Source organism: Hetaerina americana, unplaced genomic scaffold, assembly GCF_022747635.1.
Source record: "Hetaerina americana unplaced genomic scaffold, ioHetAmer1.1.p SCAF_59, whole genome shotgun sequence".
Taxonomy (NCBI): Eukaryota; Metazoa; Arthropoda; class Insecta; order Odonata; family Calopterygidae; genus Hetaerina; species Hetaerina americana.
The window spans coordinates 2,251,575-2,323,663 of NW_027287194.1; the positions used below are offsets into that span (position 1 = coordinate 2,251,575).

Genomic DNA, 72,089 nt, shown 5'->3' on the forward strand with positions numbered 1-72,089 from the left:
CCGAACAATCAGTAATCATAATAGCAAGAAACCGAAGTCACTTTAGAAATATTAAAAACTTTGAATTTACAAGTCGGAACAAAATTAAACACTATAGAGATGTTAGGTATACTTTCAGGTGCATGTGTATGTTAGTTGGTAGTTTGAGTGTTTGCATGTGTGTGGGGTGTAAGTGTTCATGCATGAATGTATGCCATGTTTTTTTTATATATGATTTTGTCGTTATTGCATGCGATTTTTTTTTTTAATTATTTTTCTTTTCTAAATTATGGGTGGTGTCCTAGCACCCCCCGCCACACGCCCTTGCGGCGGCTTGCGGGGTATTGAGTAGATGTAGATGTAGATGTAGATTTGTTTGCGGTTTGACAAGAAGTGTCTAATCCAATTAATTATTTTCTCATTGATCCCATAGTATTTAAGTTATGTAACAATTTATTGTGTGGGACTTTGTCGAAGGCATTTTTGAAATCCAGGAATACTGCATCGACTTGGGTGTTGTTTTCTCCCGATCTAAGTATATCGTGAATGAAGAGACCAAGTTGTGTTTCGTAAGATCTGCTTTTCCTAAATCCGTGCTGGTTGTGGATTAGTATTTTTCTACTATCAAGAAATCTCATAATATTAGTGACAATAATGTGTTCCAATATTTTACAAGAGATCGGTGTTAAGGAAATGGGTCGGTAATTGGTTGGTTTATACCTATCGCCGCCTTTATAGATGGGAGTTATATGGGCTAGCTTCCAGTCGCGAGGCACTGAGCCTTCTTCTATTGATTTTAGAAAAACAATGTGTAGAAATGGAGCAATGCCTTCAGCTAAGTCCTTTAATATTCTAGCAGGTATTTCTTCCGGACCAGGTGCCTTGTGTGCTTTGATACTACGGAGCGGATGTACTATTCCCTGCTTGGTCAGTGTAAGATCGCTCATGTGTTCCCCGGGTGGGTTTGGAGGATCATTTGGTGCGTTTTTGTTTTTATTGTAGACGCTCTGGAAAAAATGGTTTAAAATATTTGCCTTTCTCACGCTATCTGTAAAGATTTCTCAATTTTCAGTCTTTAATGAGTGAACAGTGGGACGTTTACCCTGTATTTCCCTAACATAGTACTTGAGTTTCAGAAGTTACTCTCTCAAATGAGTCAGTCGATTGCCGTTTCACAAAATTAAGTATAGTATTTTTATTTGGACGTTTATTGGGGGGCATCAAGATGTTTTTAACCGCCTCAATTGAAATTTTACATGAATTTGTTTGATAAATGATACGTCGTTAACGATAATTCTCAGTTGGAATAATTACCACAGGCTCTTAGCATTTTTAAAAGTTGTCTCCTTAGTGCGGTTGCTAGGACTCATTCTAATCCCTTATCGTTCATGGGGAAAAATTGTATCTACATCCACATCTACTTAATACCCCGCAAGCCGCCGGAAGGGCGTGTGGCGAGGGGTATTAGGACACCACCCGTAATTTAGAAAAGAAAAAGAAAAAAAACCGCATGCAATAACCACAAAATCATACAACCACAAAAAAAACATGGCATACATTAATGCATGAACACTTACACCCCACACACATACAAACACTTAATCTACATCTTACATACACATGCACCTGAAAGTATACCTAACAGCTATGTAGTGTTTCACTTTGCTCCGACTGGTAAATTCAATGTTTTCAATATTTATAAGTGACTTCGGTTCCTTACTATTATGATTTCTGATTGTTCGGGGAAAGAAGGAGTATTTGTACCTATCTGTCCTGGAATCTATCTCCCTTAGTTTATCTTTGTGGTCTTATATACCTAAGTACCGACCCCGGTAGCGGCGGGGTAACGTCCTCGTCTGCCATTCCCAGGGTCGCGGGTTCGATTCCCGCCTGGGTGAGTTTTCCTCCACCTAGGGCTTGGGTGTTTGTAAATGTGATCATTGTTATCGTTGTTAATAGTTCGATGTAAAGGCCAGAATGTGCTGTTTTCGGACTTATACTGAATAAATAGATAAATAAATAAATAAGTAGTGTGGGGCCATTATAATTCCTTCAGTGTCATAGTTAAACTCGTTTGTTCTGAACCTTTCTAAAAGTCTAAGCCTCGCTTGTTCTCTTCGCACTTCAAGTGGTCCCCAGCCTAAATCCCCTAAGAGATCTGTCTCACTTGTCTTCTTATCATAACAATTTTTAACGAATCTAGCGGATTTTCTCTGGACTTTATCAAATTCTTTTTGCCAAATTTTCTCCAAAAATTTATCAAATATGTCAGTTAAGATGTATCAAATATGTCAGTTAAGATGTATCAAATATGTCAGGTCTACATTTGAGTTCTGTAATATTATTTCTATGATTTCTTCTATCGTAGCACGATGGGGAGAGAGTACATGTTTAAGATCATCGCAAAAGAGACCTAGTTCCTCTAATGATGTATTATGTATCCTATGAGTATTTCTCTTTGTGTTGTCATGAATAGTTTTTTGCTGCATTCACTAAGCTAGTCCGTTTTATCTCCCTTTCCAGATCTTCATCAGCTGGCTTCGAAATGGGGCCCTTTTGGATCCCGGTGGTGTTGCTGGTGGCAACTCTCCCGGAGTTTGGTATACCAAGGTGCCTCGTTGATTATCCAGGTGAGTGACTCGCGACGACGATTGACAAATTTATCGTTTTGACATTGTAATCTCTCTCATTTTCTCCCGGTGGTCGAATCAACCAATGTATGTGTCTTTGTGCCATGATAATCCATCTCTCTACCTTTTTACATCTACATCTACTTCTACATCTACATCTACTCAATGTCCCGCAAGCCGCCGCAAGGGCGTGTGGCGGGGGGTATTAGGACACCACCCGTACTTTAGAAAAGAAAAAAAACCCCATGCAATAACCTCAAAATCATACATCCACAAGAAAAAAACATGGCATACAGTCATGCATGAACACTTATACCCCACACACATGCAAACACTCAAACCTACAACTAACATGCACATGCACCTTAAAGTATACCTAACAGCTTTGCAGTGTTTAATTTTGTTCCGACTTGTAAATTCAATGTTTTCAATATTTCTAAGGTGACTTCGGTTTTTTACTATTATGATTTCTGATTGTTCGGGGAGAGAATGATTATTTGTACCTATCTGTCCTGGAATCAATCTCCCTTAGTTTATCTTTGTGGTCTGATCTACCTGAGTAGTGTGGGGCCATTATAATTCCTTCAGTGTCATAGTTAAACTCGTTTGTTCTGAACCTTTCTAAAAGTCTAAGCCTCGCTTGTTCTCTCCGCACTTCAAGTGGTTCCCAGCCTAAATCCCCTAAGAGACCTGTCACACCTGTGTTCTTATCATAACAATTTTTAACGAATCTAGCGGATTTTCTATGGACTTTATCTAATTCTTTTTGCCAAATTTTCTCCCACGGATCCCAAATACTTGCGGCATATTCCAAATGAAGTATAACTAGAGCAAAATAACACCTCTCTTTAACTTTATCATTACATTTCCCCACCACCCGTTTAATGAAGCCAAGTTTCTTTAAAGCTCATCCGCATATTGTTCTGATATGTGCTCCCCATGAAAGGCGTGGTGCTAGAACAACCCACATAAAAACTCGCAAGCTGCCGTAGGGGCCGTTGGCGGGGGATGTTAAGACACCACCCGTAAAACGTAATAAAACATGCAAAACTAACAAAACCAGGGCAATGAACACCCAAATAGACGTATGTATTCATTCAAAACCCATTCTAACTTACATAAATGCAAATACATATTCTAGTAACTAGCATATAGTTCCACTCTATCTAAATCTATATCTACATAATACCCCGCAAGCCGCCGCAAGGGCGTGTGGCGGGGGGTGTTAGGTCACCAACCGTAAAAAGGAAAAATACCACATGCAAAAAAAACAACACGGAAAATTACACCCACAGCAGCGCACACACTCATGCAAAAATCCCTTCATCCAATACTCATGCAAACAAAGGACAATGTGTAAGGACAATTATACCATTATTATATACTTATTGTTGAATACCTTTACTTGCTTGGAGATATGGAAATACAATATACAATAATGTCGACGCTCTAAGTGAAAGGTAAAGTAAATGTGTTGAATAAATCGCAGAGCAAGTTTCCCGTTTGAAGATGACTGCATAAGTTTATGCCAGGCCTATGATATATTTCTAATACCCTCTCCGCTTATTAAATGTCTTCACCTGAAGGACGTAATAGCATTCCAATTGCATGCCTAAAATAATTCGGCGCCATAATTCGTGAATTTCCCCGATGTGTTTCGTTTCTTATGTAACGGTATGAGTTAAAAGTCGTCTCAGTGGCAACTCGTTCCTTTTTTTCCGATTGCGCATTTCCCCGAGGAACATCGGTCAAGTTCTCCATCATCTTCTTCTTCCTCGGTTTGAAAGGTTCCCATTTTGAATCGCGTGGCCCCGAGTATCATCCTCCCCTCCCGTCCTCTCTTTATAATCCCGTCTGGGATCAAATGTCTACGCAGCGTTTGCAGCAGCGTACGCAGCGCAAATGTCTATACTACCTTGATCAAAAATTTCCCGGAATTTATTCAGAAAATTAAAAATACAAGTTTATTCATCTAAATCTATATTGTCCCCTTCAAAGTAATCCCCATCGACTGCAACACACTTATGCCAGCGCTTTATCCAATCCTCGAAACATTTTTTATATTCGGTTTTCGGTATGTCCATCAGTGCTTCCTGCGATTTTTCCATTACTTCCTCTCGGCTGCTAAAACGCGTTCCCCGTAATGGTTTTTTAACTCGATTGAACAGAAAGAAGTCACAGGGAGCCAAATCAGGTGAATTCGGTGGCTGTTGGATGGTATTTGTTGCATTTTTCGTCAAAAAATTACGAATAATGATAGCACTGTGCGACGGTGCGTTATCATGGTGCAAAATCCACGAGTTTTCTGCCCACATTTCTGGTCTCTTTCGGCGAATTGCTTCACGCAAACGTCTCATAACGCCCAAATAATACTCTTTGTTTACTGTCTGGCCTTCTGGCAAAAATTCATGATGCACTACACCGTTGTAATCCATGAAAACCGTCAGCATTGCCTTCTTTTTTGACTGAAAACGACGTGGTTTTTTTGGTCTCGGCTCATTTGGTGAACGCCATTCACTTGCCTGATGTCTGGATTGCGTGTCGTACTCATAAACCCACGTCTCGTCTCCAGTAATGATCCTTTTGATGAATGTGGGATCGGATTCAGCCTCGCAAATCATGTCTTTTGCGACGTCAACACGGTCTCTTTTTTGCATGAAATTGAGGTCTCTTGGCACCAACTTTGCTGCTACACGACGGAAACCCAAATCATTAACCACAATGTCATGGGCGGATCCATAGGCAATGTTCAAGTCCTCCGCTATTTCTCTGATGGTTAATTTGCGGTTATTGACCAACATTTCTTTTACTTTATCAATTTTTTCACCGACTTTCGATGTCGATGGTCTGCCACTGCGTTCATCATCTTCGATTGACTCACGACCACTTCTGAACCGCTCGTGCTACTGGTAAACGACCGTTTTTTTTAGAGAATCGTTGCCGAAACACTTTTCCAACATTTCCAACGTCCGTGCGCCACTAAATCCGTTTTTTACGCAAAATTTAATACAAGTTCGTTGTTGCAAATTTAAATCCATTTCTGCAATTGTAAAAAATCGCCAACACACACAGAGATAGATGTACTCTTGGCTACGTAACTTTTGCAAATGTCAAGTTATGACACTAAGATTTAAAGGGAATATCAACAACAGATGTACCAATTTAACAAAAAAACAGAACTCAAATCGGAACGATGGGAGCGCCACACGGTGGTTATTCCGGGAACTTTTTGATCAAGGTAGTATCAAATGTCTACGCAGCGTTTAGACTTGTCCTCGCTTGTAATTCGATTGCCTTAACTGTTACTATTATGGCTTTCATGACTATTATGATTCCTGAGTGCCCGGGGAAAAAAGGTAATATTTATATATACTGTTTTGGAGTCTATTTCCCTTATCTTGGTGGCCTAACCAAATGGTGTGGGGGTCATTATAACTCCCTCTGTGTCATAGCTGAACTCATGTGTTCTGTACCTTGCTAGAAGTCTCGCTTGTTCTCTTCCGGCTTCTCGATCCCAAATACTAGCGGCGCTTTCCAAATGTGGCCTAACTTAAGAGAAATAACAACTTACCTCTACATGTGCAAAATGCCCTGCATGTCGCCGCAAGGGCGTTTGGAGGGGGCTGTTATGTCACCAGCCAAGCAGCACTGTCACAATATCTCTGCACAAATATCAGTTTGATCGTGGACTGGCAAAAGATAAGCGCACAAAAGAAGGTACAAGGCAGGCAAGAATATTCAGTAAAAAGACACGTTCAAATCATTCAGGAACATCATCATAAAGATAGATAGATATATAGATAGATAGAGGTCTTTATTTGGGCAAAATTGAGACCAAATGGTCCCTTCTTCCATTTAACCCATCGTCGTATACATATTATATTAGGCATTAAACTTATAGTTACATTCATATGTACACATAAATACATACAGACAGACATCAAGTCATTTAGCACAGATTTGCACATCGAAAAGAAAAAAGCACACACACATACACATACATACAAATACCCACACATACATACCTATATGCATTCACATACCTACACATATACATACATATCCACACACACATGCATATACACATAAACATATAAACATACATACATGCATACATAAATACATACATAATTACGCACATATACATCCATACATATACATATATAAATTAAGAATTCACCTACATATACTCATATTAAATGACAGTGAAGATAGAGTACAATAAAATGAGGAAAGTCTAAGCAAAGAATGAGGTTTGTGGGAAAAGCTAGGGAGAGCGTGGCATCGCTCAACTAGTAAAAACCCACGCAGGAAAAACACCCACGAAGAGAAGGGGGGTGTGAAAAACCTGCGAAAACCCTATTAATTAGAGGAAAGATACATGTACATTGTAACAATCATTTTTACAGAGTATACATATTATTAAGTTACTGAAATTGAATTGGAGAAATTAAATACACTGACAACACATGCGGAGTAATGAGAAGCGTAATATTTCTAAAAATAATTATTCAAACTCCTACCGCTTGAGATGACAAAACAAAAAAGCAGGGAAAAAAAGTAGACACAGTGATCTGTCTAACAGCAGATGGGTGTATTTAAAACCTACCTACCCATAAAGATGGGTGTATTTAAAATTGATGCTGGATATAGATTATATATATACAATGCCAATAATCTCCCAGCTTTCGTATCTATTTTGATCTCTATTAGTACGAGGAAGAAATTTCATTTTAAATATATCCCATAAACTATCTATGTCAATGATTTTACGCATGTGATCTGATCAGCCATAGTAAGTGCGGACCTGTAAAATGCCGGTAAAATCAAGATTAAAATTCAAATTAGTTAAAATCAATAAAAAAAGTTTAAACTCGTGCCGGATATCAATGAAATATTTACCCTACCAATACTAATTACCCCATTCGCACCTGCGATCATATCTATTTTGGTCTCTGATTGTACGAGGAAAGAAACGGAATTTTAAATCCATCTATACACTAACTCTTTGGTTTTAAGTATCTGATCTGATCTACCATATTAAGTGGGGACCTGCCTCAAATTTACGCTGTATATTTATCTTCTATTTCAAGCTACGGTGGACTAGCGGCTCCCATCCTGATTCTTCGTGTCTTAATAGTGTCCTGACATTGCTATCTTGTTCATAACAACTTTTCACAAACCTAGCCGCTCTACGTCGCATTCTAATTCTACCTCGTGATGATCCTATACACCTGCAGCATACTCTAAGTGGCGCCTAACTAAAGGAAAATTACAAAAATCTTGAACCCTCACACATTACATTCCCCGAGTATCCTTTCCTGCTTTTCTTCGCATCACCCTGATATTTGGTCAAAAGCGCTCAGGGGTAGCCCTCAATCTTCTGTTGTTCGTATTTCATTTATAAATCTCTGTCTCTTCTGCAAATATTCTGAGGTTGCTCAGGCAAGGGCAATTAATCTAAGTAAGATTTTGAATTATCCTCGCACTCAATTGCGTTTAAGTCTTCAAGTGTTTTCCACTAGGATAGTGCCGTTTCGACAGCGGAGTTAGTAATCGAAACGTCGATAGATGGATTCCTGATCCGGTGGAAACCATCGAAGACTTCACCACAAATAATTTAAAGTTCCATTCGATTGTTAAGGCAGATCATGCTACGAAAAATGGTAGAAGGGAAAATGACTTCTGAAGGTGCGATCAAAAAAATACCGGACTGATTTTACCCTGCGCAAACAGTTCAACGGATCGAAACAAGACACAATGTGCCATCTGGCAACACAAGTGACCACAAATACGAGAGGTGTTGCGTTTTTTTAAGCCGAGTCGTTACGCAGCAGCAGCTGTACGTGTCTTAACCTGTTCGTCGCCGCGTGCAACGGCAGCAATGAAGGAGCTAGAGGAACAGCGTGTGTGCGTGAAATTTTGGTTCACACTTGGCAATAGTGCTACGGAGACATTTGGAATGATTCAGCAAGCCTTTGTGTCGAACTATGTTTCGAAAATCGGGCAGAGCCGACAGATGATTTGCGGTCTTTCACTTCGACGGACCCCAACCATGTCGAATTGACGCGGGCACATCTCCGTTTAACTGTGAGAGAGATAGCCGAGGAAGTGAACATTAGTTTTGGTTCCTGACAGAAAATTTTGACCGACATTTCGAGCATGACGCGCGTCGCATCAAAATTCGTCACGCGGGTGCTGACTAATGAACAGAGACAAAAACGTGTGGGCATTTGTCAGGAACTCCTGGATCGAGCAAATGCCGACTCAGAGTTTCTTAAAACCATCGCAACCGGTGATGAAACCTGGGTTTACGGTTACGATGTTGATACAAAGGCCCGGTCTTCTCAGTGGAAAAGTCCTCATTCTCCGCGAACAAAGAAAGCTCGCATGCCCCGGTCCATTGTGAAGGTCATGCTGGCGTGTTTCTACGATTGGCAAGTGCTGATCCATTACGAATATGTCCTTCAAAGTCAAACCGTCAACAAAGATTTCTACGTTTGAGTTATGAAGAGACTGAGGGTCGCAGTGAGCCGAAAGAGGCCGGGCATGTGGAAAAACAATGCATGGCGTTTCCACCACAATAACGCGCCGGCTCACACGGCGCTGATCGTGACAGAGTTTTTCGCCTTTCGATTATATTGGGGACATTAAAACTAATTGTACGGCGGACCTGAAGAGGATCGCTAAGGCGGCTTACCAGGCAGGGTTCCAGAGCTGGAAGAAACGTTGGCAAAGGTGTGTCGTCAGCCAAAGCATGTACTTTGAGGGGGACAAGTTCCATCAAGCTGTATCCTTCGAAAGTAGCTAGTTATAAAATCAGTCCTGTATTTTTTTGATCACACCTTGTAAATAAGAAATCGTTTTTCTCCTTGCACAATTTAATACCACAACGGCAAGCGGCTTTGACTTTGGACAAAAGGAGCTTCCCAAATGCAATGAATCTCTAGTTGCTCCAATGGCAAACGCGATTTTAATTATATTTGCGCATAACTTCATGTTTTATGCAAAGAAGGCTGGTGATCTAACACTCCCTGCTACACGTTCTCGTGGCTATTTTCCAGGGTTATATGTAGATGTGAATTCGATCCTGATGCGATTCACGACCTCAGGGCACACTGCCTCCATTGGCTCCCAATCAAACACTTATCGTGGCGAGAAGGATTGCGTTGACATCGCGTGACCCTCTCCCGTTTCTTTCTCCATTTTCAAACATCAAGAGTGCCAACTTCCACTGATAACCTTCAACGTCGTCCTCCCGCAGCAGCCAATGCTCCCTCTGCCCATCGAAACATGAATAAAAATGGCCAGAGCGCGGAGCCTTGGGGGTTATCTACGGCATGTTAGGATAACTCTTTTAAGCTGTTAAAGTTTCAACAATTCAAGGAGTCATGTGGTCCTTGGGAAGATTATTTTCCATGCGTTTCACAAATCGTTGAAATAATTTAGGCGTGGTCAATAACCGTGGTTACAATGCCGGCACGAAGACGCGCACACTGTGCGGTACCGATAACCTTGATATATTTATTTATTTATTCATTGTACGGTTCTTCGACATACCATCATGGATAAAAACCGATGGCACCCCAGTGCACATTCAATCATGTCGACTCGATTTGTTATTAAATGTCTTACAATAAATAGACATTTACTTTTATCGTTTGGCATGGCAAACAGTACTTTTAGTACTTTATTCACTTGCTATCTCTTGCGTTTTCCTTGAATAGAAATTCACATATATCATTAGTAGTGAAATCACATAAAATTTATTACACAACTTCCCTTCTAGCCTTGTTGATATCATCCATGTTTTAATTATTTCAGTGGTTATCCCTAGAAAATGAAATACTAATACCCAGATAAATCACTCTGTGATATTCCACCCTCTTCTACACTCATAGTGGCGCACATGCGTTAAGAAGACTATGCGGATCAGCCTTGAAGTAGTTACGTTTCATTAGACGGGTGTTAGGAAAATGTAATAAAAAAAGTAAGAGAGAGGTCTTACTTTGCTTGAGTTGCCTTTTCCCATTCCCTCCCCCCCCCCTGACCCATCCCACCTGGTGCTTGCACCTCCTGCCACACACCATTTTGGTAGATGGCGGGGTTTTTATGCAGATGTGTCTGGTATCCATTGGAAGAAGCGAACTAATGATTTGGTTGTTCTATTTTCTCCTTTTGCAGAGGTCACCCCGAAAAGATACTTCAACTATGAGGGGGAGATCCGAAACATCACCCTGGAAGTTTCAAGCCGAGGTGCCCAGCATCTCACTTCGGAGATCTTTAAAATATTCCTTGAAGTGAGTCTCTCATTTTTCTTTGAAATGTACTCTTTCCATGCGGAAAAGAACATCAGTGTATACGAAACTTCTGTATGGCTGTATTCTCTCCTTATCGCCTACGTCAAGGGTGGATGTAATATACGAAATTATCAATGCCAAAAACAGGGTAAAAAATATAGTTTCTTAGTTTTCCGTACCAATCCTCATTCCTGCAACGCGGAAATAGTTGTATTTAAAACAGATGATTTCTTTTGTGGATAATACGATGTAAATACTGACTTTATTCAGTTACGTTATTTCTATGTTCATGAAATAAAGAACGATAATTACTAAAATCGGTGAACTAACGTTCTATATTCCAGGCGGAAACGATTGAAGTATCTTTGTGCAGGTTTTTATTATTTTCAAGCTCAAAACGTAACAAAATTTATTTTTATGTTGCACTAGTATACTTGAAATTATATTGATATTTATTTGGTGACATATCCTGTGACCTTGGTGATGCATTTCAGTCTTCATCGAGTCAGATTGCTTGGCAACTATCAAGAACATTAAACAGCGTGACTGGTAATTATTTCGGGTCACATTAAGATTTTAAGCAACATTACTTGGTTCAAAGTTTTATTTTAAAAATATATTGCCGTGAGGTGATCTTAATTCCGTATTGCGATAAGAGGCAAAGTTCCAACAATTTTAGGCTTAAATGACCTTGTTAAATTGTCAGCGACTAAGCATTTTATTTCCCTGCTCTCTCATGGAAAGCACATACAGTAATAGATTTGAATGCAGAGTTTTTATCATCGAGAAAGCTCGAAATAGGGGGTATTCCCTTAATAATGGCACCCAAACTTAAACCCGAACCCATTCTTTGCTTTTCAGGAAGTATTAGGTTATCCTTACGTATCGCTAGTCAAGCAGAAGGACCATTTCAATGCTGAAAATGTGTTCCATCGCCTATCCGGACTCATGGACGTGGACAAATTCCCGTGAGTACTACTATGTTTATTATCTACGTGCTCCCAATCATAACCACGTCTACATCAACATTGCATATTATGAACCACTGCTAGGGTTCTTGTCGGGAGATGATTCAGCACCAGGCATACAACCTCAATTCGGCAAATTATCATATGTTACGGCGTAAGGCACGGAGTTAAAAGCGTTACCGTGAAGAAGGGCTAAAACAGCCCCGATGATACTTCCATGGGGACACTAAAATTCTGGGGGAACACGAAATTAATGATCGACTAATACCATTCCATTGAAAATCTATGTCCTCGGAATGCATGTAAACAACGTTTTTTATGTGGTATTTTTTTCAGGGTTCCTAACACCACGGTCAACCTTGAAGTTTGGGTGCCACCGAATGCCGACGCGAGCTCCTGGACGGCTTCGGGCAGCGTCGAAGATGCCGGCCTCATTGGACCACCGGGAAGGTGGGTGTCTTTCTATTCGGCCGTTGAACTCTCTTCCGCATGCCTCCCAATATATCCTTGTCCAAAAATTACGCATTCATGGAGGTCGCTAAAAAAAGTGACAAAAAGTAATGCGAGAGTTGTATGATTGTGCATTTTTAAGCATTTTTCTACTAGTAAATGTCCATTACTTCTTATTTACGGCGTTGTGGCAACGCAAAAACGGAGTCGAAGAATTTTGTATGATAACTCAGAAAACCCTTCATTTTTATTCCATGAAATCTAGATTAAAGTAATAAATCCCTTTACCTACGATTAGTAAATGTAGGTCTTCCATAAAGCGTCGCTCTATTATTCTGGGCGTGCCTCAAATCTTTCCAGATAGAACCTGAAATTCTTCGATCAAAAAATATATTTTCCTTCTTATCGTCTTAAATGTGAATAATGAGAAAAATCGTATCCGCACGAAATCCATAGGCATTAACATGGTCTTCCAGCGAGACACCAGCTTTTTTGCTCTGACATGAATAATTGTATGAGATTAAGACGCGTCTGTTTAATATAAAAAAATTACTCCGCTTTATCGTAGTAGATAGGCGATTAATTATTTGTCATTTCTAATTTGCATATTAAATTCAATTTTAACTGTCGGAAGTTGGGTCGGAAGCATAGAAATATCATCGCTTTGCCGGTTGGTTGCTGAGGAATAATAATAAATTGGTCGTCGTTGGCACATGAGTTAAATTGGCGAGGTGTGAAATTTTTACATTTTTCATGACTAGAAATTTAACCAACTTAGTTTTCACATTTGTTCGTTCATTGGTCTCCAGTTATTTTCTTGTACAACTTTTGACAAGTTTTTTTTTATTCCTATCCACAATTTCACCATTAGGTTACCAAAGCGAATGGTTTCGTAGTTTTTTTAACCGCACGCAAAAATGCTTTGTCTCGCCTATTTTTGCGTCACCAAAAGAAGTCGCGAGCGGAAGTCACTACATGCATTTCACAAAGTATCTCATTCTTTTTTTATACCAGCAGGCCGAATGCATTCAAATGTGGGAACCCGTCAATGCGTCTTGCGAATGAATGTACGCCCTCATTTTTCAAAATCCATTTCTTCTTATACAACTGATCATATTTATGATACGTCAATACAGCAAATCTCGATTACCATTAATTTTTGCGGCAAGTAAGCGATCTGAAATTTACAGAAATAAAGTTGCTATCGGCCAAAGGATCGGCGAAAGGTTTACATACAATCAGGACGGCAGCGTGATACTCATTTCTCCCTATAGCTGCAACCACTTGAAGCATGAAATCCATCACTTAGATGGGAAAGATGTTTTCTCATTTTAGTGAAAACTGCTGTCACTTGAACTTTTGATTTCACCGGGTTATCTCCGTCGGGAGTCAAATCCCTGTTAACCTCGCTGGTCATCTCCGCTCGGGTTCGCAAGGTCATCTTTATCTTTTCTGCCAAGGCTTTTCTACTGAGTGGTATGTCTCCTTCGAATACGCACAAGCCAATTGTGGATGTGGGATTCTTTTGAACTTCAAACGACGTCGCTAGAATGCGATGGATCGGAAAACATCCGAGTCCAGTAAACGCGACTGCGAAAAGGTCAGCGGCAATCAGCCATCGCTCCTTCCCATCTAATCTGGTTCAACCAAATGAATGCCTTTGTTCGTTTTCTTTTCACAGGTTCGGCTGGTTCGTTCCAAAGGCACTCACGGGTTACCTAAACGGATCTCTTCACTGGAGTTTGTTCCAGAACCCCCACCTCGCATCGACGTTCAATATTCCTCAGATGCACTTCCTGGAACATGTGACGCCCTATCTCAAGAACCCCGAGACAAAGAGGTAAGACTCTCCTCCTCCTGGAAGGGAGAAAACTAATAACAAACCAAGTTCTCCATTCTTCCGGTTTAACATTGCGTTTTTGCCGTAGCGTGTGTCTAAGGGCGACGCCGTTGCTTTCATGACTGCGGTCTGAGAACCAAAATGGCCGTTGCGATGAAGATGGAAAAAATGACAGAGTGTAGGTTATTTTCGCCGTCAACTGCGGCCTGCCATCCAGATGTGGCTGCTCAGAATCGAATGGATGAATTCAAAGACTGCGTCTTCATGCAGACGATATTGCTCCGCCGTCATCGCCGTCCGAGTCCTGAAGACGGAAACGAAAGACGGCGATGGCCCGTGCTCTTGTGTGTTTTTTGATGAGATGAATAAGTAAGCGACATACTGATGCAAACCATCGGAGTCTATCTTCATTAACATCGTGGTTATCGTCGATTCGATCAAAAATATAAAAAAACACAACTTGTCGATGAAAACGATGCAAGTAATTAATGATGGGTTTGAAAATATCTTTGAGATTGTCTCACATATGTTGTTTGTCTTCCCCTTTGCAGGTTCTATTGCGAAAAAGACTTCTGCTCACTTGGACTGTTCGTCCCGGCGCAGTGCAAGAGGGTGCCCTGTGCAGTACTCCTTGCCGATGATCCAGGTAGGTGATGATTATTTGCGACCAGAAATTTATTATTTCTCCTGGTTGATATGAAACTAAAGTTGCGTTTAAAGATTGAACTCGTGAATAAACGAATTCGCAAACAAAACTGACCTAAATTCTCGAATACATTGAACAGTACACTTCATCACTCTACGCATCCCCAAAACAATACTGTATCCAGTGTGTGGAGTAGTAACTTAGTTAATGGTTAGTTACGAATTACTTTGTAAGTATTCCACACTTATAATCTTCACCTTTCGAAGAATATGATCGTTACTCATAATCTAATCATGGTATTCAGAAAGTAATCGTCGCAGTTAATCACTCGTTATTTCTTTTTTTATTTTTAATCACAAACGATGGGTTCGAAATCCATTTTGGCACTGTTATTTTCTACTTTTGAATATTAACCACTTTCGCTATCGAAATCTGAAGTTTATTAAAAAATCGACGTCATCCACAGCCTTCAAGTAACATTTACCTGTGAAATTCATGTAAATGACGCTTTTACCCTTGAATTGTAACTGTGGCTCAATTTGGGTGAATTCTTCTCGGGTCTTCCACCGGGTCAATGTCTCCATAGCTGCCGACGTTTCGATTCCCAACTCTGTCATCGTCATCAGTGCTTCTCATTGCCGTTTCGCCAAAAAATGTCCAATATATATATATATATATATATATATATATATATATATATATATATATATATATATATATATATATACCCGCCTCCCCGGCTAAGGTGTCATCTGATTGGTCCCCAGACCCACCATCATCAGGGCGCCTCGTGATTGGCCGAGCGTTCTGCCTGGTTTCCCTGATGCATTTCAGAGTAGGTTTGCAGGTGTTGCTCAGATGAAAACCTGAATCCCTATTGATATTTTTCTTTTGGAGGTGGATCTCGATGGCCTCCTTACCAGCCGATCCCAGTAGCCACGCGCGCGGCAAAGTAATTTCGCCTCGTCCCAGTTGATGGCGTGGTCTCGGCCGACGCTGTGTTCGGCGATGGCCGATTTTTCCAGTGGTGCCAGTCTCAGGTGTCTTTTATGTTCCTTCATGCGGGTTTCAATCGTGCAACCTGTTTCTCCAACATAGACCTCGCCACACTCACCCGGAATTTGGTAAACCCCGGGAGTCCTTCACGTTGACCAGCCCTTATTTTGGCTGGTGGTACTTGAATAGTGGCGATGTTCAATCTCCTGAGTATTCTGGATATTTTTCCAGAGACGGTGGAGACATATGGCAGGCAGGCTGTGGCGAGCGGTTTCTCGTCCGTCCCTCTCCTCGTAAGAAAAAATCCGGGAGATTCTCTCAGATGAAGCCTACCGGCGTCTGCCCCGCGACGGTCAACGTGAAGGACCCGATTGGCCTTAAGACTCCCGGGGTTTACCAAATTCCGGGTGAGGGTGGCGAGGTCTATGTTGGAGAAACAGGTTGCACGATTGAAACCCGCATGAAGGAACATAAAAGACACCTGAGACTGGCACCACTGGAAAAATCGGCCATCGCCGAACACAGCGTCGGCCGAGACCACGCCATCAACTGGGACGAGGCGAAATTACTTTGCCGCGCGCGTGGCTACTGGGATCGGCTGGTAAAGGAGGCCATCGAGATCCACCTCCAAAAGAAAAATATCAATAGGGATTCAGGTTTTCATCTGAGCAACACCTGCAAACCTACTCTGAAATGCATCAGGGAAACCAGGCAGAACGCTCGGCCAATCACGAGGCGCCCTGATGATGGTGGGTCTGGGGACCAATCAGATGGCACCTGAGCCGGGGAGGCGGGTATATATGAAAGATCTAGTGCTTTCCCGGGGTATGAGTTGGGTGAATTCTTCTCGGGTCTTCCAACGGGTCAATGTCTCCATAGCTGCCGACGTTTCGATTCCCGACTCGGTCATCGTCATCAGGGCTTCTGATTGAACATCAGAAGCCCTGATGACGATGACCGAGTCGGGAATCGAAACGTCGGCAGCTATGGGAGAGAATGCTGGAATGGAGACATTGACCGGATGGAAGACCCGAGAAGAATTCGCGGGTATACCTGTATATATTGGACATTTTTTGGCGAAACGGCAATCAGAAGCCCTGATGACGTTGACCGAGTCGGGAATCGAAACGTCGGCAGCTATGGCGACATTGACCCGGTGGAAGACCCGAGAAGAATTCGCCCAATTCATACGCCGGGAAAGCACCAGATCTGTGGCTCAATTTATCTGTAAGTGAAATTCCTATTGTTTCGGGCCACGTTCACACCCGTACTCTCTTAACCTCAGTTGACATGGTAACTTCATGCATTCAAACAGCAACGAGATGACTTCTCTCACACATTGAACTCGTCGCCTAAAGCCCGCTTTTAAAATTGTGTCAAAAGCAGCACTGTCGGTAAATAGGCTGTAACTGTAACTAGATACCTCTGAAATGAAATTAAATAATTTACTTCGTAATTCCACGCACTTTTACCTCTGGTTAAAAAATCACTGTGTGATAGTATCAACCTGATTGCAAATTTAGAATCTCTATGCTCACTAAGCTGTTTCAGCTCGGTCTGAAGCTTGTCGAATTGAGAACTCTAACCCAATTGGTATAATAAACATAGATTCAAATTATTATCGTCCTTTACCTATCAACTCCAAAGATCAATACGCCCGCTGCCATAGTGAATGTGATTTAGTTTCCATACAGTTTCTATTGGCAATTATATCCCTGTTGATGTGACAGCTAGGTCTATTTCCAAAAATGTCCGCTCCAGGCGATTACGCACACTTCCCGCAAGTTGCTGCGATTGTTTTTGTTTGCGCGTGTTGAGAAATAAAGAAATAAAATCCGCAACATCGCTTTTCACTTTATCGCTTCGTTTATCATTAAGATCTATGATAACTGCGAATGGTTTGAAAAATCAATCAGAGATCGCTTGGCAAACGTAGTGATTAACAGACGCCTATCTATCTCTTGTTTTATCTCTTTTCACGTAGCGATGTCACTTGCGAATCCTTCCATTCTCCATCCCTTCTACTAACTTCTCTCCGTTCTCAGATTACACATCCTTCGTGGTGAGCCAGATCAACGAACTGGGTCTGCTGGTGAGGGTCGCGTGGGTCGGCCCGCGACTCAAGGAGCTAGTCGAGACCCTAACCGACCTCTACACCGGGGGCAGCCGCGTGTTGCCGGGAGGAGCGACCCCGGCTCCCGTCAACGGCGGTGCCCCCGCCCAGTCCATCGTGGTGCTAACGTGGCGCCCCGGGGAGATCGTGCAAGACCTGCCCGAGGACAATGATGCCGAGCACGGGTAAGAGGATTGACCCCTTCACTCAGAGGGCGATAGCTTCAGGAACATCAAACTCCCATGATCTGAAATGACCGTCGTTATTAAATGCAGTTGATGTTTCAATTTATTACTGCACGCATCACATTATCATTGTCATCACTATTTCGATCCTAAGATTGGTTTACTGCAGCCCTCATCTCTTCCTTATTCAGCATTAATTAAGTCCCTGATGGCTTTTCTGTTTTATGTCCTTTGTATTTTTTCATATGTACTTGTGTCTTGCTCTTCTTCAAACTTGGGAACTTGCCTTCCATTTCCCACTCTATCATGTTTCTTACCAATCTGTTACAACTCAAGGTGTGCCAATCCATCGATAGTTCTTGCCTTTGCCCTGGTGTTCTCTCTGAATTGGTCCTTTCCTACCCTGCTCCTCTATGCATGATTCCTTGTTTCTCACTTCCTTCTATTCATTTAATCCTCAGCACCATATTTTCAAATATTTCTATTCTTTGCTGAGCCACTTTTCCAATGTTCCATGTCTCTGATCTGTGGAGAGTGCCAAGCTCTGTATGAGCATTTTGACAAACTTGTTCCTCTTTTGTGACCTCAGGCTGTTTGAACACTAGTAGTTGCATCTTCCTCATGATCACCTACTAAGCTTGAAGTATTCTACCTTGGTGTTGGCTGAACTTCTTACATACCAAGTTACTTACATAGCATGGTGGTGATAGTTGTTTTTATTTGGTAGTTTACAATTTTTGGTGGGTTTTGGATAGACTGAAACTTAAATCCTAAAATCTCTAGGCACACTGTTATTTATTCTGGAATTATTCAAAGCCAATTAAACCAAATTCATACTCATAAACTTGGACTTCTGTTCAATTTTGTTTTTTTAACCTGGACTTAAGTTATAGTGTCCTCTAATGAAAAGAATATGCAGTCATTCCTTTAAATAGTGACCTTATAAAACAACGCTTGAAGTATATGTGAGCCTTAAAATCCACCACTCCTAATTCCCCCTGGTCATTATAAATATTTTATCAATTAGGAATTTTTAAAATAGAATGCCATTCAATGCACACTTTTGAGGAAGAAATATTTAATGCAGTTTCCATAAAACACAAATTACCATAAACACAGTAATCAACCCGAAGGTGGGGTTAGGTGATGATAGAGTTCACACAATACTAAGTCCAGTGGCTCATGACAAGCACACATCATGGTATGAAGAGGGCCAGATCCTTGCCCTGTGCCTCCTGTGGTTTCCCAGGAAATTCTGGTACCAGAAAAATTATAAACCTGTAGCTTGGATGAAGCTGAGAGTGTCCAGAGACGTGCCCGGGAATGGGACCCGGGTCCTCCAGTCACTAGTCCACTGCCCTACCCCGGAACTACCACATCCCCAGAAAAAATGAAACAATATTAGGTGCAAAATCATAGTTGCCTAATGGTTTTTATTGTAATCGACTGTATAAGGTAGGTTTTGGATGAACTGCATGGCACTGCATTGATTTGCCTATCCTAAAAAAAAACACAAACTGACACCTGGAACTGCAATAAACCCTTTTTAAATTAGGCATACTTCCTTCCTTCCTCCCTTCATTCTGTCCAATGTGCCTAACCTATTGCCACCTCTTCCTCTCTTTACTATTGTGGCCTCCTCTGGTATATCACAGTCTCCAACATTCTATCAGCATCCACCTTTCCTGCCTCCTTTGGATTTCCCCAGCCCTCAGCAACCCCCTCTCCTCCCCCACCATGCCTAATACTTTTTCATTTGTTTTACTTACATGTAGCCATTAGTAGGAAATAGCTATTAGGTGGAAAGAGGGGAGAATGCTGGGAAAGTGAGCTAGTTAAATTGACAATAAAATAGGCGGTTTGGTTGGAATCAAAGGAGATAGAGAGTATTCAAAGCTGAATAATAAGAAAATGTGATGAGAAGTGTGAAATTTGAAGACTTTCATGTAACGTTAGACAAGGCGATCAATTTATACAGCAGTGGTGATCAAAAGTCATACCCTTACGCAGCAGACACCTGCCCATAAAAAATAGTTTAACTGATAATGTAAGTAAGACAACTAATGACAAAAAGAAATTTTAAATTTTTAGCATGAGAAGAACATCAATGGTGGCGTAAGTGGGGAAATCAGTTTGAATATAGGAGAGACAATCAAAGATAATATGATAGGGAAGTCTTGACTTTACTATTGTGTCTTGACTTATTTGGGAAGTCTACAGGAAACAAGGGACACACTGGGTTAATGGTGACAATAAATGGTTACGTCTTTCTTCTATGTCCCCCTTATAGATGGCCAATGATGAGCCAGTCACCTGCCACAGGAAGCGGGAGGGCAAATAGGTCACAGGGCGGCATTGGAATATGGTCTGAGGAGATGTACATGGAGATGGGAGCAAATGGGATAGATGTGGTGGGCTCCAACAAGAGCACGCTCAAGGCACCCACCAAGAAAGCATCTGTGCAGACAAATAGGTACGAGTATGATGCCATTGCATTTCCACCATGCGAGACCTTTGCTACGTTCATGTTGACCAACTGCAAGTATGAGATGCATCGCCTCATCAAGGTTGTTTGGAGCGGTCTCAAGGAAGGCGCCAGGATTGCATATGAGGTAAGTGAGGCGTCCTTCTTGGTCCATCAGGACATAAGGTTATAGAGTACAGCACACACTCTGACTTTGAAGTGTGGTTTCCTCAGTACTTTTGTCTTTTAGCGGAGTGCCATATGGAAAAGCTTAAACGTTGAAATATGAACAAATTTCATAGCACAAAATAATCCATCTAATTATTGCATGAACAACTTTTCCATTAGTTTTTCAGCTCTTCCTGCTAATCCTATATCCTAGATGCCCTACATCAAAACATGATTATTAAATTGCTCACACCATATAAAATAATCTTGCATTGTAAATCAATTATTTATAAATGAATGCTTGATAGCAGATTCAAGAAAGTATTCAAGAATCATTGTGTATTTTAAGGTCAATTTATACACAAGTATGTACAGTAATAAAGTTGTCAAAATATTTTGACCTAAATGTACCAACCTATGCTGTCCAGCATATATACTCTGCCCTCACACATCTTCCAGTAGGTGCCAGGATTATCCTGAAGCATACTGGAAGATTTGCCTCATATTTCTCTATGACAACCTATATCCTTTGATGCATTCTCTTAAGCTGTCCGTCAAATGAAAGCAGGTTCTTATTCTTTAATTGGTTGAATTTTAGTTAACGCCGTCATGTCTCTAATTCCAGGCCATTCACAGAGTTAAGTTCAGAAATGGAGATTATAGTGACCTGCTGGATAGGTTAGCCAATTATCATGCACTTCCTTATTCTGTTGAGTCAACTGGGATCACCTCGGTAGCCTGTGATTGGCTCCGTGAAAATAGGCCTGTGTGGGAAAACTGGATACCTCATGCCGATCAAAAGACTATACTATATATTGGTGGCATTTTCCCAATATCAGGCACAACATACACAGCTCGAAGCATTGCAACTGGTAAGTAGTACTCTTCAGTAGGAGGTACATATAAATAAGACTTGGTGTAGACAAATTCAAATAATGCACTAATAATGTTTTTTTCTCTCACATAACCATTGGCCATTTGGTATAAGCAGAGATTATTTGATCGCCAAAGACAAATATTTATTATTTTTGTGAGTTTTTATCCGATGCAATTGGGGTGCTAAGGAAAGCATAATGTAATTGAAATATGGGTGTTATGAAAAGAGAACTTATGCCTCATTCAACCATCAAATCAGTAGTCTAAACTGTTAGGGCAATGGAATGAACATGAATATTAAAAGGGACAATTGACTATAGCAATCACAATCCTTTTCTATTTAATAGGGACTCAATCTTCGGGGCACCAACTGAAATAAAAAAAATTTCACCCATTCCAATGTGATAAGCTCCACTCCCAAATATCAATATTAAACTTGATAACAATTTAAATCTTGAGGAAAATTAAATATTTTGTGATTCACTCCACATGCAATAGAATATTCTCTTAGTTCAAGCTAGTGCATACCTGTTAAATGCATTATGAAGATGTTTTTTAACACATTATTCAATCCTAGAATATATTATGAGATCTGGTTGTCTACCATGATAAGAGGAGACGGTTAGCTGAGACCTAATGCCACTGAGATTCCGAGTAATTTGGGAGTTTTCATTTTAGAATCTTTAATTTCACTCCAGAAAGCCCAAAGTGATGCTTCGTGTGACTCAAGGTCAACAGTCTCTGGCTTCACACCTTGTTAAATAATTTGCTCTCTCAAGGAAAACACAATTGGTTTGTTATTAAATAAATAGGGATCATTCCAATGGTCATTTAGATAAAACACAAAAAGGAGATTAGCCCGAAACCCATACTCTTTGTAGCAACATCAGTTTAACCTGCAAAGCAGACCTTCTCAGAGGGGAAATGTCACATCCATGTCATAAGCATGGTTTTAAAAGAAAGCTGAAATGGCATAGGGGCTTGGGGAAGAAGACTTGCCATGAGTTGTGGCGAAGTCCAGTAGGAGAAGAAGTTTGGATGGTTTAGCTTATGAGTCTAATTATTGGAGATAAGCACAATATTACCAGTCTGATGTTGTCTTGGAGACATTTTGCCAGCTTGTGCACATATTTGCCCATTGTCAAAAGGGTGGTAGGTTGGTGGAACATCTCCAATTAGTTGAAAGATGAGTAAAAGTTATGAAATGGTTTCACAACCAACCTTTTGTTACCTTTTTTCATTGTGTATTTTTTGTTTTATCATGCTTTTGGTCAAAAGGGTTGTGAACTTTATGCCATCCATAATGACTTAATTTATTAGTACTATCGTTTTTGCCCTTTATGCCATCAATTGGTTGTCACATCGCCCCCAATGAAGCTATTAAGGGAGAAACCAATTGTGCCAATAAATTAAGGAATGCTTTTTGTGGAATGTACACAGTGGAAACCTACCTTCTGTGGAAAATATCTCATTTGTATACCCGGCCATGTAATTTTCCATCAGCTGTAAAGAAACCTTTTCATTAGAGATTTGTTTCTAAATTCAATCCATAAGAATTAATGATGATATTTTTATTTTTCTTATGTTTCAGCGGCCAATATGGCAAGAGAGGCCATTAATAGCAATGACACGGTGTTGAGGGATTACCACCTCAATCTCCTCTCCTACAACGGCCAGTGCAAACCAGATGTGGTCATGAAATCTTTTATTGAGTACATGCGACTGGATGATTACAAGCACTTTGTGGGGATACTAGGTAAAAGACAAAGACTTTAGTTTAAAGAAAAAGGCAATTTTTAAAGTAAAGATGACTGCAAGCACTGCTTGCAAGTACGGCTTTGTTATTTAATAGGGTAAGGTAATATTTAAGGGTAAGGCAATTCCTTGCTGCCACCCCTTGCACCTCTATCACTACAGTCACCACCCATCTCAACCTCTCTTTCAAAGTATAAATATTTACCATAATGAATACTTGGGTATCTGTGGAAGCCTTTGGCGTTGAGAAATTCTATCTTAATCTACATAGAAATAAAAATAAAAGGAATGGCCTTATTTTTTAAAATGCAAACAACTATCCCAATGCATAGCAATACTTTAATTCAACTCCTTAAAATGTAAGGTTGCCAACATAACAAGTTTTTAGAATTTAATGCTGACTCTTGACTTTTTTAATGATTCATTTAAATGTATAAAAATAAAACCTTGTACTTTTTTACTATTCCTATTTTTATAGCCTCTGGTCTCATCGCTGGGTTGAAACAGTCTCAAAGCTCCCTGAATTTAGCATTATTTACCATGGGTTTGTTACTTCGTTCTCTTTAGGCCCGGCATGTTCAGACACGGTCGAACCAGTGGCAGGGGTGTCCCGTCACTTCAAAACGGTTGTCATTAGCTACAGCGCGGAGGGATCAAGTTTCTCAGATCGGAACAAGTATCCATATTTCTACCGTACCATTGGAGAAAACAAGCAATACAGGTAAGAGTTTCAAAACATCGCTGACTGTTAGAGCATGCCTAAGTGGAAAGTCTATCATGAGTTACAGTGATTCCTGTTCTTTTAGATCCATGTTGCACCAAACCCACATTTGGTTGCTACCTGAAAATAGGTTTTGGTGATATAGTTCCTTAAAAGTAGCACTTCAAGCATGAAATTCATATAGCAGTGAAAACGTATAGGAAAAACTGTCATAGGATTATTAATCATTCAGTTTATTATTGATGGTGGAAATGGAAACATATTGACCCAGAACTTTTAACATGAAGGAAAATTTGATTTTAAGAAAGGTTGAAGATTGAAAGGTATATGTTGAAGTAAAGTGGTTGAACAATAGTGTTTGTTATGTATCATATTTTACACAATTGGATTACAGTACGGAATAATCTCTTTTGTTGCTTACATGTAGCTTGAGCTATGATTATACCACTTGCACAGTGCTGTTATGTACTATGAATTATAGTTGTTAAAATATAATGCATAAAATGTACTTACAATATAACAACAGAATAGCAATAAGATTAGACATTTAATGAGAGTTGGTCTGAGTTTGGTTTTTTTTCAATAAGAAGGAGTGAGGCATTGAGTTTGGGATAAGTAGGCACCCCATAAAACAAGTGATGTCACCTCCATGAAATCTCATTGCAATTTGAATTCTTCAGGGGAACTCAATTACATTGGGGTGCAGGAAGTCATCTATCCAAATTCTCCCTTGATGATTGCATTCAAAATTATTAAGAGCGATTTTTTTAACTTAACAAACTTAGACAAAACTGCATGATTGCTAAAAATCTAACCAATTGCAAATTTTTCTAGTTTAATGACCATAATTAAGATGAAAATGTCACTTATGATAATATTGTGCACATAATATCGCTGGAAATTTTAAGGATCGTGGTGGCAGGAGATATCATCTGGATTTTGAACCCAGCCCTTCTGTTCAGTTACTAGCAAAACCCTTTTTTTGCTCAGGTTAGTACAGGGTGCTAAGGTGCATCTGCAGGATTAACTTCCGTGTTTTTAAACAGTATTTTTTTGCAATAAATGATATTATGGTTAGGAATGGAAACCGCACCTTGATGGAATCACGTGCTATGAATTCATTATATGTAATTGATGCCAATCTTTTACACTTTAAATAGTAAAACTTTCACTCATGCTGATGTTGTAGCCACATGAGATAATCTCACATACTCAAGAATCAAGGTTTAAAATGGGTGCTGTGAGTCTTGTTTTGAGACTCTGATAAGATATTGAAAATTCTTCATCCTGCATAATTTCTTACAGTTGTTGTAATTATGTAGGTGTGTTTGTGTTTCAATCAACAGTTATTATTAGCCACTAGATGTTGTTCCTCTTGCAAGATATTGGCATTTGATTTTTAAATAACTGCATATACTGCAGATAAATGATCATTTAATATCCCAGAATGTAATCCAAATGTATTTGCATGAGATACTCAAAACTTCATGATGAAAAGACATTACCGGAGGGACTACTCCTATATATTTGGATAGAGTATTTCCACAATTTCACTCTGTTATAGGGTGCAAAAAATTAAGTATTACATATCCGTTCCTCTTTTTAAGTGTTACAAATTAAGTCAGTTGACTGGATCAGTAAGAATTTTGAACTATATGCTGAAAAATTTCTCCGACTAAGATAGATAAGAAGATGGCAAGTGAACCGCATGAACTGCCTCTTGGTATGGCATTCATTTCCATAATTCAAAATAGTTTCTTATTCCTTTGGCAAAAAGGGATAATATGAAAATACCTAATTGTTATAAAATCACTTAAATAACCCAATGATCTTCTTTCCTCCCGCACCAGATATGTCTACTTGAAACTTTTCAACAAGTTGGGCTGGTCGAGGGTTGCTGCCCTCTCAGAAGATGGTCAGAAGTACACAGAATATATTTCTCACCTTCAGGATCTCTTGCAGAACAACAGTATTCACTTTGTATCCAACCGCAAGTTTCCTCGAGAGAGATCAAATGCTGCAATGTCACAGGTAGTTTTTTAATACAAATGCTCGACCAAGACCCTAGCATTGGATATCTTAGTTGACATTGAAGTGATTATTTTTGTGACATTTTGGCAAATATCTGCAATGGAATGATATGCAGTTTGATGGAAGAGTAATGCAAACCCCATTTTCATTACTCGGTTAGAGACAATCTTTCAATGATGGAAGACTATTCTTTTGCTTCTATTTTCCCTTCCTTGATCCACATTTTGGGGATCTTTAAGATAAAAAAATTACCCTCCACTGTTAATTGGCCCTCTTGTTTATGCCTCTAAAATAAATCTTTCTCCAAAGAAATGAAAAGAGTGAAAAATGTGATTTTCATTAATATTACCTTTTAGTTCTATTGCCTTTCTACTGATAAAGTACTTGAACTTGAAAGAAAACTTGTTTTTCTTTACTTTATTGGTTGCAGAATTCATGTAGTGAAATGAAAGAAACTATCAAAACTCTTTTAATTGATTGATATCCCTTCTCTATTTCATGTTATTATCATTGCCAGTTGTATTAATGGTTTGACGATAGTGTTGGCCCCAACAAATCTATACTGAATACTTAAACTATGTATTTTTTCTTCAAATCAAGTATGATGTCATGGATGACTTTTAATTTTATATAAGAAGTGTTAAAATGCTTGCAGCAAAATGAAACAAACATTTTGAATCTCTTTCAACTAGTTGATGTATAAATTGAGTAGTTTCAGGTGTGATGTGGTAGATTTCAAGCATAATTAAGAATGGATATGGCAAATTTTAATGAGATAAGTTTTATTTATTTATTTTTATTTTTTCATTAGTTTTTTAACCCATTTTTATTTACATTTTTATTGGTTTTTGTAACCCAGTCATACAATAAAACTTATCGAGTGGAAATTAGCTAATATTTTTAATTGATATATGCTTAAATAATGCTGAACCAACAATTTCATCAGTCGGTGTTCACACGAAGTCTCGTCTCCTTTGGCAATAGAGAGAGGATGGTTAAAATTTTACTTCATAAAAAATGGCAGAAGTTATGCAATAATATACTTTAAGATTAGATTTCTCATGGACACCATTCCTGTGCAAGAAGCCCTTCCTCTCCTTGAGATTCTGAAACGCCAAATGGCAAACGGCCCATCCCGAATGCCCTACACACTCAATGGGCAGTTCCTTTACGCTTTATTTTCTGTCCGTCTGACGAACAGTATTTGCTGGACCTCAAGAACAAGAACGCTCGCATAATCATCGCAGACGTGAATGACAAGGCTGCTCGAAGTGTTATGTGTGAGGCCTACCTTCAGAACATGACGGCACGACAAGGATACGTGTGGTTTCTCCCACTCTGGCTCTCACCAACTTGGTATGACACTGACCTGCACAACCGAGGAACCGAGCAAGATGGAGTGCAGGGCAATGCCATACCCACCCTCAACGACAGCAACAAGGGTGAGATTGGACCAGACCAGGTCCAGTGCACCAAGGAGCAAATGCTGATTGTAAGTGCAGGCTTGCTGATATTTATTATGATACTGAGTATCTGAAATGAAAAATTGTATTCACTGATATCCATTGATATCCTGGGACATATTCCTGCCAAGTCCCAGAATAGAAATGAAATAAAAACAAAAATGATTCACCTGCTGATCTCTAATTTAGTTTAATTTCCCTTCCTCCTTTTGACTTAAATTTCAAAAGAATACCACCATAAAAGTAAACGTAAAAAATATTTGAATTGAAGTTGAAAAGTTAGCAATAATTCTATTTGTGCTGTAGTCTAAATCTATCTGCATTCCTATATTGTATCTATATTCATAAAATAGATGCCTCAAGTAATATTTATTTGAAAACGTACACTTCCATCTCAACCTATGATATGGCCCGGGTTCTATTCCCGGACAAGCCTCTCTGGGCACCTGCAGCTCCACCCAAGCTACATGATTTTTTGGGTACCAGAACTTCAGGGGAAACCATAACCGGCACGGGGAAAGGAATTGGCCCTCCTACCCGATGTGTTAATATCACATGCTGTTGGACTTATTTACTGGGTGTAATCTAATCACTTACCATGTGTGTGTGTGTAAACATAAAATCTCTATCTCATCAAATCATTCAGCACACCTAACATTAGTTTTATTAGAACCTCAGATATAAGTCAATGATCAGATGCTTTTTAATAACTAATTATTTTCAGCAACATATTAAATATCTTCAAAACTTTGAATCACTTTCCTCATAGTCCCGTATTTGATTCAAAGGTTCGATCCAGCCAATTTCCTGTGTGACATATGCACGTAATTTACTGTGGAGTTGTTCTTTTTGCCTACGCATCTTTTCTACTTTCCTCAGCAACTGGCATTTTTTTAATTATTTACTTTCATCCCTCCATAGCATCCATCAGAGAAAGCTTGTCTCTTGATGATATTCCTAAAATCTCTCTCTCCCTCAAAAGGCAATAGATGGTCACCTTTCCATGACCCACTCTTATTACGCCAACGAAAGTGACACCATGCAGGAGAACATAACAGTTGGGGAGTGGAGGAAGCGATATCACGACATGTGCCTCAGGGAGAACATGACCGAGTCGAACTATGCTGGTTATGCGTATGATGCCGTGTGGACGTATGCCCTGGCACTTGATGCGCTCATCACAGAGAACCAGTCACATGCGGCCGATCTGCATTCCGAGGAGACTGCCAGGTAAGCAAGGCCTAATAATAAAACATCTTCATTGGGGTGACATTGAGACTAGATAGTCCCTTCTTCCACCAAACCCTCCTAACTGAAGAGATAAGAGTGACTTCTCTTCATCACAAATGCATTGCTGGGCAAGTGAGCTCAAGAGGTCGTCATCTTTAAAGGTCTAAGTCACAATGTAACACCAACATCACGTATGGTGTCTATCATGGCAAATTGTCATGAAAATGCCCATCCTACTATTTTTGTCTTTTATGTATGTGTGGTTCCTCCACTATTGCATATACATATTCTTTTGCAGCAAGGACCGCAGATTGCCATAAAATTACTTCATATAAATAGTAGGTTATAAGTTTAAGGTAGCATTTTAGTTTGACTGTAATTTCCTACATTTCTTAGCTTCTCCTAACGAGGAAGAAACCTTGTATTCCACACCACAATAAGCCCCTCTTTTATTTTCACATTCTTACTTCCTCCTTTCATTCTGCCCAGCATACATATCCTAACCCTACCACTTGATGCTCTCCCCACATTCTTCAACATTCCAATGCTTGTCAAAATTACTCTGAATTCAGTTTTCCAGCTTCCTTTGGATGTCTTCCAACAATCCCCTCTCCTCCCCATCATACCTAGTCTTTGCTAGTCTGCCCTCACCACTCCCTCATTTGTTTTCCTTTCTGTCCACTTCACCTTTTCCACACGTCCCCACACCCACATTTCAAAAGCCTCCAATGTACGTCTATCATCTTGCTCCTATGACCATGTTTCCATTTCATACAAAACCATGCTCACTATCAAAGTTTTAAAAAATCTTTTCAAACAACTTTACCCAGCATCCCTGATATCATGAATAACTGATTGAAGCACTTTTCCACTGGATAAAATTTTTTTTATTTATGTACGGGTTTCGATGTATTACATCATCATCAGGTGATGATGATGTAATACATTGAAACCCAGTCGTAAATAAAAAAAATTTTATCCAGTGGAAAAGTGCTTCAATCAGTTATTCATTATGTTCGACTTCCACCACATCATGCCTGAAGCTACTCAATTTATCCCTGATATCAGTTTGATTCTCCTTATGAAAGCTTCTTTGCCTAATATAATATTCCTAGCATGTCTCCAGTACTTTGACCATTTTTCTCCTACACACTGTAAAGATGGGCAAACTTTTCCACCTGCTCTAGTTCATGAACTCCCATTTTAATATAATTTAGGTTTCAATGAGTTTTGATGGAAAGCATACATAAGTTAAGCACTTGGTTTAGCTCTTTGTGTCAGCAGGTACGCCATGAACTTCTTCGATAAATGACAGGAAAATATTGTGTGTATTTTAAGGCGTTTCGTGGAGCACATAGACAGGATTGATTTTCACGGTGTCTCTGGAAGGATCAACTTTGCCACTGGTCCCTCTCGCATCTCAGTGATCAATATCATGCAGTGGCTCAATGGTTCCACCCGTATCATCGGCACATTCTCCCCAAACGTCACGGCTGGAAGTGATGTCGTCGATGGAACGTAAGTATTTCTTCCTATGATCCCGTCTTTATTAATATTTACCTCTCCCATCATTGTTTGAACCCTTTGAGAACACAATTTCTCCATTCTTAAATTTAAGTCATGAACATCACGAAAAGTCATTTGGGAGGCATAGGTTTTGCGACGGCTTCCAAGTGAAAATTTCCAAGCATCGATTGCAAGAGTGTACTAATGAATGGAATATGTACCAATTACTGTTGAAGCTATCTCTTGTGATTTTAATACTGATTAACTTATGATAAATTTACTGCAGATGCACTGATCTGGACTATTTCCTTCTTTGGCATGTGAATGATATTACAACAAATCATAATTTTACAATTTCATTTGTTAGCATGACATGTTAACAATTTCAGACTTAACTTTGTGTGATTCCTCCATGAGATGATGAGGATAATAAATAACAGAAAATTTGCACGTCTACAAGGAAAGTGGAAGATGTGGAAGTGCAAAGTTTCTGTTATTTTTTACCCTCAGCATGACATTTGTTGCATTTTTGAAACATCATCCTCAAGTTCTATACATGGGCTGTGTTTTCATACTGTGGGATACTTAGCAGTGACATCATAGAAATTAAATAAAGTGTCTGGCTGATGAATTAAATAATCTAAAGTTCACTTAACCGTCCGGTCCATAACCAAACTTTTACCATTCGTTCTATAAGCAGATACCCTGGTACCCACCTACGGCGCGTCCTAGTACTGAAAGTTTTACTCATGTACATTGTACCTTGCAGTAATGGGAAATGGCTCCGAGACCTTTGGACAATGCTCAATAGTTATTTGGCAAAACATTATAAGCCAACAGAGCACCTGACAATCAACGAGCAACTTTTTGTGTACCGGGGTCCAACTTAATTCACTCAATATTCCATCAAAGCCTGCTTAGTAAGGAATCGAAGTATGGTGGATAGGTGATGCTGAAAATTCGTATCCACTCGCTGGGCAGCTTTACACTGGAAAATCGAGTGCTGGGCGTGAGAAAAACGTTGGTGAGAGAGTTGTCAAAGACTTGGTGGCACTGTACAAAGGATCTGGTAGAAATATTGCAATGGAAAATTACTTCACTACTTTGCCATTGGCTAAATGTTTGATATCATGGGATTTAACAATGGTTGGCACTTGGATGAAAAAAAAGCCGTACATTCCACCAGTAATGGTTGCATCGAAAACACGAGAAGAATTATCCACTCTGTTTGGCTTTCATGGAAATGTAACCATTTGCAGTTATGAGCCAAAAAAAACAAGGCAGTAATTATACTATCATCAATGCATCAGGATGCAAAGATTAGGGATGGTGAAAAGAAAAAACCCGAAATTATTGAATTTTATGACTGGTCAAAAGCTTGAGTGGACACATGGCTTTGTAGATATATTATACTAAAAAAGACCAACTTGCAGGTGGCCTCTAGCATTTTTCTACAGTACTCTTGATACTGCCTGCCCTGCAGCATATATTCTTTATTGTGAGAATAATAAATTGATCTCGAAAAAAACTTATGAATGGCAGTTATTTTATTGGCAACTGGGCAGAGAGCTCCCTTCATCAAAATTCGTTCAAATAATGCTCAAATCATGAGGCATTTCGTAACAAAAGAGGCAGTTGAAATTATTTTGCCAGGAAAGCCAGGAAACCTCAGGCATGGTTAGATTCAACCGGAAGGAAAAACATTACTGGTACATGCCGTATTTGTCTCCAGAGCAAATTCAAAAAACGTCACTAAAATCGAAAGTCATGTTCGGTATTCAAGTTCCCTGTTTGTGATGAACATTGTATTACAACCGCAGAATGTGAGGAGTGAGTGAAATAAATAAATGTTGGCTATTTATACTAATTAAATGCAAGTTTTTTTATGGAACTGTTATAATTAAAAGAAAAAATTATGAAAATGAAAAAAAACGGAATGATGTTTTTTATCTGCTATCTTTACTATTTTTTATAATAAAAAAAATTTTCAATGAAAAAAATTGCAAACGATATTTTATTTATTTATTCAAAAGTTAAATTACATAAGCACCTTAATGAAACGGTCTCTTTAGTGTGTATAAACCTGGTTTTCATACACAGAAGACCTTAGTGGGTACCCGGTCATGGCAGAGGGGGGTATTAATTTTGATAGTTAATAGCTGTTATTGAATCATTGATTGCAAAAATATTTTACTAAGAATTGCTGTGAAACTACTTCAATTTTGGGGGTCCGGGCAGTCATATAATTTTTTTGTGGGAAAGTCAATTCTATCTGCAAAGTTGAAATGGATACCCAGATACCTGGTTGTGGACTCTATGGTTAATTTAACATCTCACCACACTTATTTCTACTGTGTAAAGTGCAAGGTGCCACATAAACTTATGTTGAATTGAAAGTGGATTAAATGTTTAGGAATTTTTTCCACCTCAAGAGCAATGACTTCTCAAGATTTAACTATTTTTTTAGTTACTATTTGTTTCAAACAACTGCTATTTATCGTGTTTCTAATTTGCTTTAAAGGCAACATATTTTTGGTCTTCAATTCAATTTGTTTGTTACTTTGCTGGTATTAGAACTTTTTCTCCGCTAGTAAAACCTTCATTGATTTAGTTATGGTTTCTCCAGTTACACTTGTAGCCATGGCAGCTGTAGTAACTGCTATAGTATTCCAGGTGATTCACCTTGTGCAGAGTTCAATTCATTTCTTAGCCTCTCCCTCATACATTTATTTGATATTCCCTTCAAAATTGTTTTTATTCATTTCTATATTTTTTCAGTCTTGAGTTAAATATGTCAGCCATTGCTTGGCTTACTCCAAATGGTCAAAAACCGGAAGATGGAAGGAAACCGCCCAAAGTTTGTGTCCTAGAAGGGCTTTCGAATCTCCTGGATGTGTCCTGTGAGGTGGGCATTGTGGTTGCAAATGTCATCGGCTTTGGGTTCTTAGCAATCCTCATAGGAGCAGCGTTCATCCTCATGAAAAGAAGGTTAGTGCTGAACTAGAACTATGCAGCGAGAAGCCCTTGAAAACTTTCCAACTGTTGCTTCTTGGGAAATTCTGGTATCCCACGTACCACCCTAGTATCATCCAACTAAGCAGTGCGTTTCAAAGAGCCTCAAAGACAATAGTGACACACAATGATGAGGATAAAATCTAATAATTTCAGGAAAAGGCTGCATTTTCTTAAAAGATTGACTGAGAATATCATGAATACATATTTATTTTGTTTTTTCTTTGGGAAATATTTTCTGCAATACCCGAGATATAACTTTTATTTTATTATTTTTGTTTATTATCATTTGCTTTTGCAAAATGCCTTTCATATTTAAATTTGAGGAATTGAATTTCTATGTTTTATGTTTGACAAATTGTGAGCAACATTGCCCTCAATGAATGCATATCTCCACAGGTATGAGAAGAAAGTGCAGATGCAGCAGAAGTACATGAAGTCCCTGGGCCTGGACCTCCTCTCAGCCTCCAGCATGCACTCTCTGGACAAGTGGGAGATCCCAAGGGACAGAGTGGTCATCAATCGCAAACTTGGAGAGGGAGCATTTGGCACGGTTTATGGTGGGGAAGCTGATTTTGATGAGAGAGGATGGGTGAGATGGGGCCCCAAAAATTATTTCGATAAGATAATATCTTCTATGATCTTTATATATCCTCTAGTCTGTGAGATTCCTTGCCTGAGGAAATTCAGTTAATATATATTATTCAAAACAGGCAATTTCTCTAATCAACCTTGTCAATATATAGACAAAAATAATTTAAAATGAGTGACCTGCTTTTTTTTAATGACTCAGTGTGTACATTTTACTAATTTATTTAAGTTTTGCATTGCTACTTTAGTGATACATACTTCCACAAATAAAATCATTGATTATACTTGATAATGAATGGTTTAATCTTCCAATTTCTCCCTTATTTATCTATTCTACTGAACTATTGTAGTTTTGATTTATTGTAGCCGTAACATCTTGCTGAGCTCTATAGGGAGGCCAACTATGGTGAAAGTTGAATCTATTTTTGATGCAAATTACCTAGTCTGCTTCATTATCTAATGCATTTTTTATGTTTATGCCACCAAATATGTTGCAAACATTTGAGGAGACATAATGACTCAGGGCATCATTGAATATATTTTATTCTATTCATTCCTGTTTGCTCCAGAAAGGCCATTAATTTGAAAACTTGTTCAACTCCTTCCCCACTCAGCTAAAAATAAATTCGAAAGACAGTAACGAGTCATCATTACTGCATTAGCAAACCATTTGCCCATGAAAACTTTTTGTCTAAAGAATAACATGGCTTCCTTTGACTTCCAGATGGCTGTTGCAGTAAAGACTCTGAAAGTGGGATCAAATACTGAAGAGAAGCTGGACTTCTTGAGTGAGGCTGAGGTGATGAAAAGATTTGATCACAAAAACATTGTCAAACTCCTTGGTGTTTGCACCAAGAGTGAGCCTGTGTACACAGTGATGGAATTCATGCTCTATGGTAACTATCTAGTTCTTTATTACTGAGACAAATATTTTTTAATGCAAAACTTGCAGTGATATCAAACGTATATGTTTCACTTTCAATCGTACAAGCAAGCAACTTCTTTTTGCGATCCAGGTGATTTGAAAACTTTCCTTTTGGCCCGTCGTCATCTGGTAAATGAGAAAAATGCTGAGGAATCAGATGAGATCTCGAGTAAGAAGCTCACCAACATGGCCCTGGATGTTGCCAGGGGCCTTAGCTATTTGGCAGAACTGAAATACGTGCACAGGTAAGTGCAAGTTTGGTTGTCTCATACAATTTCACTTTTATGTGGTCGACTTCAACACTTGATAAATCTTCTACAACACTGAATAAATATTCTTATTTTGAATTTCACAGGGATATAGCCTCCAGAAACTGTCTTATAAACACATCCAGGATTGTTAAAATTGGTGATTTTGGCATGACCAGACCAATGTATGAAAATGACTACTACAAGTTCAACAGAAAAGGTACTTGCCACCAGATGTTTACCATTAATACACTTTTCTCCTAAAATGTCATCATTACAAGTTCATCCTAACCTTCTCTGTCTCTCCCTCTTTCTCTTTGAACTCAAATATGCCGGCCTGTTCCTTTTTCTTTGCCTAGTTCTTTGCTTCCATGCTTGGTCTCCTTCCCCAATGCAGATAGATGAATTAATATGAAGGCCATGTGGTTTCAGGAATGCTCCCGGTTCGTTGGATGGCACCAGAAAGCTTGGGACTTGGTATATTTACGCCAATGTCAGACGTTTGGTCATATGGCGTCTTCCTCTATGAGCTAATCACATTTGGCAGCTTCCCATTCCAAGGACTAAGCAATAACCAGGTTTTGGAACATGTCAAAGCTGGGAATACCTTAACCATACCAAATGGAGTGAAACCGCAATTGTAAGTATAAAAGTAGCTATTTGCTAAGATACACATGCATTTATATTTTTATATATTTCTGTGTGTAAGTCAGCACTAGTATTTTACATAAATATTAAATCCTGCTGATATAATGCCATGGAATTGATTTTAACTATAATGTGAACTTTTGCTAAATCCTTTTATCCAGTAATAAGGGCTAAAATAAATGTAATTTAATGCTTTCAATAGTATTAATCAAGTTCTAAGTAATTTTTATGCAAATATTTTGATTGTTTCTAGTATACATTGAATGTAATGACCAATTATCGTCAATAGTAAAGTATTAAGTGGATTCCTAAAGTCATCATTAGTGCCATGAGTACTGCCCAAATGGTGTGGCTGTTTTGCTATTTCCGCTGCACTGCTGCAAGCTGATATGAGTGCCAGCAGTAGTTTTTTGCAATAAGAAACGTCATAATTGTGACATAATGATTACATAAAAGTAATAGCAATGAATATCGGAATGCGACCTTGTAGAAGTTGAACTCACATCTCAATTAACATCTTTTTTAATTTAACTCTGAATAACTTTTTTATGCATAGGTTTATAATATTTTTTATCAAAATTTTGTGCATGATTTGATAAATTTTTTTTTATTTTTGGGAATCACATTAAATTTAAAAATGATCACATAATTTCGAATCTTAAATGCATTAGTAGGAAAAACCTTATGCTCTTGGGACAAAAGATATTAAAAATTAGTGTTTGACATCATTGGTTGTTCAATCCTAAGATTGGTCGACTGCCACCCTCCATCCTACCCTATCTCATGCTAATTGCCTTACTTCCTGGCATTTTTTGCTGTGCACTTTCTTCTTTACCTGTCCTATGTATTTATTTATCCCTCCTGGGACTTTTCCCTTTAATTTTTCTTCTCTTATATAGTTCACGAATCCATTGCGCCTCAGGGTGTGGCCAAGCCTTTTGACTTTTCTTTTCTCTCTGGTGTTCCAGAAGGTCCGTTCTTTGTCTATTCTTCTGTATACTTCTTCATTTCTTTTTTTATCCATCCATTCGATCTTAAGCATCCTCCTCCTGCACTATGTTTCAAAGGCTTCTATTCTTTTCTGGTTTACTTTTCCGATGGTCCATGCTTCTGATCCATTAAGTGCCATGCTCCATACGAATGTTCTCACGCATTGTTTCCTCACCTGCAGTCCTATCTTCTTTGAACACAGCAGTTGTCTTTTCACTGTGAATGCTCTCTTAGCTTAAGCTATTCTTTGCTTGATGCCTGTCATACTTCTTCCGTCCTACGTGATGATACTTCTAAGATAGGTCCAGTGCTAGATATGTATGTATTATCCATTTTGAATTTTATTAATTCCAAAATCATTCTGAATCTAAGGGCATTCTAAATCTTAGAGAATCTGAATCTTTGGGTGGACCCAGGACAAGATTTTTTAGAAGACTTTTATACAGGCATAGGTTTGTTTTGCTTCTTGTCATAATAAGGACACACTTGCTAACTGTTAACATGTATTAAGGTGTAACTTTTTAATTCTATAAATTTCTAGCACGCATGGAATAGGGAGCAGCATCAAACTTACTCACCAGAGAGGGTCCAGGTTCAAGTGTAGGTAACGATGCCTTTAAACACCCTAGGGTTCAAGCTACCTATATGAAATATCAGGTCACCAGATCTTGCCATGAAACCACATGTGGTACAGGGCTGAGGAAAAATGCCTTCTATTATCCTGTCTTGGTGATCGACCTACTAAGCCAAGATCTCTCTAAGCCTCTTTGACAGTCCATTTCCTCTTTCCCTAAATCTGGTGTCTCCCCAATTACTTATACCCTAACACACAAACATCACATGCATGCTCCCCAAAGCCTTGGTGTGAGGCAAATTCTACCCTTAACCCTCACCATAAATAACCTTCAAGTTCATTGCTGTTGTTTGTTTTCTAATGCACATTTACACGCAAACACAAATGTAAATGGGGAAAATCACTTACGGTATCTTGACTGTAAAATTCAACAGGGAGGCCTTGCTAAGATCATGCTGGGACCTTGAGGTGAAGAAGAGGATGCAGGCATCAGGGATTGTCGACTTCCTCGCAAACAATCCCCGCCTCATCTCGCCATGCCTCGATGTACCGCTCGCCTCCGTGCAGATGGAAGATTCTGACCAACTGGATATCCATTTGCCGCAAAGACTCCGCAAGTGCTCAATGTCAATGACGAATGCTGTGGGTGTGGGAGGTATGCCATCTATGGCCGACGGCATGCGACAACGATCCCTCTCAGCGACTTCCGATGTCTCCCTACCCTTTTCAACAAGCACCCACATCCTTGATGAATGCATGATTCCAAAGGAGGCAGAGCCACACCCACTCTCATTGACTCAGCTCCTGGACAATGGCTGTGTTCATGAACCATTACTGGGAGAGAGCCTGAACTCTAACCCTATCTCCTTGCTCAACGCGCACCCAAACGTGTGTCTCTCCAAGTACGTCCCTCTTCAAAGGACAATTAGTGGAAGTGGAGCAGTAGGGGTGGGCGAGGGAATATTGGTCGACCCCCAGATTGAGCCCATCTTGAACACCAGCGTCGTGTAGCTGGGGTGGGGACCACTGTCCCTTTCCTCAGCCCTCTTTCCTCCAGATGTGGTAATGAATTCTGCTCAAGTGCCTTCCAGGAAATAAAAAAACATCAACCATGGTGAATCATAGTGAAGGAGACAACCCACGAGAGATGTGTGAGGATATTTCAAATTGGAGGGGGCTGGAGAGTGGGGCCAGGGCCTGGGGAGGGGGGTTGGGAATAGGAGGGTGGTGAGTGGAAGGGCATTCATAGAAGAGGTTGCCCATTTCAGATGCCTGGAATCATTGATAAAATTTTCCGTAAACCTTATCCTCTCTCTTTCTCGGGAGGTGGGGAACGATTTGCAATTGACAGTGTGCATGTGTGCAATGCGTTTATCTGTGTGTGTATGGTATGTGTCCATGAGATCACGTGTGTGCACATGAATTTTCGTAGTTGGTAAGAGACACTAGTTACGAGAGATTCTGTGTAGAAAAACTTAAGAAGGTGCTATGACGACGTGGAAGGAATTACCAAAATGAAAGGCAGCTATCGAAGAATTTTATCCTTTGTACATAATTCAAGCTGTTATCTAAAACTCTGGCTGATATTTTCAATCTTTGTTATTAATTTATTGGTTAGTCTTTAAAATTCAAAATATTGTATGGCCCTTTTTTTCATTCAACACTCAACTTTTGACTGCGACGAAATCAATGCGTGTGTCTGAAATTATTTAAGAGTGTACTTCACTCAATTTTATTTTAAATTTTTTAAATATTTGATTTGAGATACCCATTTTTCATTTGAGATTCATGATGGAAATGAAATATTGATAAAATTAAATTGCAAAATTTAACATGAATGGAGCATTTGTGCTACTCAATCTCTCTCTTTTCTAAATTTAACAAATGAGGCTGTTCACAGCTCATGTTATGGCTGGATTAGAATTTACGATTTTCAAATATTTCCCAGAGAATAGAAATTTATGATTGGGTGTTAAGTGAAAGCTTGTTTTTCCATGGGTTAATTTTTTAATTCAAGACATTCTATTTAAATATTTATGCCTTCTTTTTAGAGGTTTAAAGATCTTAAAGCACTGTGTTAATATTTGCCATGACTATAGGAAACCATTTTGTCAGTGTTATTGTGATTTTAAATGTATTTTCAGGCCTAGGACAAAATGTTTTCTTACAAGTTCTATCAAATGACGTGGGTATACAACATTTGCTAAATGCCCCGAAAGAATATTTAGAAATACATAGTATGCATTCCAAAACACAGGGTCAATAATCATAAGAATAATGAGTATGCTACTGCATTCATATTTATGACCTGCCTAGAAATTTCTTCTGTTGCTGCATATATTTCCATTTGAATATATCAATGCCTTTTTTTCCATTCGAAGGTGATAATTAGGGCTGGTATGAGGAAGCTGCAAAAGGTGAAAAGAATCCAGTGCAGGAGTTTAAAGGGTGTAAAATGTAGAAAGTAATGACTAAAAAAATAGAATTATAAGCATGTACTCTTTAGAAAGGTCAAATCAAACTTTTTGCCTCATTTCAGATTTCCCATCTTAGGCCTTAAAGAAGCTTTTTTTTCTGGAAAGTACATAGAGTATGCGGATAGACTCCTTCCCGACTAATCTGTTGTTGGAGATAAATCATATAAAAATATTATGGTCAATTTCCAGTATGACAGTTAGGAGAGTGGAGCAAGTAATACCTTAGTTTAAATGACAAACTAGTCAAAATGAGGTAGAAACTGCGATTATTAATTATTTTAATACACACATTCAACACAGAGAAGAGATGATATTTGGAGTCTTTGAAGGATTAGAAGAGTTAGTGATACAGTGATCGTAAAAGACCCACGAGAATTTATAGCCTTTCACATGCCTTACTCAGTCGGTAGGTACCTGCTACATTTTTCAATCCACAATAATGCAAAATGAGCAAATCAGTCAATGCATACCATAACGCTTGAATGTTTACTCTATTTTAATTTCTTTGAATACTTCAGTAGGTGCGTCTTTCTCTTTTAAGTGATAATGATATATTGGAACTCCTCAAACTTTGGTGCTAACATAATACTAATCCTTCCAACATGAATAACAGACGTATCTCAGAAAGGTACTCTGAGATGATCTTGCATGATTTAAGGGAATTATAGAGACTGGCCCAATAGGGGAAGGGAGTTATAACAATGATTTACATGGCATTAAATCCCCTGCTGAACAATGGTAGTTATTTTTTTCACTTTTCATAATGCTGAAATAATTTTACTTTCTACTTTTGATTTTGTAAAATATGCCATTTCATTGTGTTCCTTGGGTTGCTACACCAATTATTTTGACTAGTTTTTCCCAGATGGGGTTGAAAATCAAACTACAAAAATCACCCATACAGATTCACAGTGCTTCCTTTGAAACTAAGATGAAAAGAAAAGCTTTGGTGATTCAGGGAGCTATGCGAATATCACGGCAAGCTGTGATTTTTTTCATTCCGACTCCTTTGCACTTGGAACTTTTCAGAGGAACCTATTCTTTCAAGATTGTCATAGGGTGTCATGTATTACACGTTAATGGAACCACTTTTTGCACTTGTGGCAATGTTGAAGAATGGGATCTCACCTGAAGATGGATTGCAGTGTTCTATTTTAATGTTCTATCGATTATAATGCATTCATTGCAAATGTGTGTATGAATGTATATGTTCATAAATAAATATTATATATATATATATATAATATATAATATCTATATATATATATAATATATATATATTATATATATATTATTATATAATATATATATATATTATTATATAATATATATATTATATATAATATATATATTATATATATATATATATGTATGTATATATATACATACATATATATACATATATATATATATATATATATATATATATATATATATATATATATATATATATTTATATATATTATATATATTCATTGCCAGAAAAGGTTAGTGATTGTTCCTTAGTTGTAAGAAGTAAAGTTTGAAAATTTTACCTAACACTAAGTGGGGAGTTGAGAGCCTTTATGGCATATTTATTTGTTGTTGAGAAACTATGAACAATCTTTAGCTTGCTAATGTACTTTATGTTTTTTTGGATGAATGAAGGTAGGTATTTGCAAGTTAACCTTGTGAATAGAAAGAGAATCAAAAGAGAATGCTGAGACTGCTGTTTTAATTGAACAAGTGATGTTTAAAACTATTGTCTGCCTTGTGTTTTAATTTTGTCCATGTATTTTTGAATTGAATCTCAAAGTGCATTTGTAAATTATCTGTATGCTTGTAAATTTTTATCTTCATTATTCAACTGTTCTGTAAAAAGTGGAAAAGTGGACTGTGCATATTGATTGAATGGTTTAAGTTGTTGGCTGTAACCGTCACACCTAACTTCTGGTTACACAATACCAATGTGAATATTATTCTAAATCAACTAATCTAGTCCTCTCAGGTAAATAAGATGTATACATTTATTTACCCAGGTGCCTCATATATGTATATTAATCAAATGCAAACAGCTCAATATTTTGGCTATCAAGCCAGTGTTTTACAAAACAGCTGCAATAAATATTGTAGAATAAAAATGAAGCATTGCTAATTTCACCCAATGCCTCCAGGATATCACCTAGAGCATCAAAATTTCTTGGAATGTTCATAGTTCTAAACAGTTCTTGTTTACTAGGTTTATAGGTATAGTACGTATATTGCCTGGGACTGCTCAAGAAACTCAAACTTGGACCTTGGACAATAAAATAATAAATTCAATAATTCATTTCCTTTTATATGGTGGCGAGTTAAAAAATGCCCAAAATTGAAATCTCTTACAGTGGAATAGAATTTTTGCTGAAAAATATTAAGCCTAATAAATTCTCCGGGATCGATGAAACAACTGCTCGTATATTTTAGGATCTAGCTTCGGAAATTGCACCGTATTTATAAATAATATTTAACAATTTGCTGGGAGATCACGAAGTCCTCGGAGATTGGAAAACGGCAAACGTAAAACCAATATTTAAGAACGGGGGCAAGGAGGCACCGAGTAAATACAGACCAATTTTCCTCACATCCATTTCTTGCAAGGCTATAGAACATGTAGTTCCTAATTGAATCGTGAGACACCTCGATAGTCAGGAGCCATTAATGACAAATCAGCACGGTTTCCGGAAAGGTAGATCCAGCGAGACACCACTTGAGCTTTTCGTTTAAGTAATCGCACAGAATTTTTCTTTTGACATTCATTGCGCTTTGGAATACTTTCTTTGTTTCCCTGTGACGCGATTATCGACCCTGGTGGCGGCGGGGTAATGTCCTCGTCTACCATTCCAAGGGTCGCGGGTTCGATTCCCGCCTGGTTGAGTTTCCTTCCATCTAAGGCTTGGGTGTTTGTTAATGTAATCATTGTTATCGTTGTTAATAGTTCGATGTTTAGGCTAAAATGTGCTGTTTTCGGACTAATACTGAATAAATAAATAAATAAAATAAGTATTATCTGTGTGCGCTTTGAGAAGTCGTTCAATGGCCGCTATTCAAAGCTTTTTTGTGCATTTCGAGTGCAACTTCTTTTGTTGTCTTAAAACTCTTCTCAACCAGTATATATAGCAATAGGTTCTGGATTTCTCCCAACAAACCCCTCTCTTCGCCCACCATACCAAGTACTTCCTCATTTATTTTCTTCTCTGTCCATTTCACCTTCTCCATTCTTCTCCACACCCACATTTCAAAAGCCTCCAATCTACGTCTATCCTCCAGCTTCAATGTCCACATTTCTGCGCCGTATATAGCTACGCTCCATATCAAAGTTTTTACGAGTCTTTTCTTAACATACTTACTAAACATCCCTGTCATCAAATCCCTCCTCCTTGTGAAAGCCTCTTTGTCCAGTGTAATTCTTTTCCTTAACTCCATACTACTTAAACCATTTTGGTCGAAAACATTTACAAGATACGTAAACTGTTCTACCAGCTCTAGTTTTTGCCCACTTATTTTAATGTTATGCTTATCGTTTTTCTTTCTGGAAAATTACATAACCTTTGTTTTATTAATATTGATTCTCATCCCATATCTGTCGCACTGAATTTCTAATTCACTAAGCAGTGCTTGCAACCCCATGGCTGACAGACAAAATAAAGCTTGGTCATCATCGAAACTAACTGATGAGGAAGACAGCTTAGGTCCAGGCATACTAGACAATGAGATAGAAAGGGCATTAAGGGAGATGAAACTAAATAAGGCCGTGGGGGTAGATAACATTCCCGTGGAACTTTTAAAATGCTTAGGAAAATGTGGGAGGAAGAGGCTATATGGGCTGATCCGTAGTATTTTTGAGGAGGGAATATGGCCGGAAGACTTTGTGAGATCAGTTTTAGTTCCTATTCCGAAAAAGGTAAAGGCCACGTCATGTGAGGACTATAGGACAATTAGTTTGATCCTTACATCCTTAACATCCTTACTCAAAGTCCCTGTCATCAACTCCCTCCTCCTTGTGAAAGTCTCTTTGCCTAGCGCAATTCTTCTACTTACGTCCCTACTACTTTGACCGTGTTGGTCCAAAACACTACCGAGATACGTAAATTGTTCTACCTGCTCTAGTTTTTGCCCTCCTATTTTAATGTTAAGCTTGGCCTTTTTCTTTCTAGAAAATCGCGTAAACTTTGTTTTATTAATATTGATTCTCATCCCATACCTGTCGCACTGAATTTCCAATTCACTCAGCAATGCTTGCAGCCCCTTGGCTGACTGACAAACTAAAGCTTGGTCATCAGCGAAATTAACTGATTTTACGAATTCCGCACCCACTTTCATTCCTATCTCCAGTTCTTCCCATGCCTCTTTAATCATTTCCTCTGCATACAGGTTGAACAGTAAGGGTGATAATGGGCAACCCTGCCTTACACCTCTTCCTAACACTGCCCAACCGGACTCCCCGTTCCCCACTCGTACCTGAGCAGTCTGAGACATGTACAGGTTGCGGATTAGCTTCCTTTCCCTCCAATCTATTCCGATTTTCTGCAATATACTCATTAGTTTTCCCCAATTCACTCTATCAAACGCTTTTTCAAAATCTACGAAACAGGCAAATACCACCTAGTTGTGTTCTATATTCCTCTCGATTAATAATCTCGTTACTGCAATGGCATCACGCGTACCTCTCCCATCCTCATCATCCCCTAAGTAATCATTTGCCCTACTCTCTATCCTTTTCTTTATGATCCTGAGAACAACTTTAGCTACGTGGGATGTTAAGAAAAGACTCGTAAAAACTTTGATATGAAGCGTAGCTATGTACGGTGCGGAAACGTGGTCATTGAAGCAGGAGGATAGACGTAGACTGGAGGCTTTTGAAATGTGGGTGTGGAGAAGAATGGAGAAGGTGAAATGGACAGAGAAGAAAACAAATGAGGAAGTACTTGGTATAGTGGGCAAGAGAGGGGTTTGTTGGGAGCAATCCTATGGAGGCAGGAAAAGAGGATGAAGGGGGTATTGACCGGCAGTGGGATGTTGAAGACTGTGATAGAGGGTAGAATGTTGGGCAAAAGAGGAAAGGGAAGGAACAGGATAGGAATGTTGGACGGGATGAAGGGAGGAAGAAAGTACTCAGAGATAAAGAGGGACCTGATATAGAGTAGGATGATGGATTTAGTGTTTTGTTAGGAGTAATAAAATATTTGTTTGGTAGTTGTGTCCATCCAAAAACCTACCTTAACCGGTAGATTACCTTAAAAAGAAAAAATATATATATATATATATATATATATATATATATATATATATATATATATATATATATATATATATATATATATAAATATAGAAACACAAAAAAAGAAGAACACTCACAATTTATTTCTTGATATTTCGACGGCAACACTCCGTCTTCATCTGAAGATATAGAAGTAATGACTGCTGGAATTCTAGTGGCGAGGGGTGCGAGAGAAAGGGAAGGGGGCCATAGGCCCTGGCCCCATTCCCATTCTCTCGTACCCCTCACCAGTATCCCAGTGCCAGTCAATACATCCTTCATCCATGTTTGTTGCCGTCGTAGGATTTCTCCCAACAGACGTCTCTCGTTTGCGGAGGGATCAGTGTAGATTTTAGAGGTAATTATCAAGGGAGTTGGGGTAATTGCAAATTCTTTGTACCCTTGTGACCAGGTAATAAGGAATTGAGCGCTTGGTGTGATACGGGTGGCAACTCTCTTGATGTAAGTTTTGCCATTTATTAATGTGTTTTATATGCACAGAAGTGTGAAATATTTCACCAATAATGTTACATTTACATCCAGGATGGTTATTCGGGAGGAGGAAACCGTTCAGTTGAATGAGGACGAAGCATTTAGGTCGAAAATGAAAGTTTTCAGGGAATCGGTGCCATGTGGCCAGAGAAGGAAGATATCCTCGATGTATCTGAGCTATAATAGAAATTTAGGGGTGTTTTTAACAGAAATTTTTATCTCTGCAAGACCAAGGAAGAGGTTTGCATAGGAAGGGCTGAACCTCCTGCACATGGCACAAACCTTGATTTGCAAGAAGAATTTATCAATAAAGGAGGAGTTACGGGTGAGGATGAACTCGGAAAGGCTAAGGAGAAAATTACCGCCGGCTATGTGTGGCTCAGGGTTTTGGGAGCACTATCTCTCCCTACGCCTGACTCTCTTGGTAATTTCCATTCAAATCTACACTGTCACTCAAACATGGTTATCCTGAATCCCTCCTGAACAAAAGGATCCGAAGCATGCCTACACTCCCAAACCTTCCTCCACCGCGGAACCCCACCCTCTTTCAATTTGCACTACATATTTCCCGGGCCTAGAATCTCATTGTAAACTACGTTTCCTCGATAACAGGACGTGCCTGTGTTCACCGAGTATCTAAAATTCGCCGGAATCCGAGGCTTCGGCCTCCGGGATTAGGAGAGCGGCACTGCCGGACTCTCTCGGAAATCGAGGTTCCGATCGTGTTTTGTTTCGAGCGACGGTTGACAGCCTAGTTCATCAAGATGCGTGCGGTTTGACTCTCGACTTCTTCCGCCGGGAAGGCCGTGCTATCGTTTTATTTATTGGATCAAGACTGACCTTGGCTTCTGGAGTAGAGCTTAGGCTCCTTTTTATTTGCTACCGCCGGGTGCGTGTAGCGGGGAGGGAGTGCATACGAGTGTTTTTTTCTTTCTTGAAGTGCTTTCGGTGCGCACTTCTTTTTTTCGCGCTGGCGTGCTCATTTTAATTTGTTTCAAAATGATAGTACGTCGCGTAAACACGCTCGCCTTGCAAGTTGATGAGAAGGCGAAACCCCCTACTCCGTTGGAGGTCCACCTCTTTACGCTAGAGTCACTGGGCCTCACACCCGAAGAGATTGTGGCGATCCAATTTGGATATAACCGCCATTTGGTATTCCTGAAGTTGGCAACTGAAGCTACTATGAAAAGGATATTAGATAATATTCCACAAAAACTACCGTTTCCATCCATAAATGATCCGAGGACGATGACTACCATTGACGAGACCTCCGGTAGTACTTGTAATGTCAGGGTTCTTTGTCTCCCCGTGGAGACCCCATTGGAAGACATAACAGGCGAGCTTCAACGTTTTAGAAAAATCCATCGCTCCTTGGATAACAGGTGGGAGGGCGACAAGATGGCGCGCGTGTTAACAGTTACGAGAGTGGTGCGGATAACGGTTGAAAGAAATATACCCTCGTACCTCCACATCAGCGACAACCGAGTCATCATCATCTACGAGGGTCAACGCCACACTTGCGCCCGCTGCAACCAAGAAGGCCACGAGCGCAAGACCTGCCCTCGGAGCCAGGGAGGGAAGAGCAATGCGGATGCAATGTTTTTGGCCTCCAACCCAAACACCGCCGAGGAGATGAATGAGCCCGAGATGAGTGTGGAGGAGAGGGTGCGCCCCCAGCTGCTCCCGCCGAACCCCCGCACCCCCTTCCACTTGGAGGGAAATTTCAGAGTGAGCGAAATTCGTCAACGGAAGAAAGGGGTCCGAAAAAGAAGAGGACGGACGACACTGCACTGCTGATTTCGAACATGGATCAAGCTGCGGTCCCTACCAAGTCGGATATACTCTCACGACCACCAGCCCGTATGGCCCGTATCTCCATGACCCCGTCAAAAGAGGACGGATCATCCTGTCCTTCCCTTCTCTGGCCACGCCACCGACGCCCTCTCCCCGCAATCCTTGCATCAGGGGCTTCCTAACCCCCGAGAATCACGGGTGACAGCGGGGGAGGATGCATCCGATTGCGAATGCCCCCCATCCCCAACAGCGGGCCCCTTGATTCCATTATCATGGAAACTCAAGAGTGTATCACCGGCCGCGGAAGTTGACAATGTACGAGTAAAACTTTGTGGACGTCAAAAATCCCTGATATTCCATCGTCCTTCTCCATTGCGGACAGTCAAGGTGTCGACGATCTTCCCAGGGCTCCTGTAGAGGCGGACCAATTCGACCGATCTCCTCTGATTTCTTCCGACAGGGCCCCTTCGGCAGAAGTCCTCCAGTCCGCCACCCCGGCCCCCCCTGAGGCCACCTCCTTGGCCGGGACAGGCCCCAGCTATCCTCGCCCGAAGAAGGCCCATGGTGGAACGCAGCCGAATAACCCACTCTTCGTAGAGACCACAGCTGGCCCTTACTCTTCGAACGAGGTCGAGGGGGAGGCATGCGGTGGCAACTCGAGACCACGAACGTCGACCCGTCGGACGAAGAAGCATCCCGGGAAGCGGCGAAGCATTCGTCGCCCGGGTTCGAGCCGCGACCGGAGCGACGTAAGCCACGACCAGGATTCTGGTAAGTATCCGGTGCCCATAGCTGTCCTCTCACTTCACCAATGAATATTATTTGGCTGAATATATCGGGCGTTTATAGCGCCTTAAAAATTGCAGTCCTCCAACGTTTTCTCCGCTATCTCCGGGCTGATGTAATCTTCCTTCAAGAGGTAAAGGAGGACATAGTCTGGGATGCGAACATCTTTCAGGATATCGGCGATTTCGCCGAATGTCATTCTGGCATCACCACCCTAGTCCGAAATGGCATTCCGTTTTTTCATGTTCGCCGCCACCCCTCGGTCGGAATAACGTCCGTTAACGTGAACGGTATCCATATCACAAACCTTTACGCTCCCTCCGGTGAGCGCGCGAGGGCAGAGCGCGAAACATATTTTAATGAACTTCTCCTCCCCTACCTGTATTCCTTCTCGGGGAAGGCCATATTGGGCGGAGATTTTAACTCCATCAACCGCAGAGAGGATAGTGCCTCGAACAGGGATAGGGTGAAATACTATCCAAACTGGGCGCTCTCACTGATGCTCGACTCCATTGGAGCGATTGATGCTGTTCGTTCTTTCTACGCCGGTCCCGCCCCCTTCACGCGATCAGGGCCTTACTCTCGGACGCAGATTGACTACCTCATCCTCTCGGCATCCCTAAAGAATGATTTCCAGACAGTGGACACCCTCCCGGTGTCCTTCTCTGATCACTGCGCAGTAATCATGAGAGTTACCTGCCCAGACACAACCCCGGGCGCGCACGTCCATCGCTGAGGCTCCGTGTGGCGTATGGACCTCCGCGTGCCGGAGGAAGCGACTCGCCGCGACTCCATCCGCACCCGGGTGTGTGAACTAATCGCGGCCCTCCGTCACGGTGCAGACCTCGCTCTATGGTGGGACGAGGTTTTCAAACCCCGCATTGTCATCCATATCGAAAGACAAACCTTTGAGTGTCATAGGGAAAATATTACACCATCTCCTTCTACCGCCGAGCGCTGGGAGAGCTCCAGCGTAAGGATGTTGCGCCGGAGGGTTTCCACGCCCAAGTGTCTTCCCTAAAAAAAATTATACTCAGCCACGAGCTCCGAAAGTACGATCCCCAAAAGTGGCAAAAAGAACTGGACACGGATATTGGGCCCCCCAACGCTCTCCGAGCTTCGGCGCTAGATGAAATCCAACTCCGGCTCCGCTACAGACAGAATCCCTGTCAGAGAATCTGCCGCCGGTGACACAGACCTCCTTAGGGAAGCTGCCCGGCACTTTCAAAACCCCTTTTACAGGTATCCTCCGTGGAAGGAGGGAGACACACCCCCCTCTTCCCCTCTCTCTTTGCTGTCCACAGATCAAAAAGACGATTTATGTCGAGAAATAAGTTCAGACGAACTGGACTGCGTCTCCTTCATGTTCCCAAAGGGCAAAACACCCAGTTTGGACGACCTATACTTTGTTTAAATTTAGCGTGCTGAGATGTTTTAAAACCCATTTTAACCCACCTTTTTAATTGCATTTTAACTAGCGGCTCTCTGACTGCAAGTCAGCGGAGCGCGGTGCCCTTATACCAAAGAAGACGCGACCCATGTCGTTCAACGACTTCCGGCCAATCGCCCTTTTAAATTCAAATTATAAAATATTGGCGCACGTCCAACGATATAGAATGACGGCTGCTGCCGACATCGTCTTCTCTCCATCCCAGTACGCTGTGTCGAAAACGCGAAACATATTCGATGCAGCATTTCTAATTCGCGACATTTATTTTTCCGCACTCTAGTATGGCGATCGTTTTTTATCACTGCTAGCCATTGATCTTGAGAAAGCATTTGGTCTGGCCCGGATCAAATGGATTCTACCTGGGTTCAAGACGCTAAGCCTTCCCCGAGTACTTCATTCGTGCCGCCTCAACGATGTACACCGGAACATACTCTATAATTAGGATAAATATTGCCACCTTGCCGTCCATTCCCGTCAGTAACTCCGTTCGGCAGGGCTGCCCGCTGTCAATGCTGCTGTTCGCCTTTGCCTTAGACCCCCTACTCAGACGACTGCAGAGCAGTGGAATCGGGGTAATCCGTCACGGCGCCGTCTGCCTGGGCGTCGCATACGCTGACGACATAACCCTCTTCATATACGACCCTACCCACATGGCTCTAGCCCACGACATATTAACGTCATATGAGCAGGGTGGTATCTTCCTCAAAAACCAAAAATTCAGGTTTTTGCTGCTCAAGGGCAACCGGCCCTCGACCTCCATCGGTTGGTCAGAAGCGCCCTCGCTCAAAATCTTAGGGTTCTGGTGGGAGAAGGAGTTGGCTCCCACGATTGAGCGAAACTGAGGAATTATTGACCATCATGTAAAATGGAGTGTTGGAAAGCTTTCACTCCTTTCCCTCCCGATCGTGACCCGCGTCCGCCTCCTCAACCAGCATGTCTTCCCAAGGATATGACATGTGGCCCATCTATGGCCCTTACCCGCTAAATACAATGCATACTTTATTAGAGTGTCCAACCAAATGATCTGGAATGGCTACGTAAAGAAAGTGTCCCGAAACCAGCTCTATGGCCCGTTTGAGCAGGGTGGTCTCAATTTAACCGATACAGCTCTAAAGGCGAAGGTGGTCTACGCGGAGCTCAGCCTGCGCATCCTCGGCGGTGACGACGCGTGGCGCAAGACACTCCTCAAGGACGCGTGGCCGGAACTCGCGCGCGACGAATGCCACCGGAGGGCATTTGATGAAACGGAAAAGGTCGCTTCTCTCCTGCGAGATGGAGAAGCAATTAGAGTCAAGACCCTCTATGTCACATTGCTTACCGAGCAGCGACAAAATACATCAAAAAGAATGATTTCTTGGAAAAACTGGGTGACTAGCAGGGCGAACGATGAGGCACGTATTGGAATGTTTAACCTAATCGCGAACACAGTCAAGACGAGGGAAGTGAGACACCACCTTCAGCTAGCCGATTCGCCCCTTTGTCCGTCATGCGGTCGAATAGACAACGTCGCTATCTGATCCTTGGCTGCGACGACAAACTCAGAGACTGGGAAGCTCTAAAAAAGATCTATAAAACCTGGGACGTGTTCGGTGGTGGTGCCATTACCGACATGAATCTGATCACCTTGAACCTTCGGCTCTTTCCGAGCTTCATATCCTTCATAATGACCACCCTAATCGTGGAATCCACATAGTTGAGAACTGCGAATAAACATTCCTCTATAAGTATGCTAGCATTGGTGGAACGGATGTGGCTGCCCCCGGTGCCGGACACACTTAGCCCGTGGTCGGATAGCTGTTTTTTCTGAATAACTGTGCTTCGAAGCTATTAATAATTCCAACCAAATGTAATGTGCCGCTGCTAATCCAAATATTTTCTTCTATATCTTGTGAACCCTGCCTTCATTATTTCCTTCCACAGTATTGTTCATGGTCACAATTGTTTATGCAATGTATATGAATGTATGTCTATGCATGTGTGTATATGCACATTTATGTTTATGTGTATGTATGCGTATGTTTATGTATACATATATTCATAAGTAAAACAAATATGCTATAACCATAATCCGTAAGCTGACAATATGTACAATGTAAACAGTAGCAGTGTAACATACTAGACCGAATTAAATTAAATTGAACCATAGCTCAAGTGGTAAAGAGAATCCGCCCGGCAAGTGGAAATATCCGGAGTTGAACTTCCGGTCCGGGAAATATTTTTACACTCGTGATTTTCCTGATTCCGCCTTCCCCACCTCTACTGTGTTCGTCCTTTATACTATATGTGTTCCCATCCCTTTTCCTTATATCTATTTCAATGTAAATGAGATAAAGGTTGGTATATAATTCCAATTAAAGAAGAAATGCCTGTCAATAGGCAACATTGGATAAGGTCATTCCCCCTCCCTTTTTCAACCCACTTGAGGCCATATACTGTGAAATTCCAATTCATTTGCCCTTTCAAACAGAGAAAGCGAGATGGAGAGGAAAGTGATGTGGACGGAGACACCCCCGCGCGTAAACACAGCCACGCGCGTTTCCACGTTGTCGCGGTGGGAGGGCCGAGCTTTCGTCCTTTGGAGTGGGGGCCTCTGAGATAGTGGAGGGAGGGTGGGGTTCAGAGGGGAGGGCCCTTCTGCTCCCCCCTCAGACCGGCAATCTCTCCCTCTGCCGCGGCGAAGTCAGTCGCGCCGAGGGAAGCGCGCCGTTCGGTTATCGTCATTGCCGGGCATCTCCGTCCGTCCTTTCCGCTTCGATGCCTTAGTCGCTCCCGGTAGGAGCCCCCCGCCCGGTGACACGCTCTCCGCAGCCAGGCGACCGTGGAGCCCAGTGATGTGATGGTCCAAATCGAAGATTTTTGCCGGGAATAATAAAAACATTCGCCGTATCCACGCACCCTGGAGAAATGTTTCCCTTCACAAATCCTATGCATCGCACTCGTGGATTTCGGGTGTGTTCCTCGACCACACCACCACCGCCTTCTGGAATCTTCCTTACCCGGGGGAATGACCCATCCGCCCCGCTGCCCTTGATGGACATCGCTCGCCCTTTCAAACGATTGCAACCGTGAACACTTCCTTTAGGTTGAAGCTCTGCATGTGAGTTCGAGTCGTGTTTTCGAGTGCCCGTGTTTTTGTGTGTGCCTGTGTTTTGGGAATCCGCTGGGAGTGCGAGGAAGAAAGAGGACAGCGATGGGGTCACCAAGGAAGCCGAGTCTAACTTTCACACCCGTGTGCTAATTAGTTTTGTTTACGGACAACATGTTCGCTATCAGCCAAACATCTAACGTGTGCCTCTTGACAGTTTGACAGCTTGTGAAGTTTTTACTTTCGTTTTTGCCCTCTCCCCTCCCCGACAACGTCGAGTCAAGAAGTCGAATGTCGAGAGATAATTTTCGTCTTGTTGATATTTTCCTCTGATCTGTTTCCCCGAGGAGTGTAGAAAAGAGAAGAGGCGGGGTAGATCACCGAAGGTGTCCGTTGGGGTCGCCCGGCGCTCCCGGCCTCGTCCACCCGGTCGTGTTCCATCGCCGACTCCCATTCAGTCTCCTCCCCGTCCACTTCGCTTCTCCACTGCCTGCGCCGGGGATCGAATCGAGTTCCCTGAAGGGAGAGGAGCAAGTTCTGGATACGAAAGAGTGAGTGACCCTCTGCAGGGGCGACAGCGTGCGTGCAAGGTGAGTTCGAGAAATGCAACAGGTCGGCGGCCCTCGTACTTTTAATGACGCCCTGAACCGCTCTGCGATTCAATCGTTTCTCTTCGGATCCGCGCGCCTCGTAGCGATTTCGATCGTCTCTCTCTTGCTGCGAATTTGACACCGTCCCTCCCTCACATCCCTCCCAGGATGCCGAAACACGCGCCTGTCACGCTGCTTGAGCGTCCTGGTATCGACATCGTATTAAAAACCCCGCGATCCACCAGAAAGGTGTGCGGCAGTGGGTGCGAGCACTAGGTGGGAAGCAACCACCCCCGCAGTAATCAACCTATTGGTCTATTTGATGGGTGAGGGTAGAGATCGCCTAGAAATGAGATCATCTGGGTGTGAAATTTAAAAAGCAGGGTTGTTGGGGTGGGGGCAGTTCCTTTCTCTTTATAGTGAATGGTTCTCCAGGAAGTTTAGTTAGTGCCGAAGAATATAACACAGCTTGCAAGAAACTGTGGGTGTTCAGAGGCGTTCCCGGGAATCGAACCCAAGCCTCCTTTGGGTCAGTAGTCCAGTGGTAATCCCACAGGACAACCGATTCCCTTATTATTAATAAATATTTTCTACAGCCAAAATGAACTAGTCTGCCTTGACCTATCCTAAACTAGTCCTAGGGGAGTATTAAAAATCCTTTGCGTTCCTGGATCCGTCGGCTTTGAGCGTCGGAGATGAATAGATCTTGTTAAGCATGTATTCTTCTTCTCACGGACAATTAGAATTGACTACTGTAGGGCTACAAATGGCAAATATCACTCTAGGGAATTATTAGTTTAACTCTAATGCATGTACTTTCTCTAATATCGTGTATTTGGTCATCAAATCCCTTCCCGCATGACCGCATGGTACTGTCATTAAATGAATGTAGTGCTCGGTGCTATATTGCTTGCTCTGCTTTGTTTGTTTTCAAGTTTCTCCTTCCATGCCTCATCTCTCTCTCCATGGAGGGACCGCGGCCTACAGCCTGCAGCGGTGTGTCGCATTCCCTGCCTGTAACTTTAAGCGGCGGAGTCTGTGTCGCTTATCAAAGTTAGTGTACGTTAAATTTCCCCTTCAGAGTTTTCGGTTATGAATAACGTGTCTTGTTATGGCTGAGGTCTGTGGTACAGATGGTTGTGGTTCATTTTTATTGCCTTTTTTTGCATAACACAGAATTAATTTATTCAACTGCATCTACTCAATGTGTGTCTTACGGGTATTAGGTCATTGAAATTATTCGATGCATTGACACTTGTTTTGAATTAAGTCTTACTCTAGCATACTATATAGAAGTTTGCACGTTATATGATAGTTTTTAACGAATATTTTTCCCTTTTCCCTTCCTCTCCCACATCTTCCTTCATCACTTGCCCTTCCCACCCGGTGCTTGCACCGCCTGTCACACACCTTTTTCGTGGATCTCGGGGTATTGATGTCGATGATGTAGTATTATATTTACTTACGCTATAATTTCCCCCTCAAATGTGCTTTTGAAAGTAACCTCCATTTTGGGAAACCATGCTTTCCTCCATGGTCGGGACCGCCCCCGCGAGCCCCATTCCAATGTTACCCCTTCCAAATTGATTCTGATAAGGGGGGGCGCGACCAAGCCTCCAGGTCCTGTCATAGCGGTGGCATAAGGCGAGGAGTTGGCGAGGGTGGGCATTCGAATATTCTGAGAAATGCGATACTTCGCTTATCAGACTTCGTCGCCACATTTTTTTTTTGTTTTCAGCAAACGCGTTCAGAGGGTCCGTTATTTTAACGAAACACTCGTTTATCAACAGTTTTCTCGATAACAGGGAAAAGAGTTGACGATTTGTGTTGAAGATAGGGCGGGGAATATGTTCCTCGCAAAAGCACGTGCTTGGGATTCACCAGGAATGTGTGCGTTTGAAAGATTCGCTGATTTTGTCAGGGAATGGATCGGAGTCTTTATCACCCAAAGAGATAAATGAGCTGGATCAAATGGTTGGAGAGGATGGAAGGGGTAAACCGGGAAAGGGGGAGGGAGAGCCATGTGTGAATTTGGTTGACGGGTGGGTCTAATGTCAAGCATTGTTCAATTGAGGAAGCGAAGGTCATTCTGGACAAAGTCTGTGACGGAGGGATGATAAACATGCTTGCAAGTATAGCACTGATCCGAAGAAATGAATGGCAGAGAATCGGTCTTTTCACGAGCACCTTACGGCCCACCCTCTCACCCTGGAAATACGCGAGTTTTTGCTGGTGTTTGTGAACCTTTTTCAAGAAAGAATTCATTTCGAAATTAAATGGAAGACTAATAGTGATGCAAAGGATCCGTATTATCGAACAGAAAGATTCATAAGTGATTAAGGTTTGTGATAAATAGAAAATATATCCACAGTAATCAACCCGAAGCTTGGTTTGATAGGATGGGGATCACCTAGTACTGAGCCCGACGTTGGGTGGTATTCACATGTTATCGCTCCCTGTCCCGCCTATGGTCTCCCGGGACGATGTGGCCCCCGGAAAATCCCTCACGGCTCGGGGGAAGCTGAGGATGTCCAGGGGTTTCCCAGGGAAATGACCTCTTCCAAGTGGTCCAACGCTCTGCCCACTGGAATACCACGTCCCCAGGGGAAGATAAAAATAGATTATGCCGAGTTCAGCATTTCAGAACAGGTTCAGCATTTCACACACGTTGTTGTGACATTGACATTAAACCTTTAATGGTGTGATCATATCAGAATAATATGCAGGTCAGGATTTGCGACTGACACTTAATACAGAATTCGGGGTGGGAAAATTTAGATAAGAGAAGACTCAGAGCTAGATTAAACTTAATACAAAGATATAAAGCGTGTGGTTTTGCATCCGACATTGGACCCCCTAATTAGGTTGGGAGGGCCGACGATTTTCGCAGAATTAGAGAGTTTGGCTATCGAACAGATACGAGCAGATCCACGTATTCGTTTTTCCCGTGCACTATTCGCTAGAAACAATAGAAGCGGAAACACTTAAGGAAATAATAGGTACACGCTGTTTAAAATAGGGGTATACAGGATTGAATTCCCACAAAACACTGTCCAAGTCTGTCGTCCTCACCGTGCGCCTTTGTGCCAGGTTGGGCGTAGGTGAATGTGTACATATAAAGTCTATTGTATTTGTGAGTTGTCCATCCGGAATGCGTAGAATACTAACCGGTAATGTGTCTTAAATTGCATGGCCCTGCCCTCTTTTTGTGTATTTTCTTGACCCCTTTGTGTAGGCATAGGGATATGTACTAATCATGTAATACTCTTTATATATTTAGGCATGTTGCATGATCGGTGTTCGGTCGTCTCCTTTCCACGCGGTGCCAGGTGCTTGAGGAAATGGAGGGATTACATGCAGAATGGCTGGTGGCCTACCACCCCCTTCCAAGCGTCCTACCGGGGCATAATATAATGAAGCGGTTTATATTTCTGAGAATCTGCTACTGATTCGTTTACCGCCATAAATCCTCGAAATCACAAGACGTCAAATGTGTGAATGTTTTAGTGCGAGCAAACCGTAGGCTAACTGCCAGGGAGATTGCGAATGAAGTTGACATAGCGTTGTACCGTGTTTCACCATTTTGACAGAAATTCTGAGTGGAAGAGACCACAAATGTGGAAAAACAAGTCTTGGTGCTTTCATCACGACAACGTACCGCCGCACACATAATTGACTGTTACCGAGTTTTTTTGTCAAAAACAGCACACCGATGATCTCCCGACCACCCTACTTTCCAGTCCTAGCTCCAGCGGTCGTAATTTGAAATCCACCTTGAAAGGATGCCGATTTGAAACCAATGGAGACATCCAGCAAAATGGTACTGCAGACTTAAAGGCTGTTCAAGGCGGCATTCGAAAGTTGGGAAAAACGTTGTAAGCGTTTTAAAGTACAATATTATTTTTGTTAGTTAGGCCTCACTTTTAGTGTTCTGCAAGTGTATGGAATCCCTCATGAAGTAGGTAGTGTGTGTATTTATTGACGTCCTGCATGTCATTCTTTTTCTTTAATAGGTTCATCTTTTTAACAGTTAAATCCTAATTCCTCCAAAAGACTTGTCACAATCTTCTTCTTTTTGACGAATTGAACAATTTTTGACGAATCTGGCGGATTTTCTCTGAACTTTTTCTAATTCTGTTAGTCGCACTTTCTCCCAGGATCACAAATACTTGCGGCGTATTCCAATCGTGATCAAACTAGAGCGAAATAACACCTCTCTTTACTTTCTCATTAAATTTCTCCACCACCCGTTGCATGAAGCCGAGTCTCTTTAAAGCGGATCCGCATATTGTCTTGGAATACACAAGAAGGAACCTCAGAAGTATCGGGAACGAAAAATGAAAAAAATTGGCAGTCGCAATGGAGGAAAACGATCAACATGGTGATGTGAGCATTACTGTGACTGCGGAATCCTTATCTTTTGTTTCGCTCGCCGCTGGTGCGTTGCTGTGGACGGCGGCGACACGTTTCGGGTGGTGGACGTCGTTGCATTGCCCGCCCCCGATTGTGTTCGCGGATGGAGGTCAGGCCGGAAACTCGGCTGAGGTCACGTGTGGTTGAGGGGCCGCGTCCGGGTAAGAATGACATGGGTAATAGTTTGGAGGGAGGACAACGATGGAGTTTTGCATATCTTTCGCGGCGTAAACAAGGGAAGAAGTTGCAGGGTAAAAATCAAAGAGGGCAGATATACAGGTTAAGTTTATTACGTAATTTTGAGGCAGGTCACTTCTATGAGAATGTTAAAGACACATTACAGGCCCCGAATTAATGTGATAGATCAGATCACGTACGTACAGTGTATATATTTTTGTAGATACCCTGCATTATCTTTAAATAGACCCATTTTAAATTACTGTTCTCGCGCGATTTGAATACATGCTGTTAATGAATATTCTTGCATGTAAGTACTTTTTGTCGTGTGATTAACTTCTTCCGGTACGTGATGAAACTTCTTTGTGGAGAGGTGCCTTGATTTTGCATGGTTGGCTGGTGACCTAAAACCCCCCACCACACGTCTTTGCGGTGATCTGCTGGGTATATGTAGATGTAGATGGAAAAGTGAGTGGAGGAGTGATGAGCAGAAGAGATGAAAGAAGTCGTCATGGATTTTATTCTCTTTTACGGGTGGCAGGTGCACCGGGTTTTGAATGCCTTGAAGAGTTGATAACGGGGTACCTAATCCTTGAATCCGTGCATGGCAAGAATATGCGGGTCACCCCTTGAAGAAGCAAGGCTTACTTAAAAGGGTTGTAGGGAACCGTGATGAAGAAATAAGAGAGAGGGTTTATTACGCTTCGGTTTGGCCATTCGGGGCAAGCATTTGTAATCCATCGAAGGTAAGTTTCGGAGAAAATCCGCCGGATTGGTTGATAGTTTCTATGGGAAGAAAATAAGCGTTGTTGGAGGAATGAGGAAAGGACACTTCCACGTGAGTTCTCTGGCAGCATAGAGGGAATCATTATGGAACCAAATTGCTATCGCCGTCTCGTCAACCACCGGGATGATGAAATGAGAGAGAGAGAGAGAGACGCCGTCACGGGCAGATACACCAGTGCCCGCCCTTTATTCGGAAGGATACACGCCGCCGCAACAAAATCAAAACCGGGGATCCGAGTACACGATATCATGTTAATCATACACATTTAATTGTTTACCCAATTATTGCATGATTGCAATGCCAGTGTTGTGCTTATGGCCATGTAAAACGTGTGCAAAAGCTTTTCAGGCTCATCTACATCTACATCTGAACAATACCTCGCTAGGACGAGTGGCAGAGGGTGGTGTGTCACTAGCCATTCTACCTGTATTCCCTCAATTTCCCCCCGCATCTGGCACCCCGCGATCCAACCAGAAACCGCGAGGAGAGGTGGTAAGCTGATGTAGGTTCGGATGCATGAATGAGATGATTTTTGTAATTGTATGGCGGATGACCGACTGCGACGGCTTTGGGTAGATTGTGTAGATGCAGATGGCGATTTGTGAGGAATTACAACAGGAAGTAACATTGGATGAACAAAGTTTATGTTTCAGAGAAATCACTAGGAAACCAACGGAGGGAGGCATGCACACACATTTTTTCAGAGACGCACATGGTCTTGTAATCACGCATTGACCGCAATTATCATTAAAAATAGTCCACCTGCCTCAGAGAAAATACGCTGGATTCGCCAAAAATTGTTACGATAAGATGACGAGTGCGTCCTTCTAGAGAAATTAGCCTGGGAGCCTCTTGAGAGGAGAAGAGAGACCAAGGGAGACTGAAAAGACTTTGAGGGAGACTTAAAAGAGACGTTCAGAAGTTTAACACAGAAACTAAAGTAATTATCATGGCCCCACATTATTTAGGTAGGTCAGGCCACAAAGAGAAGATAAGGGGGATTAACTCCTGGACAGATATATCGGAAAAATATTAATCCTTGCCTCGGGCTATCAATATTCATAATTTTGGTAATAATAATAAGTCAATGTTGTTACAAGCGGGAACAAGATTCAAGAATGGAGAAGGTGAAATGGACAGAGAAGAAAAGAAATGAGGAAGTACTTGGTATGGTGTGCGAAGAGAGGGGTTTGTTGGGAGCAATCCTATGGAGGCAGGAAAAGTGGTTGAAGGGGGTATTGACCGGCAGTGGGATGTTGAAGACTGTGATAGAGGGTAGAATGTTGGGCAAAAGAGGAAAGGGAAGGAACGGGATAGGGATGTTGGACGGGATGAAGGGAGAAAGAAAGTACTCAGAGATGAAGAGGGACCTGATATAGAGTAGGATGATGGATTTTGTGTTTTGTTAAGAGTAATAAAATATTTGTTTGGTAGTTGTGTCCTTCCAAAAACCTACCTTAACCGGTAGATTACCTTAAAAAAAAAAAAAAAAATATATATATATATATATATATATATATAAACACGGATGTAATGAAAGGACACTCACAATTTGTTATTTGACGTTTCGACCGCTCGGCGGTCGTCTTCAGAACCTGAAGCAGAACTAGGGTCTGTAGACGACAGCCGAGCTGTCGAAACGTCAAATAACGATATAATAAATGTGAAACTCCAATAGCCGTAAACAGTTTACCTTTCTAAACAAAGTGAAAATGAAATTAATTGGCTAGCGCCACAAGTCAAAAAGGGGTAAAGGTAAAAAAGGATAATAAGGTAGGTAAAAGGGGTAAAAGGTAAAAAGGAGAGGATAAGAAAGGTGAATACGAATACGCGTATTTCGGCCACAAAGTAGCCCTCTTCAGCGTACTGAAGGGTAATCGTCACTACAACACAAGTCGAAGTGAGACCTCATCGGCAGTGTGCCTTCCCTGGCAGCGGGGCAGGCAAGGCTCCCGCGGTCGCCATCCCACGAAACCCTTGCAAGGGAAAACCAGCAGCAGCAGGACAGAAGACGCAGGGGAAGAAGACAGAATTAGTTAGAATAGGAACGTGGAATGTTAGGACAATCATAAGGACAGGGAAACTGGAGAATATTAAGTGAGAGATGGAACGGGGAAAAATAGATATTTTAGGTCTATGCGATGTAAGATGGAAGGATCGCGGGGATTAGTGGAGTGATAAGTATAGAATAATATACAGCGGCGGGGACGAGAGCCAATGAGGGGTTGCCATAATATAAAATGAAGAGGTAGGAAGAAGCGTAGTCAACATAGAGCAGGTAACGGATAGATTATTACTTGTAGAGATAAAAGCAGAACCGACGAACTTGGTTATTAATCAGGTATTCATTCCACCCAGCAACCATACGTAGGAAGACGTTCATAGGATGCACAATCAATTAGAGGACATAATCTCGTGTGTTCCTGCAGGGAAACATTTGATAGTGATGGGGGATTGGAATGCGACGGTATGTGAAGGAAGAAATGGTATTGAGGTCGGGGACTACGGTTTAGGCACGAGGAATGATCGCGGGGAGGAAGCAGTTGAGTTCTGCAGGAGACGGGTTAGTCATCACCAAAACTTGGTTCAGACTTCACGAAAGACGCTGGTATACATGGAAAATGCCAGGTGACTACGAATGGTATCAGCTAGATTATATCCTGATGAGACACAGGTTTAGGAACAGTTTGATTAATTCGCACAGCTTCCCGGGAGCGGATGCGGACGCTGACCACAATTTAGTTGTAATGAAATGAAGCGTCCGTTTCAAAAAGATAATGCAGGGGCGGCGGGTTAGAAAATTGAATGTAGAAGTATTACAAGGTTTGAAAAGGAAGGAGTACCAAAAGGCTGCAAAGGAAATCATGGATGATGGTAAAGAGCTAACTACTATCGAAGAAAAATAGGAAAGTATCAAGAAAGGCTGCGTAAATTCCTCTCGAGTCCTCAACCGAGTTATATCGTCCATATCGGCCGACGTTTTGCTGTCCGACTCGGTCGTCGTCTTCAGGGCTTCTGAATGCCGTTTGTCTTTTTCAGTATATATATGGTTTCCCCCCAATCAGGTGTCATTTGATTGGTCCGTATCAGGGCGCCTTCCCTTTGGCCTCCCGTCGTTCCTGGTTTCACCCATTACTCTTAAGGATCGGTTTCCACGTGTTGCTCAGGTAAGATCCCGAGTCCCTGTTAAAATTATGTTTTTGGAGGCGGATCTCGATGGCCTCCTTAGTGAGCCGGTCCCAGCGTCCGTTGGATCGGCATATAATTTTGCTCCCCTCCCACCTTATCTTATGGTCCTTAGTAGAGCAATGTTCCGCCACTGCTTATTTCTCCAGTTGCCCCAGTCTGAGATGTCTCTGATGTTCTTTCAGCCTTTTTTCGATCGTGCGGCTCGTCTCACCCACGTAGACTTCACCGCACTCACAGGGGATCTAGTACACTCCTGGGGTCTTCAGCCCATTGGGGTCCTTAGCTTTGACCAGCTGTGCTCTGAACTTATTTGGTGGTTTGTAGATTGTCCCGATGTCAAATCTCCTTGATATCCGAGAAATTTTCTTGGAGATTGTCGAGACGTATGGCAGAAGAGCCCTGGTGGTGGGTTTGTCATCGGGTGTTTGTTTACACGTTTCTCCAAGGACCTTTTAAGGGCCACGGATATTTCACGGTCTTTGTAGCCATTCTGCAGGAAAGTCTTCTTTAGGTGCCTTATTTCCCCCGGAAAACTTTCTTCGTCGGAAATCGGTTTAGCCCGATGAATAGGGGAAGACTACACGGCACTCCGTTGCGAAGGATGATGGTGGCTGTTGCTGTACAAATACAGGTCGGTGTGAGTGGGTTTGAGGTCGACCCCGTGGCCCAGACTTCCATCTTCCTTCCTCCGTATCAGTATGTCAAGGAAAGGGAGCTTGCCATTGCTCGCCTTTTCCATGGTAAACCGGATGCTCGGGTGTTGGTGGTTCATGTGGTCGAAGAAGGCGTCCAGTGTCCATTCCGTGAGGCAAGATTATGAACGTGTCGTCCAAGTAACGGTAAAATCACTTCGGCTGATGAGGGGCTAATTCTAGTGCCCGCTCTTCAAAATCTTCCATGAAAAAGTTCGCGATAGCTGGCGACAGTGGGGACCCCATGGCCACCCCATCCGCTTGCTCGTAGAACTTCCCGTCAAACTGGAAGTATGTTGATGTCAGGACGTGGTGAAAAAATTTCACCGTGTTGCTGTCAAACTTGCTCTCCAGCAGGTTCAAAGTTTCGGTGAGCGGGACTCGAGTAAACGAGGACACTACGTCGAAACTGACCAAGATGTCAGTAGCCTGCAGTTTGATGTCTTGGACATCAAACTGCAGGCTACCGACGTCTTGGTCAGGCCGAAACCTAGGCCGTAAAAAATTTTATGTTGAAAAGCAGAGTGTCTTCATTCATCATGAAGAATTTCCACCATGTGAAGCCTGCAACCGTGTCGTTCAACACCACTCTCTTGTTGTTTCATTATATTTTCCCAAAAAACGGTCTTATAAGACCTAAATTCTTTAAAGGCTGGTAGCATATTTTTTCAATGTGTGTACTACATAACAAGTGCAATGTCACCGTTACGTCTGTGTATTTATTCTGTTCTGAAATGATTAGTTCGATCCTTTCACCCAATTAATAATATATTTTTCGTTACCCTTTCATTTGTTCCAAAATTTCAGGGTATAACATATTCTTGTATTCTTTCAAGAAGGAAATGCACGTTCCTACGGATATGTTTTTAAATCTGGACCGGTTTCGATGCAAGGAGCGCGCCATCAACAGGCGTGATAATGATACCTTGTATGGAGACCGGTCGAGAAATTAAAAATAATATCATTTGCCTTTGCCTTGCCCATGCATTTCTTTCTTCAAAAGTAATGAGGATGTTCCATCCGTCTCCCCAATATCATTGACTCATATTATGATATCTAATTCTAACCCCCATTCTTTACTCCACACTACAATCTGAAGTAAATCGTCTGAGAGTATCACGCAACCGGCCGTTCTTCGTATTTCTGTGTGATTAATTGTATTTCGACGAAATATAGTACACCTAAGCACATGTCAACCATTCGCAGGGATTAAATAGATTCGGATATTAAACTAGTGTTGTGATTAAAGTCTTTCCATTCCGATGGCCCGGGTTTGTTTCACGACTGTGGAGCACATGCCTTTGGTGGAGAAGACAATCCTGGCTGTGGAGACTCGAAACTACAGTTGTCTCCACGATTAAACCCCACTTACTCGGAGGAGATATGTCATGTCAATAAAATTAAAGAGGTTAAGTGTACCAAAGTATGTTTAGGCTTTTTTCCAGGAACAATAGGGACAAGAGTAATAGTAATCGACCACGCTAGGGGGGAGAAGTAATTTTATTTTTACGATTCTTAGTAGCCTGCTACGTTGTCAATATTTCTAGCCTTTTTAGTATTTCTTTTCTAGTCTTAGCTATTGTCCTAGTTACCAACAGCACCTCTCAAATGTTTACAGAAGTATCTCTGACTTACTAGGGGCAGTCAAGTGAAAACGGAGCACCCAACATAACACACTGCCCGCTACCAGCTAAAAACTAGCTTTTAAGAATCGATACTGCAAACGCTGATCCATGACAACTGCACAGTGGCAACTCACAGGCTCAAGCAGTTTTTTGGTTATGCCCTTCATGGTGCTCCGACTGGTTGGCGTAGCGGCGGTTCGCTTCTCTTATACCGTCCCTCATCGGTACTAAGATACTTAACTATGTATTGCGTGTCCACATAATTTGTATTATCTTATATATATATATATATATATATATATATATATATATATTTATTTATTTATTTGTTTATTTATTTTTTTAAGGTAATCTACCGGTTAAGGTAGGTTTTTGGATAGACACAACTACCAAACAAACATTTTATTACTCCTAACAAAACACAAAATCCATCCTCCTACTCTATATCAGGTCCCTATTCATCTCTGAGTACTTTCTTCCTCCCTTCTTCCCGTCCAACATCCCTATCCTGTTCCTTCCTTTTCCTCGTTTGCCTGACATTCTCCCCTCAATTACAGTCTTCAACATCCCGCTGCCGGTCAATACCCCCTTCAACCACTTTTCCTGCCTCCATAGGATTTCTCCCAACAAACACCTCTCTACGCCCACCATACCAAGTACTTCCTCGTTTGTTTTCTTCTCTGTCCATTTCACCTTCTCCATTCTTCTCCACACCCACATTTCAAAAGCCTACAGTCTACGTCTATCCTCCTGCTTCAATGACCACGTGTCCGCGCCGTACATAGCTACGCTCCATATCAAAGTTTTTACGAGTCTTTTCTTAACATCCTTACTCAACGTCCCCGTCATCAACTCCCTCCTCCTTGTGAAAGCCTCTTTGCCTAGCGCAATTCTTATGCTTACGTCCCTACTACTTTGACCGTGATGGTCCAAAACTCTACCGAGATACGTAAACTGTTCTACCTGCTCTAGTTTTTGCCCTCCTATTTAAATGTTTAGCTAGCCTTTTTCTTTATAGAAAATTGCATAACCTTTGGTTAATTAATATTGATTCTCATCCCATACCTGTCGCACTGAATTTCCAATGCTCTCAGCAATGCTTGCAGCCCCTTGGCTGACTGACAAACTAAGGCTTGGTCATCAGCAAACCTAACTGATTCCACGAATTCCCCGCCCATTTTAATTCCTATCTCCAGTTCTTCCCATGCCTCTTTAATCATTTCCTCTGCATGCAGGTTGAACAGCCGCGGAGTTAATGGGCAACCCTGCCATACACCTCTTCCTAAAACGGCCCACCCAGACTCCCCGTTCCCCACCCGCACCTGTGCAGTCTGAGATATGTACAGGTTGCGAATTGATATATATATATATATATATATACATATATATATATATATATATATATATATATATATATATATATATATATATATATATATATTATTATTTCTTTTATATAGGATTATTTCTATATCTTCAGAGGAAGACGGATTGTTTCCGTCGAAATATCAAGAATATACGTGTGAGTGTTCCTTTTTTTGTGTTTCTATATTGTGTGTTACCGTGTATTGTACTATTCGGCACTTCCGTGTTACGTCTACGAAAGCATATATATATATATATATATATATATATATATATATATATATATATATATATATATATATATATATATATATATATATATATATATATTTATATATATATAACTTGGACAGCAACAAACAATATAATAACACATTGGAAGATCAGTCACACCTTATTTCTTGAAAATTTCGAAGGAATTCTGCTCTGTCTTCATCGGAAGAAATAGAAATAATGACTGCTGGAATAACAGAGCTGAGGGGTGCGACAGAAAGGGAAGTGGGCCAGGGGAAGGGGAAAACGGGTGGCGGAGGAGGGGTGAGAGGAATGGTTTAGGGATAGGCTAGAGGGGAACGGAGATAGGGAAGGAGTGAGAGGGAGGAGGTGGAATTGACACATAATCGGAAAAGAAAACAAACGGCTCACCACAACTATTGCAACATCCGAGACCAAGGTTTCAACTTGCAAAGCCGTAATCAAGACCCTGCAAATCGAAACAAAGGCCACGCACCCAAAAATTCATGCGGAAGAACAAAGTAGTCACCTATCTGATATCCATCGCTTCCACCAAGTGACAATTCAGAGCATTATCATTGGTGAACGACATTGAGACCCGGATTCTGATAGGTCATACAGAGCCAAATGAATGTCTTTTCAAGAGTTTTTAATTCTATAGGGTTATCGGATGTGGGAAGGGGCGCTAGGATGGAGACATTGTAGCTCTGGTTGAAGAGGGTTTTATAATAGGAAGCATGTTTAGGGATGGGGAGACCCGCGGACGGGGAGGAGGGATTGTACTAGGCGCGGTGGTTGCTAAACCTAAGGTAAAGGGGTGTGAAACATTGGCCTATGTAAAAGGCCGGGCAGAGTTTACAGGTAAGAAGAAAAACAACATTCTTGAAAGTACAGGAGGATTGGGGGAAGGGCGGGAGAGATTTAAAAGGTGGGATAAAGAGGGGTGGAGTGGTGAAAAAAGGGCTGGTTTTACATCCTCCTCGATGACATGGAGTGGGTATGGCTCTGGGGGTGCGAGGGAATTTTGAGAGCGGCTTAGGGGATTTGAGGATATCTGCTAGGTTGGCGGGACGATTGAAGGTGACAGAGGGGCATTTGGGAAGAGGTTTGGAGGAAGTGTTGTGATTTTTGAGCATGGGGAACAGGTGTTTGAGGATGAATTTGGGGCAAATGAATGCCTGGGAAGTAGGTAGTACAAATTGAGAGAGGGTGGGAGTCTGTGGTTGAGGCAGGCTCGTGGGTGTAGGAATGTTTGAGTATTTTTTATGGAGGAGAGAATCAGGGTATCCTCGTTGGAGGAAGGAGTGGTGAAGGTTGTTGAGGTATTTTTTAAGGGATTCGGGATGGTTGCAAATACGGTGACCGCGGATAGAGAGGGTGTAAGGGAGGGAGCACTTGGTATGGGAGGGGGGCAACTGCTGTAATGAAGATATTGCTGCTTATTAGTAGGTTTAGTGTGGACGGAGGTAAAGAATTTGTTATTGCTGAAGGAAATATTGACATCGAGGAAGGTGATCTGAGAGAATGAAATGGTCGAGGTGAAAGGCAGAGATAAGGAATCATTGAGTTGGGAGATGAAGGAATTGAGGGAATCTATACTATGTGGCCTGAGTAGAAAGATGTCATCAATATATCGGAGCCACAGGAGGGGTTGCAGAGGATAGTTTGAAAGGAAATTCTCTTCCAAAACACCGAGGTGGAGGTTTGCATATGAAGGGCTGAATCTGCTACCCATGGCACAGCCCTTTATTTAGAGGTAATGGTTCTTGTTGAAAGAAAAGGAGTTGCGGGTGAGAATGAAATTAAAAAGATCAATGAGAAATTTGGTGCTGGGGATGTGAGGGGGACGGCCGTTTGGAGAGGAAGAGGCGTAAGGAAGATAGGCCTTCTTGGTGAGGAATGGATGTGTATAAGGAGGTGACATCGATTGTAGCCATAGTAATTTGGGTGTCAGGAGGGAGTGAAGTTGAGTGGAGAAATCTGAGGAAGTGGTAGGTACCTTTTATAAAGGAGGGTAGGGAATGAACTAAAGGATGGAGGTAGTAGTCCACGAAGGCGGAAATTCTTTCAGTCGAAGAGCTACGAGAGGAGACTATAGAACGGCCTGGGTTATTGGGTTGGTGGATCTTGGGAAGGATGTAAAAGTGCGGGGTGTGTGGTTGGAAAGGGGAAAGGAGGGATATGTCCATGGGATAGATTCTCCTTAGATAGATTCTCCTTAGGGCCGTTATCTCGGAGGAACGCAATTATTTCTTTTTGGAATGCGTGGTTAGGGTCAGCAGGAATATATTGATAGGAAGAAGTGTCGGAGAGTAATCCGTCACATTCTTGCAGGTAGTCTGCAGTGTTAAGGACTACCACTGTCGAACCTTTGACGGCAGAAGTGATGACTAGTTTGGGGTTGCGTATGAGGTTTTTTTAACTCAGCTACTTGGGCCGAGGAGAGATTAGGTTTCGGGTATAGACATTTAAGGAAAGTAAGACTAGATGTTACTGACAGGAGAAGATTGATAAAGATTTCTACCGGGTGATTTGGAGGAAGCGGTTGAGGTTCAAGGAGGGAAGGCGGCCGGAACTTAGTGAGGCCGCTGTGTGTGTGTGCGGGGAATTCAAAGGTGGCGGGTTGCATCACCCAGAAAGGTCCCAATCCAAGATTTCTGGCAAAAATTATCACTTCTGCGAGGATTGTCACGTGATTACCCTTGGGGGTGGGGGAGAATAAGAGGCTTTTTCCCAGAAGTGAGGTTTGATGCTAGTTCAGCGTAGTGCTAGAAAGGTTCAGCACGTGTTCGGCAGCATCTATTTTTTGGCCAACCGGCGGGGAAAGTGCGGATTGAGAAGAGTTTTATTGGTGGAAACGGCTCGGCAAAATTCGTGGTGTTGGTGGGGAAGGTAAGGGGAGGTGGTAGGAGGTGGCAAATAGACGCAAATCCGGTTTGTGTAGGTAAAGGGATGGGGGAGGATGGCTAGGTTTGACAAGTTGGAGGGCTAAGGCAAAGTCTTGGCGGAAGTAAGAAATGCACAGATTGGAGAAATTATTTAGGGCTTTCCTGGGTCCGAACTCAAGGGAGTTCATATAAATGTATACATATATATATATATATATATATATATATATATATATATATATATATATATATATATATAAGTATATATATTTTTAGGTAATCTACCGGTCAAGGTAGGTTTTTGGATGGACGTAATTACTAATTAAATAATTTGTGACCCCTAGCAAAACACAACATCCTACTCTACATCAGGTCCCTCTTCAGATCTGAATAGATTCTTCCTCCCTTCATCCCGTCTAACATCCCTATCCTGTTCCTTCCCTTTCCTCTTTTGCCCAACATTCTTCCCTTAATTACAGTCTTCAACATCCCGCTGCCGGTCAACACCCCCTTCAAACACTTTTCCTGCCTCCATAGGATTTCTCCCAAGAAACCCCTCTCTTCGCCAACCATACCAAGTACTTCCTCATTTGTTTTCTTCTCTGTCCATTTCACCTTCTCCATTCTTCTCCATACCCACATTTCAAAAGCTTCCTGTCTACGTCTATCCTCCTGCTTCAATGACCACATTTCCGCGCCGTGCATAGCTACGCTCCAAATTATAGTTTTTATGAGTCTTTTTTTAACATCTTTACTCAACGTCCCCGTGATTAACTCCTTCCTCCTTGTAAAAGCCTCTTTGCCTAGCGCATTTCTTCTCCCTACGTCCCTACTACTTTGACTGTTTTGGTCCAAAACACTACCGAGATACGTAAACTGATCTACCTGCTCTAGTTTTTGCCCTCCTTTTTTTAATGTTTAGCTTAGCGTTTTTCTTTCTAGAAAATCGCATTACCTATATTTTACTAATATTGATTCTATTCCCATACCCGTCGCACTGAATTTACAATTCACTAAGCTGTGCTTACAGCCCTTTGGTTGACTGACAAACTAAAGCTTGTTCATCTGTGAACCTAAATGATTTTACGAATTTCCCGCCGACTTTCATTCCCACCTCCAGCTCTTCCCATGCCTCTTTAACCATTTACTCTGCATACAGGTTGAACAGCAACGGTGATAATGGGCAACCCTGCCTTACACCTCTTCCTAACACTGCCCATCCGGACTTCCCGTTCCCCAGCCGCACCTGAGCAGTCTGAGACATGTACAGATTGCGGATTAGCCTCCTTTCCCTCCAATCTATTCCTATTTTCTGCAGAATACTCATTAGTTTTTTCCAATCCACTCTATTAAACGCTTTTTCGAAATCTATGAAACAGGCAAATACCTCGTGGTTGTATTCGATATTCCTCTCAATTAATAATCTCATTACTGCGATGGCATCACGCGTGCCTCTCCCCTTCATAAATTCAAGCTGATCATCCCTAAAGTAATCATTTGCCCTATTCTGTATCCTTTTGTTAAAGATTCTGAGAAAATAGGGGAGGGGATATAAATAAATAAATATATATATATGTATATATATACATATATATATATGTATATATATGCATATATATGTATATATATATACATATATATATATATATATGTATATATGTATATATATATACATATACATACATATATACATATATATATATATATATATATATATATATATATATATATATATATATATATATATATATATGTATAGTATAGTATAGCCATGCTTTGTCCCTGGGTTAATACTTATTGTGGCGAGCCGATTATTGGGGGATTTTGATTACAAGCATTCTGGTCTCTTTATGTTCTTGGAAGAAATGAACATGTAAACCTGTCAGTCTTGGAGTCCATCTCTCTAATCTTATATTCGTGATTCCTCCGCCCGTAATATGTTGGGGTTCGTATTATGTTCTTGATGTCATCGGAGAAGGACCCATCTTATATGTTTTTAATAAGTTTAATCTATATTGTAAACGCCGGTGTGCAAGGGAATCCCTGGCTAAATTTTCTTGCAAAGCAGTTGCGCAACTGCGTTGGTCATAACAATTTTTGACAAATCTAGCCCCCCTCCGCTGAATTCGATCTAATTATGGAATGAAATTTATCTCTTTCAGATCCCATATACTGGCAGGATACTGTAGGTTGGGCCTGACTAGGGCAGGAAAACATCCTTCCTTCACTTTTTCTTCACATTTACATACCTGTTGGTCTCTTTTTTAAAATTCCAATTTTTTATTAGCACGACCGCATGTTTCTCGTATGTGCTTTCCCCAGGACAGATCGTGAGTACTTGTTTTACCCTAGTATATAAAGGAATTTACCCTCGCGATTTGTTTTTGCTTCACTTTGTAACTAAATGGGGGGGTGTTACTTTTTTCCCTAAAATGTATTACTACGGATCTTTTCTAATTTAATTCCAATAGCCATGCATCGCACCAAGTCTGGATTTCATTTAGATCGTCAGCTAACGTGACTGTCATCACGACTTCGAATGTCCCCATAAATCACCGCATCGTCAGCAAAAAGACGGAGCCTGCTATGAACCACGGTGCTGAGGTCATTAATGTAAATAAGAAACAAGAGGGTGGCCTATGACATTTCCCTGCGGTACACCCGACGTGACCTGAACAGTATCGGGTGATACACCATCCTGGACGACTGTTTGAAAATATTTTCTTAAGAATTGTCTAATCCAGCATATAATACTCCCGTGTATTCCATACGTTTCCAGCTTCGCGAGTAACTTGTAAAGAGGGACTTTATGAAAAGCTTTTTTAAAATCTCGGAATATCGCCTCAACCTGAATATTACTTTCACCGGAATGCATTATATCATGAACAAATAGTGCGAGTTGCGTTTCGCAGGATCTACCTTTACGGAGCCCGTGTTGGTTATTAATCAATAAATCTTGGCCATCGAGGTACCTCATTTTTGAACTAACATTGATGTGCTCAAAAATCTTACAGGAGATGGAGGTGAGCGATATTAGCCTATAATTACTGGGGTCCTCCCGGTCTCCGTTTTTAAAAATCGGTGTAACAAAAGCTATCTTCCAGCCGATTGGAACGCTTTCTTCTGCTAATGATTTCTTAAATATTATATCAAGATAAGGGACAATTTCAGACGATATTTCTTTATGCACGCGAGCCGGTATCTCATCAGGTCCCGGAGATTTGTTGGGGTCGATATTTTTAAAGACTAACTCTATTCCGCGGGTGGAAAAGTCGATTGAATGCATTGGCTGTAGAAATGTTTTAGGAAGGTTCTCTGGTATATTCTGGGAGAATTTGTTGAAAACACTGTTGAAGAATGAGTTTAATATGTTGGCTTTATCTAAACTACTTTTTACTTTATCCCCTTTTGGTTTTTAAATGAGGTTATGGTGGACTTCTTACTCTGCACTTCTCTGGCGT

At 41.3% G+C, this 72,089-nt stretch overlaps 1 protein-coding gene across 1 annotated transcript; it reads left to right on the forward strand.

Annotated features, from left to right (window-relative positions):
• The first annotated feature begins 2,524 nt into the window (after positions 1-2,524).
• LOC139694899 (uncharacterized) lies at positions 2,525-38,460 on the forward strand. Its single transcript, XM_071593401.1, has 22 exons — positions 2,525-2,609; positions 10,794-10,909; positions 11,771-11,877; positions 12,214-12,327; positions 14,009-14,167; positions 14,719-14,813; positions 17,855-18,107; positions 20,398-20,719; positions 21,365-21,611; positions 23,207-23,371; positions 23,938-24,091; positions 25,942-26,122; positions 27,324-27,614; positions 28,568-28,815; positions 30,154-30,333; positions 33,100-33,309; positions 33,733-33,925; positions 34,649-34,820; positions 34,941-35,094; positions 35,205-35,317; positions 35,530-35,737; positions 37,744-38,460. Exons 1-22 carry the CDS (start codon positions 2,525-2,527, stop codon positions 38,318-38,320), a joined length of 4,344 nt encoding a protein of 1,447 aa, XP_071449502.1. The 3' UTR covers positions 38,321-38,460.
• Positions 38,461-72,089: the final 33,629 nt, after the last annotated feature.

Bases quoted from the DNA above. Each gene is read 5' to 3' on its own strand.
- LOC139694899 (XM_071593401.1), top strand. From the start codon at position 2,525: ATGGGGCCCTTTTGGATCCCGGTGGTGTTGCTGGTGGCAACTCTCCCG. The intron at 12,328-14,008 runs GTGGGTGTCTTT...TTCTTTTCACAG, and splicing joins CTCATTGGACCACCGGGAAG to GTTCGGCTGGTTCGTTCCAA. The intron at 30,334-33,099 runs GTAAGTATTTCT...ATATTTTTTCAG, and splicing joins AGTGATGTCGTCGATGGAAC to TCTTGAGTTAAATATGTCAG.